The following is a 72,089-nucleotide window of genomic DNA, read 5'->3' as shown; positions in this document are numbered from 1 at the left end:
TATCTGCGTATTTGTGCTTGGTGAGTGGATGAATGAAGGTGTTATGGTCAGTGCAGAGGATTGCTGGTGTGGCTGGATCCTGTGTGAGTTCAGGTTTCAGAGGTCACAATGAAGGAATCGAAAGTAGTGAAAGTCAAAAAAGTTGGTAATGTTGTTAGTGTTGTGGCATGTGGCTCAGGCAAGCCATACCCATGACAAAAAGGCTCGCTCTTGAAGGTTTTGGGTCCGCTGGATGTCAAGGATAGACCAAGGTGAAATATCTTTTACACCATCATAATCTCATGTGATTGCTGCCATTTAAATTTACAAGTGTAGGGCAGAATGCCTCAGATTACACCATTATACCAGATTGCGTAATTGAGGCTTTGTATGGATAACACTCCTATTGTAGTAGCAGGCAAAGACAGGAAATTAACCAAACACACGCTGCTATTGTTTGTGTCATCTGAGAATATGTCGGACACCATTTTGCACAATGTATTTTATCATGAAAGGCTCCCTCACACCAAAAATGGATGGGAGGATGCATTTCACACTGTTGCATCTCTGAAAATTGCTATGCTGCCACTTTCAGTTTCTGGATTGTCATGCCTACTATTGTAATATCTTGAATGTTTTTTTATGTTTTATATGATTCTCAGGATTTGTTTTACCTTATGCTTTGTTTTATGCTTTGTTCTCGCCTTCTTTTCCTTATACTGCAGTAAGCATTTTTGTTTAAGTAATGAATTCACTTGACTTGCCTTTTCCAACATGTGTACTACATTGCTGTATACTAGCAACCTTGGATTTTGTATTTTTGTATAAAATCCAATAAAGCACTTTGGGCCATATGTATCAAACTCTGATTTTGCGACTCTCAAAATGCAATTTTTTGCAAATCGCATTTTGAGAATCGCAATACCGGATGTAATTAAAAGTTCGCTAATATTTAGTGATGCCCAAAAATTCACAGAATTTAATGCGAATACCAAAATTGCGATTCCTTAATTGCCAAATTGCAAAAAAGGAATCGCAAATCGGAAATTCAGGTGCAGCTTGATGACATCACACCCAGGAAGTGTGACTACCCATGCTGCACCTGAATTTCAGAAGCAGAGTGAGAGGCTGGAAGGAGGGCTGAGGCACCAGTACACTGCTACTGAGAGGAGAAATGGCCACACAGTATAAGCAGCAGGGGGAAGCAACCAGGAAGAGAAAACAGAAGTTCTCTGAAAGGGAGCGGAAGGTGCTCATCCAGGAGATGGTGGTGAGCCATGAGCTGCTTTTTGGAAAAAAATCCCTGTGTGTGCCAGAGACCCGCAAACGCAGTATCTGGGCTGACATCCAAGAAAAGGTAAACTCCATTGGAGTCACCCGCCGCAGCGTAGAAGACCTGCGAAAACGCTGGTACGATATGCGCCAGAGGACTAAGGAAAAGGTTGCTGCCAGGCTGGAGGGGGCAAGAAAGACCGGTGGTGGGACGTTCACTGCCACTGATTCCACGCAACTGGAGGAATTGGTCGAGGGGACCCAGCTGGCGGAGAGCGCGAGAGGTGTGGCAGACCTTGACAGCTCCGACCCCCCAGACAAGGTAAGAAGCATGCCATCACACCCAGATAGCTCCCTATTTCACCTACACACCCAGGAGAGACCCAGGCACCCAACAGAAATGCAAGTCCAGTGCATGCACACAAGCACACACAGCAATGCATTATGGGAGATGTATTCACATGCACCAAACAGTGGAGCAGTGACACCCAGCAAGGGTCAATCAGTATGTGTGTATCAGGAAAGGCAAAATACAGAAAGTTAGGACCCATGTAACTCCAAACAGTGTAATTTATTGCATGACAAATGCAAGGCAGGGCATTACGTTTATGTGTGCATTTACATACAAAGCACCCCCAGAAACACAGGGACCGATGTTAGGAGGGAAGGATGAATCCCACAGCGCGGAAGTGTCAGGGCAAGAGGAGGAGGAAGAACGCAGCCCAGTGACCCCAGCAAAACGCCCACGGCGCATCGCAGTACCACCATTGCCACCACTGGAGGTGGAAACACTGGACACAGATGAGGATGGGCATCAAGTCCAGGGCCAGTCTGACCCATAGAGCACAGTCCCATGCACGTCCCATTCCAGCAATTCCAACCATGCGCAGGGCACCACCGTCCACAAGCCCAGCTGCAGCAGGAGAGGACACTGTCTTCAGAGGGCTTGAGGGCAAATGCTGCAGGTACAGCGCCTGCAGGCAAAAACAATAAAATCAATCCAGCGACAAATGAGGGTGGACTTCATGGGCCTGGCTGGTGCACTGCAGCCAGGCTCAGGGAGAGACAGCACCTCCACACACACCTGGACTTATATACGAGGGCTGTTAACCAGCTGTCCTCTGCCACCTCAGTGCCGTCATGTCGCTGCATCAGCATGCAGCACGAGTTGGCACACTGCAGCAAGGGCGTGGCCTGGGGACTAGTACAGGTCACATGTGCGGTGGACCAGCTGTGGGCAGCAGCCACGGCTGGCACAGGAGCCCTCAGCTCACTGGAGGAGGATGGGCAATCAAGCAGGAGCAGCATCACTCCGGCCCTCTCACAGGACAGGCCCCGTAGTGTGCATCAGGGTGGGGCTGCGGATGCTTCAGGAGAGGGCACTGTGCACTCTGAGTGAGGGGCTACAAGCCGTCAACGCCGACGTTGAGGTGCCCTGACTACCACATGGCAATGGGTGAGTTAACCCATTGCGCACAGCCCCATGTTTATTATGTTTTCTTTTTGCACTGTGTGTTCAACATGTGCGGGACATTTACAACAACATAGTGTGCAACACAGGATGTGATGATAAATTTCCTGAGCATAAGGAAATAAAAACACCGTCTTGCACCAATCTGTAGCATTGTGACATCATTTTTCACCTAGAAATAGTTCTGTGTGACCTCATCTCGCATCTGGCGCCCGGCAGCCGCGCCAATAACTGGCTGTCCTGCGTCTTGGAGCTGGCCCCTCTGCATCTGATGATTCTGAATCTTTGAGCTCCACTGGGGTGCCTTTCCTGGTGGTGATGTTGTGCAGCATGGAACTCGCAACCACGATCTTGCAACAGGTCTCGGGCTGTACTGTAGTGCCCCTCCACACTTATGGAGACAGCACTGTCACATGTAGGGTGAGAAGAATCAGGTTAAACACTGTTCTGCCGCTGCTGAGCTTCACTTGTGTGTCCTTGTTACCAATGTGTTTACTTAGTAAGTAGCCATCAGCAAATTCACCATTTGTGAGTCGTCGGTGAATCCCACTGTGGCGGAAGATGAAGGTGTTGTGAGTGCTGCCTGGGTATTTCGCTACGATGTCAGTGATGATATCTTGGCTTTGCAAACCACCTGTATGTTCAGGGAGTGGTAGAACTTGCGATTCCTGAGCGCATACTCGTTCTGAGAGGGGGGGATATAGCAACATGGGTCCCATCTATGCAGCCAAAGACGTGGGGGAATTGTGCAATCTGATAGAACTCCTGCTTGGTTTGGTCTAGTGTCTGTTGTGTGCTGGGGAATTGGATGTGGTGATGCAGCCACTGTACCATTGCATCAAGAAACGTGTGGAAGAAGCGTGACAGTGCACTCTGAGAGACCCCTCCTGCTGTGGTTATCAACCCCTGGTAACTCTCTGATGCCAGTAGGTGGAGTGAGCACAAGACCTGTATATGGGTGGGGATGGTGTGTCCTGCGTGTGGGTTGTTCAAGTATGGGTTTGAGCTCTGTTATTAAGTCCAAGATGCTGTTGTCGTCCAGCCTGTAGTTTACATGGATCTCCTCCACAGTCCGCTGGAACAGGGTGATGCGCGGTCTGAAGATCCTTTCCTGGTGTCTCCTTCTCTGTGCAGCAGCTCTGATTTGCAGCCTCCTGGCTATCACATACAGCCCAGTCATTGTGGAAAAGACCTGTGGCATTGTGGGCCTCTTTAAATAAGTTGCACCTGGAAACCCCCTGCTCAGACCTGGTGGTAATTGCGATTAGCAAAATTGCGAATTTCGGGAATTCTCAATTTGCGATTTTTTATGCATTTCGTTTTACCAATTCACAATTTGAGATTCAGGTTTTGCGATTTTCGCTATTTGCGTGGCTTAGACAGCGAATCCGCAAATTAATTCGCAGAATTGATCTTACAAAATTGCTAATCGCAAATTTTGCGATTAGCAATTTCACAATTGCTATGGCTCTCATACATGGGGTATCTCTGTTTCGCGATTGCAAACACCTTTTTTTGTGATTCGCAGTGTTTGGGATCGCATAACATCGCTTCATACATATGGCCCTTTGAAATAAAAAAAAAAAGTGAAAAATGCCAGCGTTGACATTGAGTAATATTGCATATATTTCCGTATTTTGGGGAACATTTTACATCATTTCTGGAAAAGGAAATTACGCACGTTAACCAGGCTCAGTCAAGGTGCATGGTATAAAAAGTCTGAGGAGAAGATTTGTTAGAGGGTTTATAAAGTTTACTTGAGGGGAGAAAGAATAGCCATTGCCATGGTAAGCTTGGTAGAAAGGTGAGGTATTGAGGAATGGAATGGAGAGGCAGGGAAGAATGAGTGTAGTTGTGAGGTGGAACATGGTAAAAATTGGCCTTTGGGTGAGAGACACCCGATTCATTAATGTACCTTTCCCAGATGCGCTGTGTGGAAACCAAGCAGTCAAAGTACATATGCCGACCCAAAGGTTTTAGAGCGTTTTACATGAGCATCTGTTACGTTTCACATTTTATTTCTGGGCACCCGAGATTAATACATTTGCCCGGAATCGCAGGCTGTTGGGCTGACGCCGAGACTCCAACCTCGTTCCCCAGTTTCTAAATTGTGAGCTGGGTCGGTTATGCCGTATCCTCTCTCTAAGAAGGAACCTCGCCCTCTGTGGGCACTCAGATTTCGAGGGTTAATATTGTACAGTTCGGTGGGTGCGCTGGAGGCAGTTAATTGGGTGTAACGCGTTGAGCGCTAATGGGCACAGTACACATGGTGCATTTGACATGGCGCTGAGGGCAGCAGTCAGCTAGGCACCGAGTTCAAATGATCACAGAGGTCAAAGGGTGAAGAGGTGCAGTTTCTAAAATTGCTTATTATAAAGCAAAACTCATTAAACTTTTCAAAAGAAAAACTGAAATGTAATTTACTATTATTAAATTTCCGCTCATAACACAGGTATTTTTCGGTTTAATTACCAAAGTTCCACGAGATTCTCATTCCACCCGCACAGTTTTTAAAAATAGGTCTTCAATTTATAAGGAAGGCCCTTTAAAAAACGCACTTCTTGAAAAAAGTAAACTCAGAATGGCTTTACGGCTTACAAGCTATTGTAAAAAGAAGTTTCACGTTCGTCTATCCTAAGATAGTTTTACTTACAAAGATCTAAAGCTCAGTATTACAGCTGTCTGCTTCTGGTGCTGGAACCCCACTCTCCTGGAGCTCAGAAGGCTTTTCTGTAAAAGTGGACAAGGCAGATGACAGATAAAATGATCCACCTCAGTGGTAGCAGCCTGTGCTTTACCCTCACTATACTGCATACACTACATCAGATAACAATAATATTTAATTCACTGCACCTTACCTGCCACGACCGCACAGGGTAAGGGTAGCTAAGTAGATGTTGAGATAAGAACAGTAAATAAAAACCTATCACCAGATGTGGGGTCAGATTTACTCGCCCCTTGCAGCACATTTACGCCACGGTTGCATCACTTTTGTGACTCAGTGGTGGCGCAAACTCTGCGCCACGTTGCAACTGATTTACAACATGACGCATCTAGGCAGATGAGTCACGTTGTAAAGCACTGCGTTCCGTCGCAGTGTGGGGGTTTCGTCAGAGGAAAGCCTCGGAAAAGTGACACAGTAAAATCTACAAGATTTCACACAGTCACTTTTCCGACGCCGCTGCATCAAAACCTTGTGCCTCCTTAAAGCAGGCGTAAGGCGTGACGCAGCATGTTGGAGATAGGCGGGTTGGAACAGTGCTGGAGTTGCGTCGCACCGTGACATGACTTTCGCACTGCGCCAACCTTACGCCGGAAGATACGTCACGCATCTGCCTATCCGTGCGCCATAGGGTAATAGCGGTCCTCAAACCAATAAGTCACTGAGCTGAAATTAATTTATCATTTCATTATTCAATATGAGCTCAAAGTAATTCTGCGCTCCTAGGGAGAATGATGCTTCCATAAGATAAAGGATGTGTAGCCAATGTATTTGTAATGTAAAACACGATACATTTATTACAGTTCACACATTTTTGTCTAAAAACGTTATTTACAAAAACTGGTTGCTCCCGAGGAGGAACGTGCAAAAAGAGAGGAAGTGCTCAAGATCAAGTGCGTGATTGGGAAAGTAATCCCAAGAGATTGAGATGAAAGGAGAAAGTTGAAAAATTAGTGCGTGATTGGTTCAAAGTTTCAGTCTTATGAATCTGGCCCAATGGTAGTTTACATGGTCTATTTTACATTACTCCTTTACAATCACAGATTGTATTTTTGACACGCCACAATGAAGTGGTGAAAGGTCCAGATGTATAGGTGTGTGGTTGTCCACGTTTCGACTCAGCTTGTGGCACATAGGATAGTTGAGCCTGGACCTGCGAGTCTTCTTCAGGACCGAGGTAAGTAGGCAACCAACATGAGGTTTGAAAACCTCATGCGCACGGGGGCTGGCGGGAAAGCTGAAGTGGATAATTCACTGCCCAACGGTTCTATTGATTAAAGATATATATTCCGGAAGCCACCTGGTCAGTCCAGAAACAATTGAATTGTGCTGTATCTGTGGTGTTGCTTCATGCGGCAGCCATGCATCCTCCCGGTAGCAGCCGCGAGGACACACGGCTGCTGCGTGAAGCAACACCACAGAAACAGCACCGTTCTTGGCGCATCCCTGCTGATTTGCAGGGATGCGCCAGAAGTTGTAAATCTGCCCTGGGGTGTTTAAGGCGATAGAGTGAATCGCAAGTTAATGTAGGTCGATGTAATTGAGCTCAACATATTGTCATAGCACCGGGCTTTTTAGGAAAAGAATGAACAAGTTGACTATCAAAAAGACTTTAAAGGGAATGTAATATGCATGCATTGCAAGGCAATGTTTAAAGCAATAGTGTTCCTACTAAAGTGGATAAAACACGTGAAGAAGCCCCATACATCAACACTAAGGAAAAATACCATTCATCAGGGGAGATCAAAATGAACAAGCACCTCAGTGGCACAACCAGTGATGCTGCCTACTTCATGGTGGCCATGCTCAAAAAATGTGCAGCAGGACTTCACGAGCCAGACAAGGTTCTCCACGTCCAGGTACCCTGGCGAGGGGGTCATGTGGACCTATTGTGAAGTGTCTGAGACGAGCAGCAGTGTTGGGGCTCACGTAATCACAAAGGCAAGAGAAACAGATGTAAGAAATGAGCAAGAAAGATAACAAAAGCTTATTTTAATTAATTTAATATATTATGGGAACAATTCAAAGCACCATACCTGTCCCCCGGACAGTAGTGCACTTTACACTGGACAGAGAATTACATGATGTTCTGGTTCCAGATGCATCAGGGAATTTATGAAAGTGAGCACATAAAACAATTTAATGTTATCATTAGTAGGGTACATGTAAAGGAACCGTGAAGAATTATATTTTGAAAAGGTTTGGGGACGGGGTGTTGAGATTTTTGATCCATTTGTCAATGTTATCTCTGCAGATTGGCCAGTGTGTGCTTATCAGGCTATTCAGAGGTGCAAGGTGAAAATGATGGTGTTATGGCAGACGACATGCATAGGCCCTTCATCACCTCTCCTGACTCCTCAATACTAACTACACTCCTCTAAATAAACATCAAAGTGGTCATTCCTATACTCACGAAAAGATCAGCAGACCTTCACCCTACTAAACTATTACCAAATGTTCCTTCTACCATTCTTCTCCAAGAAACGTGAAATGGTCACCTACAAGTTACAGTCCGCCTACCTGCAAACAAGCCAATCTCTTCAGTTTAAATACTACAGGATGCAATCCACTAATACTGGTCAAAAGCATATCTCCACTTCCATCACCACAACTCTTTACAGACACCTTTTCTCTATCCTAATCCGACTGATCTCTCTGCTGACTTTGGCGGTACAGACCAGACTATCCTCCTGCCCACTATCGGACAAGGGCACCTCTAACTCTGTCCATCACTGTGCTCCAAAAACATTCCATTGTTGGTTGCTTGCACCACCTATAGACACTCTATGGCCTCCTAATTGCAGCTGAAGGGCTAACGGAAGGGAAGGAGTAGAAATACCAAAACCAGAAAATAAGCAGACTGAAAGAATCCAACTTACAGTTTGACACCAGTGGTACAAAGGGCAACACCCACAGTACCAAATGACAGCTGCTGCACATCTACTAGTAGACGTCCATGTTCGCTAAAAGACATAACTTCCCCATTCAGTATCTCTGATCCCCTCTTTGCCAATGACACATACTTTTTCTTCTCACCAACCCTTGTTCCTGCCTTCAGATGGGTATCAGTGAGGACCTCTTTACTACCCAACAATAATACTACTGCCTTATGTTCAACTGAGACAACTTAAGCAAAACCATTTTCTACAGACATAAAAGTCATTCACACACCCACCTCACACCCTCCTGTACATCTGTATCTTTTATCTGTATATTAGGGGTCCATAAGTGTATCTCTCTTCATTCATTACTAGGTGCACCTTGCCTCAACCCAACAAACATCTGGAGGATCAGACTGATCTCACAATCCACTCTAACAATACCATATTCAATATTCAAGCCATCAACATGCTTGACCGCTGCTACAGCCTGCGAGCAGGCCTTCCACTTTATCATTTTCAAGCTCGACTAAACTGCTCTACTATGACACAAAACATACTCTTTGTTCCACTCTGAATCACCTCACTCCTAATAACAAGCAAATGAGGACGCCGTTCAACCCTTAACATTCCAAAATGTGCACATCCCAAGCTCCCATGCTCCCCAGCGGTGTTTCCATAATTTTAAGAACTCATTCTTGAACATAGCCAGACTGAGAATGCAAACAAGCACTGGCAATTAAGTTGGACCACCCCTGGGGTGGGCAGGGTTGCTGGTGGAAAACACTGCTGCTGCTTTTGTTACAGGGGGTCGATATTGAAGCACTGCTGCAAAACCGGTCCTCATAACAAAAAAGGCCCCCACCGCTCTAAAACCGGCCCCCACCATTCCGGCCGACCGGGAAAACACCTAGTGCCTGCTAAGGGCAGTCATGTCCTGCCCTTGAATGTCCAACCCTCAGATTAAAAGCCCCATCATCTGATTTTGAAAAACAAGTTTGAAGGTGCCTTTCCACTTCATCCACTTGCTACAGGGAACAAGGCACTGTAACTCATGAAAGAGCCACCTACCCACTAAGTACGCTTTACTATATATAACTTCATATCCAACCCTAATATTTCACATGCATATTTCTGTGTCAGCAAACAATATATACCAGTGCACATCCAAAATAGTCACTTTTATCCTTTGTGCAGTTTTTAGCACTTTGTCAGTCCATGTCCTTTGTCAGAAGCAACATCCAATAGCCATATGATGTCGGCAATTGAAGCTTTATTTTTCAATTGACAATGATCCACAGCCGATGCGCGTTTCGTTTCAGATTGCTGCCGGAGTACAGGGATGGAGCCTTAAATGGACCTCTGTTGATTTTGAGGACAAATAGAACTTATCATGGCTCCATAACAGCATTATATTGCGAAAGACTGACATACTACACTACGTTCTTTTGACAAGATTGAAAACTACACGATAGTGATACGTTTTTGTGGGAAAAGCCAAACAAGGATATACCAGCGACACTTACAAATCAAAAGAAGAAATTTTGGGGGGGCGTGGCTAAGCTGGCGAGCATGGCGGCCGTGTAGAGCTTCAACTCCAGCCAGCCTAGAAGAATCCTCTTACATATATCCTGCCCTGGGCATCTGAAGTGGGCCCCTGCCATAGCAGCTGGTTGTGGACATGCCGGGCTACGCTCTGTAGCAGTTTCCACCCTGTGGGGTCCTGGGTGACGGCGTTGCGGCCCGGCGACTAGACGGGTCCCGAGAAGGTCCGGCGAGGCCTAGGCAGCCGGGGCCTCGATTTTGAGGCCGCCAGATCCGGACATTCCAGCAGGCGCCGGGGAAGAGTGGAGTGCGGCGCCCGCTCCGGTGCCTGAGTGGAGATCTCTTGCGGATGGGATCGTGGAGAGGCCCCGGTGCAGGCATTCTACCTGAGGGGCGCAGCTGATGCGGAAGGACCCGTCGAGGCCTGCACCACCGGGACCTTGATTTTGGAGCTGCCCGGGCGGAGTGAACCTGCCGGCCCGATGTGAAAGGCCATGGCGCCGGCTCTTTCTGGGGGAGTCCGGGTGACCGTCGACCCCCTTGCGCCGCATTATCCCATCGACCTTTGCCTGCTGCAACGGCACGTTGCTGAGGGCACTGTGAGGGGGTGCCAGGAGCAGCCGTGGCGAGAGAGGGACGTCACCTTGAGACCTCGGGCCCAATTGGATGTGGAGACTGGGCCGGTCGGCAGCTGCGGAAGGCAAAGGATATTAGGCTGCAGTGGACGTCAGGGATAGGTGGATCCGGCCTGACCAGCGTGCAGGGGACCCCCCCCCTGGTGGCACGGGCGGGCCCCGGAGGACTGAGGGTTGGGCTGCCGGTGCTGCTGTGGTGTGGGGAGTGTGCTCAGGGGCTATATCGGGCCACGGTAGGGAGGACGGGCGATACCGGGAGAAGATCACTGCTACTGCTGGGGAAATCTTTGAGGTGCTGCTGAGTGGACTGTGCCCGCGTGGGACGTTGGGGCCCGACGCTTTGATGGTGGGTCCCCTGGAGCGGTGTGGACACCGCCAAGTGTGTCCTGACTAGTGGTGAACCTCAACGCGGTGCTGACGGGCCTGGCTGTCTGGAAGGAGCAGTGCAATCCGACGAACCTCAAGGGGTGGCAGTGAGTGGGGAATTGTCTCGGGGGTCAGGTCAGGCCCCGGTGGGGATATCGGGCGGCGCTTGGCACTGTCGGAGTTGCTCCTGGTTGACTGTTGGCCTCAGGAATTGTGGTGGGCCCCGGATGGACGCCCAGTATCTCAGAGACAGTGTTGGTCCATAAGCGGTGGCGTGGGTCTGTGGCGGTAGCTTGCCGCTTGCGCCTGTGGTGCCCGTGCCTGGTTCCTGGGAGAGCTAGGTGGGCTCTCCTGTCTTTGGGGTCCCCGCGGCCGGGGCAGCCCCCCGGCGCTATGACGCAAGGAGGTGCTGGAGGGGGCCAGAACAAGCAGGGCACGATGGACAAGTTTACCGGGGCGGCGGGCCCCGGTGGCTCCCAGGCGCAGCCACCGGATAACGCAGCGCTTCTGGCTGCAATCACGCAGTCGAGGGACATGTTAGATGCCAAAATAGGCGCCATCGGGGCCAATATTACCCTCCTTAGGCAGGACCTTCGGAACGCTGTAGAGCGCATCACCTGCGCCGAGACCCGGATATCGGAGGTGAAAGACTATGTTGCCGTCCTTAAGAAAAAAGTTGCGGCCATGGAGAAGATCCAAAAAGGCCTAGCCATGAGGGTGGAGGACGCCAAAGGGCGGGCTCGGAGGAGCAACCTCCGCTTTCTTGGCTTCCCGGAAGGTTGCGAGGGAGACAACACGGAGAGCTTCCTGGCTCGATGCTCGAAGGTTGGATCCCGGCCGACACGTTGTCACATTGCTTTGTTGTGGAGAGGGCCCATCGGGCACTTGTACCGAAACCCCCGGTTGGAGCGCGTCCTCGGCCAATCATCGCAAAATTCTTGAACTATAGTGATCGGGACGTCATCCTGCGGCAAGCGAGATTGAAGGGTGCGCTCACACACGACAACTCCAACATCCTTATCTTCCCCGACTATACGAAGATGGTGCAGCAGCAACGGCAATCGTTCCTCGCAGCCAAGTCCCGTCTTCATGGTCTTAAACTCCAGTATGCGAAACAAAAGGGGATGATGGACGGAGCGTTTGAGCAAATCAAATACTCACCCCCAGTCAACTGATCTGGGTTTAATCCACCACCATTCTTTAGCTCACTCAGCCACCCCAGTTCAGACATGGCTATATGCAATTCAGTCTGACCTTGTGCTTCATGGGAACAGTCCAGCCCGAACTGCCAAGCATGTCTTCCCTGGACCGGAAACAAGCATCCTGGGACCGGTTTCGGATTCATAATCCTCATCAGCCAGGCTATCTTGAATCCAGTGGCCAAGTGAGCAAGGGACTCACGACTGAGCATACCCTGCCAATTTAGGGCGAACAAAGCGAAACAAAAGGGGATGATGGACGGAGCGTTTGAGCAAATCAAATACTCACCCCCAGTCAACTGATCTGGGTTTAATCCACCACCATTCATTAGCTCACTCAGCCACCCCAGTTCAGACATGGCCATATGAAAATCAGTCTGACCCTGTGCCTCATGGGAACAGTCCAACCTGAACTGCCAAGCCATATCTTCCCTGGACCGGAAACAAGCATCCTGGGACCGGTTCCGGATTCATAATCCTCATCAGCCAGGCTATCTTGAATCCAAAATCCAGTGGCAAAGTGAGCAAGGGACTCACGTCTGAGCATACCCTGCCAACTTCGGGTGAACAAGCAGGGTATGCTCAGACGTGAGTCCCTTGCTCACTTTGCCACTGGATTCAAGATAGCCTTACTGATGAGGATTATGAATCAGAAACCGGTCCCAGGATGCTTGTTTCCGGTCCAGGGAAGACATGGCTTGGCAGTTCGGGCTGGACTGTTCCCATGAGGCACAGGGTCAGAGTGATTTGCATATGGCCATGTCTGAACTGGGGTGGTGGAATGAGCTAAAGAATGGTAATGGATTAAACCCAGATCAGTTGACTGGGGGTGAGTGCTTGATTTGCTCAAACGCTCCGTCCATCATCCCCTTTTGTATCGCTTAAACTCCAGTATGCCTTGCTCTATCCGGCGCGGCTGCGAGTGATCTTCCAATCCAAGACTCTGTTCTTTGATACCCCTGAGGAGGTCTTTCAGTGGAATGATGAAACAGTCAAGACAAGGCTAAACACAGCCAGAGATGGTGTATCGGACTCCTCCTCAGGTGGCATTGCCCGGGGGGGCCTCAGGAGTCAGCGACGGCGCCGCAGAAGATCGCACTCGAGCGGGGGTTTGCGCTCTTCCTCGGCTCCCCACCAGGACGACCCTACACGGGAGCAACAACCTGATGCCCCTTGATCGCAGTGGACCCTATGTTAAGTTTGTGGGGTGAAATGTGTTAATGCCCAGGTGCACCGAGGAGTTGGGCTGGGTCCTTGCCCCACTAGATAGGGTGGGAGGGAGTGAGAGCCTGTTTTAGATGGGCGATCGCTGGGGGATCCCTTGGAGGACGTGGCCCTGGTCTTCCCGTTGGAGATCGGGCCATGGTCCGGCCGCGACAGGTGCTTCCATGTTTGGGAGGTACGGGGAGGTTGGTGGGGGGGGGGAATTTGGGGTGTGGGTGGGGGGGGGGGGAGTTCAGAGGGGTTTGTTTGCACTGTCATTGCTGCTAGTCTTCAAATGCACAGTCTAGGTAGGGGTGTCGGGTTCATGTATATGGTTGTCTTCCAATGTCTAATGCTGAAGGGGATGGGAGGTTGACCCTGGGTGCGATGCGCATATTGAGTTGGAATGTATGGGGGATGCTGGATAAGGTGAAGAGGAGGGCAGTCTTTAAGTATGTCAAAAGAGCTGGGGAGGATATCCTGTTCCTACAGGAGACTCTGTAGTGTAGTTCCTAGTTTCCCACTAGGCCCTGCGCATTGGAATAACATAAACAGTAGTATCGACGTGGAACTGCAGATATTCCAGGCCTCCACTGACTATGCTAAACTTAATTGGGTGTGTTACCAACTAGCTCAGAGGTCACTGGAAACTTTCTTCTCTGCATGGGAAGTGATCAGCTTCCCTGGCACAGACAAGAAGGGATTCAGCTTTCCAACAACCGTGCAACATGACAACTTTGCTCCTCAGATCAAGAGTCAATCTCTAGGGTTGTGTGAAACAATAGACATGTATTTCACTCAGTCAGTTTAGTGCAGTTTACTTTCACGAGATGTAGAGAATAGAGAGACGGGCGTTTGTCAATAAAAGGGTTAACATTTATTGAACAGTCTTTCTTCTCGTACAAGAGAAATGTATTGCCACAATTGCAAGACTTGTTATTATAAAAAGTACGTACAGTAAGATAAGGATTGCGAAATAGAACTGTAAAAGCATTGATATGGTTAATAAAACATATATACATTAGGCTAAAATACTCAACTGGTGCTTCTAACTAAGCCTACCCCAGTGTGCCTGACCTAAGCCTAACACGTGGAAGGGGAGTAAGTAAGTAGCGTTAAGTTGGTTTTGCCAAGGTTTGCTTCAATAATTCTCATCTAAGGGTTTAGTCAACACCATACCTCTGAATAGAATGATGGAAGTCTGGTATTTCCTTCAGGGGGTACTCGATATCCCAGTCACCCGCGAGGGCAGACCGGAAACGCTGGAGCTGGATTTCTCTGCAGGAGAAAGGCAGCGGGTCTCTTCAGCGCGTCGGGAGGAGGAGGCGGGGGACAGCGTCCGCGGCAGCTGGAATCTGCTGGGCTTCTTTCGCAGAGGGACGGCTGTTCAGCTCCTAAGCATACCGCACCATCGTTCGCGCTTTAGCAGCGATAATGGTATCAGTAGCTTCACCACCAAGGGACAGCAGCAGCATACTGCCTGCAGCAGCAATGGGATGCACAACAGGGTGCACGGCAGCATACAACAGTACGACAGCTCTCATTGCTTAAGGCAACGTTGGTAATATTTATACCCGACAGGTGCCGGGTTTGACGCAAGTTTGCTGGACATAAGACGTCAATTAAAGATGTCACTAGGAAGTGATAGTTATCAGTTGCTCATTAGAGTTCCATTACTAATCAAAACACAGCAAGCGGGGATTTCCAGGTTTGCTGAGTTTTTATCTTGTTGAAGAACTCGGAGTGTTAATCTAGGAATATCAGATAGTGACTTCTGCTCTGTCATTGCACTAATTGGTTGCAAAGGAAGTGGCAGAGAACTATGCTGGAATGTGGCTCTGTTCGTGTGAGGCCAGAGATGACTTTTCTGAAAATCGCACTTGAACGGTTATGCCAATATAGGGAATAAATGGATTTATAGCCGAATAGGGGCATAAGGTCGCAGTATCGATCAGGAACCTAGATAAACACGCAACACCCACTCCACGTTTTCATGTCCATCAAATTACTAAAACTAGAGCAATTAGATGCATGTGTAACATTGCCCACCCCAAAATACATAAATGCATTCGAAATAGGCGTATATTGTAATACGTGAAATTTAGGTACTGTACGTTTTTGAAGCATAGAAATCATTAAAAAATTATTGCATATGAAATCAATGAAAGATTATGCAGAAAGAATTACACATGAAGTATCTCTGACAGAAGAAGGGCGAGATAAATCATCACATATAAATGCATTGCAATAAATGTGCTAGAGGCTGATGTAATGTTGTTATGTCTCTAAATGTGATTTCAGAAATAGAAGTTTGAAGCTTCTGTTCTCTAAGAATAGTTTTTACGTTAAGCAAAGAATAGTTCGTGCCAAAAAGGGTCAATATTAAAAATGTCCAATTCAAAAGAATTAATGCTTGAACGGGGAAAAATAGAGTTCCAACGCTTTTAGCAGTTTTTGTTGATCAAAACTGAAGGCCGAATTCAGAGTTCTTGGGAACGCTGTGTGTCGGAAAGCTTTTCCAAAGTTATTTTTTCTGTACGGGTGAGAACATCGTATCAGACAGGCTCTCAAAGAATTGGTCTACAAAATCAGGTGACAGTTCAACCAAATTCGATAGCGCTGTAACTTGGCAGGTGTGAGAATGATTGCTGTCATCATAGTCAGGAGCAGCAATGCTCACAGATGGTCGTACCTGGGTGATGTTGCTTTTGTCACTCGCTCCACTGTTACCACCTAGTCGTAGTACAGGTGTCTCAACGAATGCCGTCATCAGGATTGGTAGCCGCTGGGGACAACACAATGCGTGAGCCGTTATTGGACTGAGCAAAGTATCGACGTCCATTGGTACTGCTGATGGAAGTGAAAGACAGATGTCCAACACGCATTCATCGCCGCAAAGCATACATCTTAGTACCGTAAGATACAGTTCTGCCATATAGGTCTGAATGAAAGGAACCAGGTCATGTTTAGATCTCTCAGCCTGGCCAATCCAAGGACGTTAGTTATCCTGTCCCGGTAGCGCATTGCTAGGATTGTCTCTTCCATTCCCATGGGAACTATGTCTGAGTTTCGGCTTTCCATAACGAAGCAGGAGGGTCAAAAATAAAATCCCTGCTACAAGTCCCAAAAATAATGGTATTCCGCCAAAAACAGAGTACAAAATTAGGAACGATTCCCCAAATTGCCTGGAAAGGTGTTAGCAGTCCCGTAAAGACTGTCTTAAATATGCCTGGGATGCTTGTGGCACTAGACATGTTAAGGAGTTGGCTCAACATTTCTACGAAATGCACGGGGCAATTTATTGATAAAAGGTCATGAACTTCAGTAGCTGTCCTTGCAACTAGAAGATCATACGTCTCTTTTGATGACGTTATAGGCACTGTTGTCTGTAAAAGTACAGATTTCATTTTGCTTAAAGTATCAATTCGTATAGAATAGAGATTCAGACGAGGCCAGATGGGAGTCACTGTGTCTGCAGGCCCATTCGGGAACAATGCTTGCATACAGCATTTGACCATGGATGTTACTCTCACTAGATAACTTTTCCCTGGCACAAGGCCACAACATCTGTGATCCGTTCTAAGAATGTAACTCCCGTTTGAAAGTTGCATAAAGAAGGGCTCTATCTGAGTTGCAGGTGTGACTAGCTGGTGGCATGAAAGGTTGTTAGAATTTCCATCACATGCTCCGTGTAAATTAATAACCTGACACAAAAGTATACCGCTTAGTGAATGTTTACAGTTCTCACCACTAAGAAATACATTTTTGTCGCGGTCACTATAGCAAGAATGTGTGTATGGTAATTTCCATTCAGATTTTACATATCCTTTACCCAATCATCAGAGAATGTACTAGGTGTTAAAAAGTCACTTAAGGAAACCTTCAGTTGATGAGGATACTTCAGGATTTCGACCGGACCATATATCTCATAGTCTGTTTTCTCCCATACTACCCCACCAGGTATTGGAATTGCTGTGACATTTACTGTTGACAGTTCTCTTTTCTTCACGTGAGATGATCTGTGTGGTTTCAGGACTAGGTTGATGTTCTGATTTGCTGTGTCCATTGTAATATATTTTCCCTCAATGAATTTTCCCTAACAAAGTACCATGATGAGCCAAAGCAGGAGGAAAAACACACCTAGACCGAGCCAGAACTCTAACCAAGGGGAAACAAGGTAGATTTCCTTCAGTTGATGAAAGAGTTCCGTTGCTTTTTCTTTAAAAGTCTTTATTGTTTCTGGCATCACTTCGGGGTCGTCTTGATCTTCAGAGAAGTTGTCGAAGTTGATGAAATAACCAGAGGCAGTTCTGTCAATTGATGGGATTGTTCTTTCAATCTGTCCCTCGGTAGCACTTTCTGATGCCACCTCATTGTAGACTGGTGTTGTTTCTTGACGAACTGTTTCAATCTGTGTCTCAAGAGGCACGAGTTCCATGGCATTATTGCATAGTCCTTCATTTTGCACTGTAGGCTGATCGAATGTGATTAGTCTTTCAGTTTGAACCTCTTGGATTGTTGCAAGTTTGGGTATTCTGTTGTTTCTTGGGAGTCCACTGGGCCTACTGTTGATTATAGGCCACATGCTTGTGGTTTTACCAGGTCGATGGACACGACTCTGTTCTCCTTTTTACCAGCAAGGGGCGGTAGCACAACTGATCTTGTTCCGGTGACTGCCAAGACAGGTACTGCTTTTCTGTAAGAAGGCCCAAATTCCTTCTTAACCGCGATCTTTTCTCTGACTAGATCCCCAATCTTTGGAATCCAGACAGGCCTTGCTGGGGCTGTTGCTGGTGGTGCCTCGTCAGTGGTACTTGGCTGTTGCTTTAACTTTATGTTGCTTAAGGATTTTCTTGTTTCATTCAGTTCCTGTAAAACAGCCAAACGATCTTTGATGTCAAAGTTTGTTGTTTTCTCTTGTACCACTGACATCTGACTATCGAGGTCCTGAATACGCATTCTAATTCCGAACAATAGTTTGTATGGGCTGAAACCTTTTAGAGAATTTCTTGGCATGTTATTAAGACTAGTCTGGACACTTATTAAATGTTTGACCCACCCAGCGCCTGAACCCAATACCTTCGCTGTTATAGATTGCTTTATGTCACGGTTTTTTCTTTCTACCACACTGTTCCCTTCGGGGTGCGACGGACAAGAATACCGCAACCCAATTCCCATGCTATAAGCTCGAGAGCTGAAAGCAGGACCCTGATCAGAATGGAACGTGGTAATTGCGTATGTGCCGATAAAGACTCGCAAATCTTTTATAACCGTTCTAGCGTCAGCCGAGCGCTGGGGGCCTCATTTTTTAAGTGTGTTTAGCCTTAACTGTGTACAATGGGACGCGCTTCTCTTCTTTGATTGCGCAGATAGACCGCCTTATGCTGTCTAGCAGGGATCCTGAAACTACACTGGCCTGTTCATTACTGCGATCTCTGTTGCAGTTTTCACAATTTTGAGCAAAACATTGAATTTCTATGCTCATTCCTGGCCACCAGTACTCTGATTGTAATTCTTTCAGAGAAACCTTAATTGTTTGGTGTCTCAGACCCAACCCCATGTGTGCTTCCAGTAAGAGGAAGCCCCTCCTGCTCCTGTTTGGAATTACTCTGTCCCCCACTCCAGGGATTCGAGCAAAAGGAACGGAGTTTGCATCGATTATGTATGCATAATTGAGTGGATAGTTTACGGGTAGTGCTGCACAGTCGCCTTTTACGGTCGTTTTTACTGCCAGCATGGTTTCCCCGTCTATGTATTTATCTGTACGCTTTTTTTGTGGCTACGGAAGCCGGGTTATTTGCTTCCGCTTTGGCTGTATTAGCCAATGAATTCCCTGCAACGTGAACGCCATCACGTTGAAGACTGTGCGTGAATCACGTGAGTCTTTTGTAGTTCTTTGTGTAAAAGAGCTACCTCGTTCCAGAGCAATTTATGCTTTATTGTGGCACCTGTGTCATCTTTGTAGTCGTTTTCAATCCAACTCTGCAGTTTATTGTTGTAAGAGTTGACGCAAAAATGAGAATCGCACACTATAAGTGTCGGGAATTCACGTTCTGCATTTTCGAGCGCCATCTTTAAAGATCTGATTTCAGTTCTCTGAACCGAACAGTTTCATACAGATTCAGTTTTTGTTACTTTTGGTCTGAATTTACCGCACAGCCAACGACCTTTAATAAATCGCACATGCTGCATTGTAGGATTTGCTCTCTACATTGAAATGCTGTACAAAACTATCTGTATAGATTATACATGCGTATTGTGGGAGAGGCAGAATTTCGATTGGCAGAGGATATTCTTCTTCATATTCTAAATTATTCAGTTCTTCAAATTGTGGGGCGAAATAGTATTTCACGTCTTCCGCTCCTAGAGAATCTATGCACTGTATCCATTTCGGATCCAGTGACACTGTAGGCAGGTTTACTGGGCTGAATAGCGCTTCAAAGGCGGATTCCGCGGTGAGGATGTTGATCCTTTTACCATGTGCTAGATCTCGTTCATTTGCTAATGCGATTTGCACTGCTTTCACAGTTCTTTCTGTGTGACTGAATGTTTTTTCTACTTGTGTGTACAAGTGAGATTTAATTGAAATAGGTACCTTTTCTCCCTCATTAGAGGTCAGGTACGTGAATCCGCATCTTCCTGGGATGACTCGGATTACAAGATCACGTGTGTTGTCACGTGTATCTAATTTTGTTTTTGCTAACATGTCTGTTTGCAGTGATCTCAAAATTTCTGTGTGTTTTTGAGTCCAATTGATTTGTTTAAAATCAGGTTTAATTAGTTCATAGAGAGGTTTAACCCTCTCTGCGTAATTTAGAATGTAAGTTCTTCCGAAATTCAGAAAACCTAGTATGGATTGTAAATTCTTCAGCGTTTTTGGAGCTTGGAGTACAGCGCACTTCTCTAAGAAGTTGTCCGCTAGGCTTTTCCCTTCACTTGATAATTCGTACCCTAAAAATAGTACCGTCAGATGGGCAATTCGAGACTTTTTAAAGTTGAATTTGTAACCCTCTGCTGCGAACCCAAGTATAATGGTGTTCACTCTTTTCAAGTGAGTATCCAAGTCGTCGTCTGTGAGATAGACATCATCTACATAAGATAATGCCTCATCATCATATATTTGTAGTAACTCCGTTACCCTAGCTGAGAATAGTCCTGGGCTGTTCTTGAACCCCTGTGGGAGTCGACAGAATTTTTTCTGCGACCCAAATGCAGAGAAAGCGGTCAAATATCTGCTTTCTGGTGCAATGTTTTGACAAAAGAAACCATTAGATATGTCCAATGTCGTTTTATATTTTTTCCTAACTATGTTATTCATTAGGGCTGCACTATGCGAGTTTTGTACTGCAAAAGTTTTACAACATGTATTAAGATGTCTGTAGTCCAACACTAGACGATATGAATTGTCTGGCTTGGAGACAGGAAACAAAGGATTGTTCATTTGAGAGGTGCATGTTTCAATCACCCCCTGGTACTCAAGTTGATCTAAGATCTCCCTGACTTGTTTTTTAGCTTCTTGCTTAATGGGATACTGCCGTTGGGCAGTTGGTTCACTTTTTAATTGGATTTTGTGAGGAGTTGAGTCCTCATCCCATCCTACATGATTTTTGTATAATGCAGGTGCCTGGGCCACTGCCCATTTCCTTGCATATGTATATTTTTTGTGAATCGGAATGTGATTCGAGAAGGCAGGCATAATCATTTCTTCGCCACGAGGGCACTCCCTGACAAACTCTGGGGGCCAATCTTTTTCAGCTAACAGAATATCATAGCCTTTTGAGAGCTTATCCCAAAATAGACCTCTTATTTTCCTATTCTTATCGCCCTCTATACGCAATGTTATTTCGTATATTTTATGGGGCTCGCTAAGTCTGGTGTCGGCAGTTTCAACCTGAATGTATTCATTCGTGTCCACTGTCTCCAGATGACTCATCAAGATCTTGCGCGCTATACTGATTTCTGCTGCACTGTCCAACATTGTCAATGCCCACTCCCCGTTTTTCAACTGTGTCCTCAGTATCCTCGGCATGGTTGATTACTCTAATACTGGCTACCTTATTTTTCTGAAATTGAGATTTCTTATTTTGAGCAGGTTCCTTGTCTTTGGACTTGGTGTGCTCTCCTGGGTCTGACCGTCCTCTTCTTTCCGAATTCTGTGGAAAAGATCGAGAGGGACGTGTATCAATGCTTTGATATCTATCAGGTTTTTTCAGATTATCCCTATTTCTAAGGTTATATCTTTTCTCAGAGGGCTCCCTCTGGGGAGACTGGCGTTCTCGAGTCGGAGTTCTTTCCCTCCGTCGAGGAGACCTTCCTCTGGACTGGAAAACTTTTTCCTTGGGAGTGGATTGTTTATTTCCATCCCAGCTCTTTTTAGGAGTGTTTAAATTATTTTTAATAAATAATTTTACTAACTCTCTATATGCTTTTGTTAATTCTCCTATGTTAACTAAGAGTTCTTCTTTAGACATGTTTGCAATGTCAGGATGTGGTGTGTAGCCGGCTAGAACCGGCCACGTTGCTCCTGGTCTACCTAGTGGACCGAGCCTGGTAATGTGATCATTGTGTTTTAGGGCGCCATTAAACCAGAGCAGGTGCTCTTGAAATTTAAGTGGAATTTCAATCTCCTCGAAAGGAGCGTACTCTTCCGGAGGTTCCTCTATTTTGTAATAGTGAAACTCTTTTGTTCTAGCGTTTGCCGCTGAAAAGTTTATCCATGAATAGAATACCTCTGTCTGCCGATATTCGTGAGCCTCTATCACGAAAATTACTGTACCACCTTGTGGTGTCAGTCCGTTTTCTATAAGTTTTAACGTTATAGATTTTCTTAAGTGGACCGGGATGATAATTGCATCCGGGTCAGTGTGTTCGGGACCCTGCTGAGTCGCATCTGCTGCGGCCCCAGTGGTTCCGTTTTCTCCTGGCATTGTATAAATGCAGGTTTTGCAGAGTTGGTCTCCAAGGAGACAAAGATTAGGTGCACAATATTTTGGAACACTGTATCCTTCAACGTTGAATAAACCAGAGCTTTACATAGGAATCTCTTCCTACTAAGGTCGGGCGGATTTTAACCTTTCACCCACTCCAGACGTCTATTGGAGTATTTACGGGAGAAAGGGGTCTGTGTGAAATATGCACGACTGAGTTACTCTAACGTCTTGCGTTAGTTTATCGCCTTACCAAACGTTTGGGCGCCATGTAGTGTAGTTCCTAGTTTCCCACTAGGCCCTGCGCATTGGAATAACATAAACAGTAGTATCGACGTGGAACTGCAGATATTCCAGGCCTTCACTGACTATGCTAAACTTAATTGGGTGTGTTACCAACTAGCTCAGAGGTCACTGGAAACTTTCTTCTCTGCATGGGAAGTGATCAGCTTCCCTGGCACAGACAAGAAGGGATTCAGCTTTCCAACAACCGTGCAACATGACAACTTTGCTCCTCAGATCAAGAGTCAATCTCTAGGGTCGTGTGAAACAATAGACATGTATTTCACTCAGTCAGTTTAGTGCAGTTTACTTTCACGAGATGTAGAGAATAGAGAGACGGGCGTTTGTCAATAAAAGGGTTAACATTTATTGAACAGTCTTTCTTCTCGTACAAGAGAAATGTATTGCCACAATTGCAAGACTTGTTATTATAAAAAGTACGTACAGTAAGATAAGGATTGCGAAATAGAATTGTAAAAGCATTGATATGGTTTCTTAGCCATACAATGGTTTTAAAAGTAATAAAGCATATATACAGTCATATATACATTAGGCTAAAATACTCAACAACTCAACAAAACATTGTGTTGCCCCTCTACTAGATATATATAAAGCACGTGCGGTCTCTGCGTCACTTTATGGAGCCGAACTGTGGGGCCTGGGCAAAGTGGATTTACTGAGCAAGGCTGAAAACAAATTCATTAAAGATCTCCTTGCCATTCCATCGAGTAGTCCGACTATCCCAGTGCTCATGGATGCTGGCTGTAAAGCAATAGGGGATCAGGCCAGTCTTCGACCCCTCTTGCTCTGGGCTCGCCTGTGGAGGGTTCCGGAGCTAAAACCTTATGCTGATGGCCTAGCTGAGGTGATGCACTCCGACGGTTGGCACAACATTAAATGGCTGAAGGACATTAAACATCTTTTAGGGGACCTAGGCCTGGACTCCTGCTGGCATAGCCACTCCGCTCCCCCGAAGGAGACCTTAAAAAAAACTTTTTTGGGAATGGGTTCGTGTGAAGCGCATCAGTAATCAGCAGCACTGCAAAACCACCGCAGCTTTTCTGCTGATAAAAGATGTCGTCGCCTACGAGCCGTACATGGACATAATAACAATCGCCATGGACCAGTCCTTGTACATCAAATTCCGGTTAGGAACCCTACCCTTGGCCGACCTCTGCTCTAGGTGGAATAAATCCCAGTCCTCATCACGATATTGTGCTCTTTGTCCCGATAAACCAGAGACGGTGCCACACTTTCTTTTCGAATGCCCGGACTATGGTCGCCCCAGATCACGTTGGCTTGGACCTATCTGCAGAGAATTGGGTACCCGCCAGTACTCTGTTGCCCTTCGGATTCTTTTAACCAATACAGCCCCTCCTATTGTCTGTGCCGTTGCCAAGTTTTTAAAATGGGCTTGGTTGATTAGACTTAGAAGACTGTCCATATCAATTTAATCCTTTTTTTAACTAATTTATGCTGACCAAATGTGTTTTACTCTTTTATCTAATGTACAGTCATACTTTTCTCGACATGCTGTTTTTATCTTTTGTACTGCTTTTATGATATATGCATATCGAAATAAAGCAATCAACCAACCAACCAAAATACTCAACTGGTGCTTCTAACTAAGCCTACCCCAGTGTGCCTGACCTAAGCCTAACATGTGGAAGGGGAGTAAGTAAGTAGCTTTAAGTTAAGTTGGTTTTGCCAAGGTTTGCTTCAAGAATTCTCATCTAAGGGTTTAGTCAACACCATACCTCTGAATAGAATGATGGAAGTCTGGTATTTCCTTCAGGGGGTACTCGATATCCCAGTCACCCGCGAGGGCAGACCGGAAACGCTGGAGCTGGATTTCTCTGCAGGAGAAAGGCAGCAGGTCTCTTCAGCGCGTCGGGAGGAGGAGGCGGGGGGCAGCGTCCGCGGCAGCTGGAATCTGCTGGGCTTCTTTCGCAGAGGGACGGCTGTTCAGCTCCTAAGCATACCGCACCATCGTTCGCGCTTTAGCAGCGATAATGGTATCAGTAGCTTCACCACCAAGGGACAGCAGCAGCGTACTGCCTGCAGCAGCAATGGGATGCACAACAGGGTGCACGGCAGCATACAACAGCACGACAGCTCTCATTGCTTAAGGCAACGTTGGTAATATTTATACTTGACAGGTGCCGGGTTTGACGCAAGTTTGCTGGACATAAGACGTCAATTAAAGATGTCACTAGGAAGTGATAGTTATCAGTTGCTCATTAGAGTTCCATTACTAATCAAAACACAGCAAGCGGGGATTTCCAGGTTTGCTGAGTTTTTATCTTGTTGAAGAACTCGGAGTGTTAATCTAGGAATATCAGATAGTGACTTCTGCTCTGTCATTGCACTAATTGGTTGCAAAGGAAGTGGCAGAGAACTATGCTGGAATGTGGCTCTGTTCGTGTGAGGCCAGAGATGACTTTTCTGAAAATCGCACTTGAACGGTTATGCCAATATAGGGAATAAATGGATTTATAGCCGAATAGGGGCATAAGGTTGCAGTATCGATCAGGAACCTAGATAAACACGCAACAACTCACCTGCTAGGCTGTAACGACCGGATTTTCGGACCAGATGGAATCAGCTCCTAGGAGCCCCTCTAACCCAGTCGGAACGTAATCACCTCCCTCCTTAGAACATATTTACAATGGGTATAGATATAGGTATGTACATCTCGTACCTAAGGATGGGGCAAATAGCAATAAACATGCATAGATTTTCTACAATATCCTATTCATACCAGCTAGTCTCGCGGCCACTTAGGCCCAGACTAATCTACCCTGTGGCAGGTCTGATTATGTACCCTTACACACTGATCTCCCTCAGTGCTCACTCGACACGCAATCCGGCGTGCCTTCACACGGGCCTGCAGTCCCAGTGCTCTCTCTCTCTCATCCAGTCCACAATCCGGCGGACCTACACACCGTGTCCCCCCGGTGCTCTCATTCACAACACGATCCACAATCCGGCGGACCTAAACACCGTATCCCCCCGGTGCTCTCATTCACAACACGATCCACAATCCGGCGGACCTATACACCGTATCCCCCCGGTGCTCTCATTAACACCGCGTACCAACGACGATCACTTTCCTATGAACACCTATGGAAGAAATCTCTCATTGTCTACTCAGGATAATACTACAACAATATAATTTAGTTTGGTTTTCCAAGTTGATATATGTACCTTCTGCTCTTGGCATCAAACGTTCCCTCTCTCCCTCATTGCTCAGTCACCTCTTACCTGATCGGGATTCGCATCCGTTCATGCAAGCAATGTCTGACTAGAAGACCAGGTTACCCTGATTGAACAAGAATACAAGGCACATGTCAGTTCACTAAGAACTGGGGTATTTTTATTACAATGATTATAAACACAATACTATACAATAGCATATATTCTGCAAAGAAAAGTAAAAGGTTAGAATGTGCACACTATAGGGGAAAGGGCGGAGGTCACCTTATTAACGTGAAGTCGGGGTTCGGCAGTCATCTAGGTTCTCTTCTCGTCTGTGTCTTGGCTCGTCTCGGAATCACACCTCAGCAGTCACGAGTACACGTCTGCACCGCTATGCTCGATCTCCTCTGCTTCCCTCCAAGTCACTGGAACCTCTATCGTTATTAGCTGCTGTCTCTCTCTGTCTCTGATCGCTCTGCGCTACTTCTCCTTCTCCTTCAGTCTTTCTCAGAGAGTCTCAGTTTCATGATCTTTCTAGGACTTCAAAATGGCGACTGTCTGCCTGGAAATAATTAATGGCATAGATGCTAACGGCTAGCTGCCGCCTACGGACTGACTGACTCATTGCCTAACACTTTCGCTAATATCGAAGCCTGTCCCTTCATGGAAAGTTACGGCCAGTAACCTGCCGCCCACCAAATTCTTGTACCTCCCCGTACCAAGGACACGTTCCCAGCCGGCCGGCCTGAAGTTGTGTCTTCGGAGTGGAGAAAAATACAGTCTTTCGATAAGGGCCAGCCTGAGCCGGTTCTCTCCAAGCGAACAACACCTCGAAACTAAAACATTACACTTGACCTAGAAAGCCTCTCAAGCTGCCGGGCAGAAAGCAAGATGGAGTCTCTCCCGTTTGAGGCCTACAAGGCCCAAAATAAGCATAACTCCATAGAAGGTATACTAACACTCTTGCAAAAGGACGGATCATCACTAATACTAATGAATCTATTCCCTAACTTAAGTTTATAAGCCCTGATCTAAGGAAAAGGGTACGAAAAGGCACTACTGTGCCTTATGGATAAGTCCTGTTTATAGTCCTACTCCCTGCACTAAAAGGGTAATAGGCTGGAGTCATCTTCCATCATTCTCCCTCCAAAGAGGGCCGAAAAAGTCGGTCAGAACACTTCACCCTTGACTCCAGTCTATTAACCATGGTCTATATGGAACTAACATCCGTGGAAGAATAATAAGAAACAAAATTAACTGATCTATTTCTTTTGCCAAATCTACAATATTGGAGCAGAGAAGGAATGCACTGAATAAAGCAGCAAATGGCTACTAAAATACAAATAGAAATCACAATACCCCCTAATATCTGTCGTAGAGAATGTAAGTCAGGTAACCAATTGAAGAGCCAGTCAAACCAGCCCTGATCAATATGTTCTCTAACTTTTACAGTCAAGTCGTGAAGTTTGTCAATATGGGCTTGGATCGATTTAGAGTGGTCGGACAGGTTGAAGCAGCAAAGACCTTCAAAGTCAGAACAATCATGTCCATGCTTTAACAGGAGGTAGTCAATTGCTGCACGGTTTTGCAGAATTGCCCTGCGTTCACCCTGGGCATCTAATAACATGTCAGATAGAATGGTAGAGGTTTGGTTAATCGATTTGACCATCCAACAGGCCATTTTCCCAATAGACTTGGCGCTGTAAACTGCCAACGCCGGGACACCAATAATGGAAATTGCTAAACTTAGATATTCAGATTTAGAATAAAGATGAAGGGAAGAATCACAGTCCTCATGTAACATCATAGAATTACGGACCACACGGGAATGGGAATTGGGATGTGAAGAAAACATTAATAAACTCAATCTGGTGATGGCACATGGACCGCCGGAAATATTTGCAGGAATATAGGGCCAGGAGGAATTCCTGCAGGAAAATAACCAACCAGAGGGCAACAACATTGTACGGTAATGGCTAGGAGCAACTAATACACGTTTGCATGTCATATTATTTTTAACAGAAATACATGAATTCGGGAGTCTATGTAAGCATAGCAAACGTTGATGAGCCGAAAAAGAAGTGGCAGCATTTAACTTCAGTCTGACACATTCAGTAATTGCTTTAGGATCACAGGTCAAAATAAAACATAAATCACCCTGCGTGATATTGTAGGTAGTAATTTGGGAATGAATCGGGGGAATGGAGTCTGAAAGAACAGTACACAAAGGGCAAAATTCGTGGGTCGCGAAATCGCCCAGAATAATATTGGGTCGGGCACTTGATATATTAAAAATGTGCCGCAACGTTTCAGTGGAGGCAGGGACGGCAACCAAGCAGGTCGCTAAGATGTCAGTCACAGAACGCATAGGGGTAAGGCAGAAATGCGGGGAGTTAGTAACCCGCTTAGCAAGGGTGATCCAAAAGTTCGATGAGGAATCCCACGCGGTCAGTGTGTCCCCCACTCGCACCCTATCCATGCACCCGTGCCCTATGTATGTTCATGTAATTCCCTTCCCGTGCCTTTCATGATAATGCCCCTGCATTTCCGTCTAATGTTAGCATGTCAGCTATCAGGTCCTACATAAATGAAACGTTAATTCTGCACTAAGGCCTACGTTTCCAATGCATTTACATGGTGCACTTTTAAATATCGCAAAGCACACGTTTTTCTGGCCCAGCCGAGCCAGACCCTGAATTCAGGCTCCGAGCCTCTTCTGTCTCTGAACACCGCAGCTTTGGTATGCATCCCTGACCTCTCCCCTACTCCCTGCCCAGCCGAGAGGTGCCCGGCCTGGCCTGCCTGCCAAGATGGTATTTTGCCTACAGTTATCTGTTCAGCCTCCGCAAAAACCCATTCCAGTCTAGTGAAATAGGTAAATATCTTTCCGCCTGCAGAGCATAGGGCCTCGCCTTCCTGTCTCCAGGCAAGTGATTTACTGAACCCGTTGCCATAGTAGGCCCATGGCCCCACGCAATGCACGTAGAAATATATGTGCACACTAGCATTCAGTGATGAACAGCCTTTACTCGAGAGAACTTTACTTCAGACTATACATCCTCCAAACACAAGATATCAGATATGCCAAAGGTACAGGTCGTTCTGACATCCCAGACTCCAGACTCCTCTACTGGTGCTAAAGTTACAGCCCCCAGTTCTCCCCAGTTACACGTCAATCTCACGTCATGTTCAGTTGCGCGCACAGGTAGGGTAAAGGTTTCTGCTGACCCTGCAAATTTTCTCTATGCATCCACCCACCTATGACACCTCTATGACTCGTCAAGTGCACACCTACGTGCACGCCTCCTTACACGCCTTCTTTTACGCCCATATGTTCTTATCTCTCTTTTCACTTGTTCCGCCTACTGTATTCATTGTAATTGTATGATTTTACTATATATTTAATGTGTGATGTTAATAAAACGTTGGATATCCCTTCCTGAACCTTAGTGGTGATGGAACCAGATTCTCGTTGACTCGAGTCATCTTAATTAAAGCCCGTATGACTCAGATACCACGGACTCTGCCTCTCATTTTTATGAGCTATTCTTATTGTTATTAATTTATGGAAAAATAGTCCCGGTAATATTATTTACCACATAATCTGGCGCCCGAACAGGGACGAGTCCCCTTCCCCACGCGCTGGCGATGTAAGCCCAGCCCCCTGACCCCTTCTGCAGCCGCGACGGACCCATTCTGTGCACATCCGCGGGTTTTCCTGCTAACTCCCTCAGGCCCACGGAGGAGACGGAGACTGCGACCAGGCATCCACACGAGGCGGTGAGGATTGCGGACTGTCCCGACCAGAGCCCAAGCCGAGAGAGCAAGGTCCGAGGTATCCGGAGGCCCACCTGTTCCGTGGCGCATGCGTAGCAGCAAGAAGCCGTAGCAGTCCAGTCCAGTCAAGTTTCCGAGGCCTTCAGCTTTGCTTCCCGGTGAGTACCGTTGTTGGGAACGCATATAGACGGGTTCAGTTATTTGAGCCCGGTCAAGACGGGTCTGGGTACACAGACCCGGTAAAGACGTGTCCATTTAGGTGGATGCAGTATGACGTGTCTCTTTATGGGACCGGTATGACTGTACTGTTCTAGCAGTGCATCCAGTATTCTAGTGTTGTATATCGAGATTTTCAGAATTGTGTTATTCTATGTATCAGGTAGTATCGGTTCGCAATGTTTTAATGTTGTGGTATGAATGATTGTTTGCAATTTATTATTGTGCTTAATGTGTTTTCGTTCAGGCCAGTTCAAACATGCCACTGTTTTCAAAATTACGTCAGATAGGAACCAGGAAAGGGATACTCGAAGAGGCAGTTCCCGTCCCACCTAGGGACACTCCTGGACATTTTATGTACCACAAGCATGGCTTAGATGCCATACTGTACTTAGACTTATGGGTAGACTACACTAAAGATCTGGAAGAGAAATATAGATGGCCTGTCTCAGGGACATGGGATGCCGATTGCATCATGAGAGTAGAAGAAGCACTTTGGAAAAGGAAAGCCAGACAATCCCAGAAGGATGCCATAGAATTGTGGCGTAAAGAAGCGCATAGAAGGACAGAGAAAGAAATTCAGAAAGCAGAGAGAAGTAGAGAAGCATCAGAAAAAGCCAAAGAAAAAGAACTACTAGAAGAAGGTGAACGAGTTAGAGCAGAACAATTAGACCAACAAAGAAATGCCCTTATTAAAGGCATGTATCCCCTTCTCGCCGAGGGCTACCTAAAGTGACCCCGGAAGTACCCAGTAACTTGCCGCCACCATTGGTCCCGACTAAAATCGGTAGTCACAAACAGACCGCAGCGGACATTTTCCTTTCCTCCTATTTAGACGACGCTGCTCCAGAGTATGTAAATGTACGTGTACCACCTACTAATCCTCCTCCCAACCCTATCGTTCCTGTCAATTTAACTAATACTCCAACTAATCCTCCTACTACTACTTCTGCCACTGTCCCTCCACAAAGTCACACTGTCCCTACCAATGTAGAGACACAGCCTACCAACCCTTTTAAATTACCACCACCCGTAACACAAGATCGATCCGCAGTAGCAGCGGCAGCACTGACACTAAAAGACGACTCAAGCCAAGGCGACTCAAGTCTAGGAGCGGCGGGAGGAGGAGACCCCTCCACCCCGCCTCAGTTAAAACGATCATCACTACGAGATCTAGCATTACAGCGCACGCCAAAAGCAGCTACCTACGCAACCCTTAGACAGTACCTTACTGATTTGATATATGATCCAGTACCAGGTGAAGGTTCAATGCTCATATACTCATTACGTTTAAGACGCGTTGCAAATTATTTGAGTATCCTACCGGACATGAAAGAGCACTTAGACAAAATCTACCACTTCATTAGAACGGGGGAGGGACCAGACAGTATTCACGAGGCCATGGCACATAGGAAAGTGGAGCTACAACGTATGCTCTTACAGTTTTTGATTAATTGTTTGATCAGGGAACGAGATCAGCCGGACAAAGAAGTGCCGAAAAGTATGCTGAACTGGAGTGACAATATAGCGGCTGGTAAACATGATAAACAGGGTTGCGTAGAAAGCATGTACAGGAAAATACGTAAGGAAATTCTTGAGATACACAAGCAAGAACAGGCCGAAAAGGAAGCCGAGAAAGAAGACGATGAAGTCTCAGAGGACGATGATTTAGTAGATGAGAACGCAAGTAAAATACATTACGTAGGTAGGGCAAGACCGTTGGATAAACCGTTTGATAGACCCATACGCCTAGAACACAGTAAACGTTCTCTCTCTCTCCCATACCAGAACGATATTCTCTTGAACATCTATTTCAAGCCACTGACCAAGCACTGAAAAAACGAGTAGGACATAGTGAACTTAGTACTATGCATGAACAGGAACTAGCCCGGTCAGCAGTCCAATGGGCTGGAAATTCTACCATATATAAAGATGATATAGTAGCCCAAGCATTTTTGAGTCTCTCCCCGGAAGAACAGCGTTTAGCTAGTATTTACATGATTCAACACCTCATCACATTGTACGAAAGTCAACATTCTGATCCAGGTCCCCTATATAAATTATTGGACGATTTACTCCTAGTAAGATGGAGAGGCCTAGGTACCGATTTAATTAATGTCATACTAGAACAACGACATAAATACATGACTTTCCTGACCCCACGTTTTATTCCTGCTTCATAGGGAGAAAGAAAGACCTTTTACATAGACAGACAGAATCCCTTACGAGAGGTTCATCCCGATAGAAATGATGCGGGTACGCTTCAACGAGTATACGTTTACACACCCTTGACGAAAATGGAATTATTGGAAATGAAAAAACTACTACCCTGTCACGACAAAGATCCAGCAGGGTTTCACCGTGAATTAAAAGACATGCTCCGCATGGGGGAGTATACATATGCTGACACGATTAAAATGTTGAAAGTTCTATTACCAGCAGGCATTTACGAAAAACTTAAAGAAAAAGAATGGGAGGTGGGAGAGAAAAAGATTAACTGGACAGAATTAGAGAACGAAGATAATACACGAACCCCTGGCACTGGTCTCGGGGATAAGGCTAAAGAATTACCAGAGTTATTGATACAGGTTTTGCCAAGGTTATTGACAACTAAAAAGGAAGATTGGGATTCTATTTCTGCCTGTAAACAGAAACAAGATGAAGACACTAGTGGTTTTTATTCTAGATTCGAGAAATGTTTTCTTATTAATAGTGGCCTGAAGACAAGTAGTGAATCATACCCACATCTCTTTGTAACCTAATTGGTAGAGAATTCCTTACCGCAGATTAAAAATAGAGTACTGAAAGTTGAGAGTACCTGGCAAGCTAATAGCCCTTCCCAAATGTTACAAATGTTACAGTATCACCAGAACAGAATTAGAGAAGAACAAGAACACGAAAAGAGACGTATGAAAGACACGAAAATGAAAGTACTAGTTGCCCAATCAGTTCCAGCCGCGGATGGTCAGAGAAAAGGCGCGGCACCTGTCAAAGGGAACTGCAACTATTGTAAACAGCCAGGTCACTATATAAATGAATGTGCTGTCCTGAAACACAATATAGCCACAGGCAAGACGAAAGAAAGACCGCGTCCTCCTACACAGGAACACATCCCGCAAAACGCGCAAACTCCACAGAACGCGCAACAGACAGTAGCCGTACCCCAACCCATTGCTGCCACACAACATGTCACGCAACAAATGTACCAGTATGCACAGTCAGATTATCCAGATTATCAACAGTATTCATGAAACAGCCTAGAGAGGGAGGTTGGCTTGCCCCTTATTGAGGTTCCGGTTGATCAAGAAGGTCCCTATGTATACAGTCAGGTTTTAGGGAAAGACAGAAAGTTTCTGATTGATACAGGGGCGAGCAGCAGAACTACCATCAGTCATGACGAGGTTCCAGGGGCACCCCTCTCAGACTCACAGAATATTTCCCTGGGATTTTCAGGAAAGCCTATTGTTAACGAAGTGTCAAAGCCAGTTTCCCTAGAAGTTGGTCCATTGTCCCGTACTACAGACTTGTTACTTACGAAATCATGTCCAGAAAACTTGCTTGGTATAAAAACGTTGAAAGAACTAGGAGCAGTGATTTGTTGTTCTCCGGAAGGAGTGAGATTGTTTTTACGTGATTTTAAAGGACATTATGTATTGAGAGATTTTGATCCCAGACTTCAGAATGTACCACAGCATTTATGGGCGCAAGGTCCCACTGATGTAGGTTACATGCACATTACACCATACCGTGTCACACTCAAGCCAGGAGTCGTACTACCACGAATCCGACAATACAAGTTACCACCTGAGGCTGTAGTTGCCTTACTGAAAATTGTTGACGAACTCATTGCACAAGGGGTGGTTGTAGAAACTGACTCCAATGTATGTAATTCTCCTATCATACCGATCCTTAAACGGACTGACCCGAATGCACCACCGGTCTATAGACTGGTGATTGACCTCCGAGAATTGAACAAATGCATAATACCCCAGTACCCAGTGGTCCCAGACATTTCTTCCCTATTGACTGCAATTGATTCCGAAGCAGCGTTCTTTACTGTAATTGATCTCAAGAACGGTCGCTATCATAAATACAGCACATAGTCCAGCACACTTAGGAGAAAAAGCCATGTTAGACAGTATACAGAACATCTGGTTCAACAAACATTTACGTGCAGCAGCGAAACAGAAAGTGCGTACTTGCATGATCTGTTGTCAGTTCAATCCAGGCAAAGGTATTCCCGTGGAACAAGGTGGATTTCATCCTCCTGACCACCCTTTTGAAGTCCTCCAGATGGATTATATCCAGATGGACAGATGCCGAGGATTCAAGTATGTTCTCGTAGTTGTATGTGCCCTATCCAGATAAACGGAAGCGTATCCAGTCCCAGATTACACTGCTGTGACCACTGCCAAGCAATTGGTCCGTGAATTCTTCCCGCGATACGGCTTGCCCCGTGTCGTATACTCAGATAATGGACAGCCATTCTCCTCTGAATTAATGAAACAAGTATCTCTTCTGTTAGGGTACCAGTGGAAGTTCCATTGCGTACGAAATCCAGAGGCAGCTGGCCTCGTAGAGCGACACAATCAGACTCTAAAAACACGACTAGCGAAGGTCTGTGCAGAAAAAGGTGTGGATTGGATGGTAGCCTTGCCGGTTGCCCTCTTTTACATGCGTATGGTAGCTCATTCCAGAACAGGACTATCTCCTTATGAGGTAGTTTTCGGTAGACCGCCAAATATGTGGGGTACGCCTATGCCGAGAAAAATCACAGATGTCGACAGTAACATGCCGACAAATTACCTGGCTTCCTTGATGTCTGCACTACTCTCTTGTCGTTCACAGGTTGTTGCCGCCGCTTTCCCAGACAACACCCAGGTTAAAGACCACGCTATCGTTCCTGGTAATCTGGTCCTGGTGAGAAATTTTGACCGGTCTAGCCCCCTGGAGCCGCGTTGGAAGTCACCGAAGCTTGTGCTACTGACGACGAGGACGGCTATCAAAGTGGAAGGACGAAAGGGCTGGATCCATGCCCACCACGTGAAGCGGTTTCATGGACTTGGCTCGGGACAGGATTCCAAAGACTGTTTTTCGAAGGTTTCTGAGAACAGTACTGATATTGACACTAAACTCCCTTTGCTAGAAAAAACTCCGCAGCAGGAGTATCGGTCCAAGCTACGGTCTAGTAAGTCAGACAGCGTTTAATTGTTTAAGTCCCCCTCGGGTGAAGCGGTTAGACAGGTTCCTGACATGTATGAGACCATAGACCCAAATAGAGAGAGAGATAGGCGAAATCAAAAGAAAGACAAATATTGTAAAAACCTACGCAGCAGATGCATTATTACTCTGATCATTATGTTTTTTCTGAGTATATCGATTATATGTATAAGCTTGACGCTACATGTTTTCCATCCTCCTCTTGGTTCACATATACATTCTTCCTTCAATGACACTGTAGAGCACACATTCGGTGACCTGCCACCTCACGAACTATCCTACCGACTAGCACTGCGCAACAACACTTTTATCCGAATGTTACACCATTCCCACCAGACTAGCAATGTAACAGATTGCTGGGTATGTGGCCGACTCCCACCCTACCAGAAAATGAAGGGAGCTCTGCCCCTTTTTCCTTATCCGTTTTCGCACAATGGTTCGTGCGGAGCATGGTTTGCTTTAATGTCATCACTAGACAGTAAGTCCACAGTTTCCCAGGGCAATTGGATATGGGGAGACCTGAATACAGTTATGAATAAAGCATGTTTTCCAGACAAGGACGGTCTTCCCCAAAGGACAGGATCCGATCTAGAAAATGAAGTGTATGGATTAGGAAATTTTTCCCTCAACCTCATGATCCTGAATGTCCAGTCTGAGACTAATTCAGATTTACCGTTTATAACAGTCTTACCAGTGAAAGGTGAATTATGCTTCAGGAAAAATGGTTCAGTGCACCTAGGACACAGTGATTGTAATACTGTGGTCGAATTCAGTGATAAAGGAAAGTCTACTTTCAAAACTTCCCGCCATTCCTATTTTGTTTGTGGTCAGACAGCTTATGTACGTTTGCCCTTAGACTGGGGTGGAACATGTTATATTGCGTTCCTATTGCCACCAGTTTTTCTAGCCCCATCTAATTATCATCGAGATTCCCGACTCGAACATGTAAGGCACAAGAGGGAGATCGAGTCCCCAATTGTCGATCAGACTGAGACAACATTGGAGCAATATACAGATTTCAATAAAGGATTCTTTTTCTTCATAGGTCCCATTCAAAATAGTAAATTAATACGTAGATTAACAAGAACTTTGGAAGCAGTAGTGAACGAAACTACTTCTGCCGTAGGTAACTTAACCGAGGAGCATTCTGCTATGAGACTTGTTGTTCTTCAGAACCGCCTTGTTCTTGACGTCATCCTGGCCGATAGGGGCGGAGCTTGTAGAGTGATCGGCTCCAGTTGTTGTGTGTTTATTCCTAATAACGCACCATCAGTGTATGCAGCAATAACAAGGCTCCATAAAATAGCTCACCAGATACACCAGAATCCTGGCACCTGGACTTGGTCCGGTTGGCTCTGGAGTGTGATATCAGCCTGGGGATGGAAAGTATTGTCATTCCTAGGAATAATACTGCTCATATTATTCAGTTGCTGTCTCTGTCTGCAATGTGGCCCAGCGATTTGCGGCTTGTGTGCCACTGCTTGTATTCCCCGTTCACGTTCATGTGCTCGAATGAGAAAAGATGAGCAAATGATGTTATATGAACAAATAGATGGTCTTATGAAAATAGATATATCCTAAAGGGCGCAGTAGGGAACAAGGAGGGAATGAGGAAATAAGAATTTTATATGGTCAGTGTGTCCCCCACTCGCACCCTATCCATGCACCCGTGCCCTATGTATGTTCATGTAATTCCCTTCCCGTGCCTGTCATGATAATGCCCCTGCATTTCCGTCTAATGTTAGCATGTCAGCTATCAGGTCCTACATAAATGAAACGTTAATTCTGCACCAAGGCCTACGTTTCCAATGCATTTACATGGTGCACTTTTAAATATCGCAAAGCACACGTTTTTCTGGCCCAGCCGAGCCAGACCCTGAATTCAGGCTCCGAGCCTCTTCTGTCTCTGAACACCGCAGCTTTGGTATGCATCCCTGACCTCTCCCCTACTCCCTGCCCAGCCGAGAGGTGCCCGGCCTGGCCTGCCTGCCAAGATGGTATTTTGCCTACAGTTATCTGTTCAGCCTCCGCAAAAACACATTCCAGTCTAGTGAAATAGGTAAATATCTTTCCGCTTGCAGAGCATAGGGCCTCGCCTTCCTGTCTCCAGGCAAGTGATTTACTGAACCCGTTGCCATAGTAGGCCCATGGCCCCACGCAATGCACGTAGAAATATATGTGCACACTAGCATTCAGTGATGAACAGCCTTTACTCGAGAGACCTTTACTTCAGACTATACATCCTCCAAACACAAGATATCAGATATGCCAAAGGTACAGGTCGTTCTGACATCCCAGACTCCAGACTCCTCTACTGGTGCTAAAGTTACAGCCCCCAGTTCTCCCCAGTTACACGTCAATCTCACGTCATGTTCAGTTGCGCGCACAGGTAGGGTAAAGGTTTCTGCTGACCCTGCAAATTTTCTCTATGCATCCACCCACCTATGACACCTCTATGACTCATCAAGTGCACACCTACGTGCACGCCTCCTTACACGCCTTCTTTTACGCCCATATGTTCTTATCTCTCTTTTCACTTGTTCCGCCTACTGTATTCATTGTAATTGTATGATTTTACTATATATAATGTGTGATGTTAATAAAGCGTTGGATATCCCTTCCTGAACCTTAGTGGTGATGGAACCCGATCCTCGTTGACTCGAGTCATCTTAATTAAAGCCCGTATGACTCAGATACCACGGACTCTGCCTCTCATTTTTATGAGCTATTCTTATTGTTATTAATTTATGGAAAAATAGTCCCGGTAATATTATTTACCACAGTCCGGCCGCGACAGGTGCTTCCATGTTTGGGAGGTACGGGGAGGTTGGTGGGGGGGGAATTTGGGGTGTGGGTGGGGGGGGGGGGGAGTTCAGAGGGGTTTGTTTGCACTGTCATTGCTGCTAGTCTTCAAATGCACAGTCTATGTAGGGGTGTTGGGTTCATGTATATGGTTGTCTTCCAATGTCTAATGCTGAAGGGGATGGGAGGTTGACCCTGGGTGCGATGCGCATATTGAGTTGGCATGTACGGGGGATGCTGGGTAAGGTGAAGAGGGGGGCGGTCTTTAAGTATGTCAAAAGAGCTGGGGAGGATATCCTGTTCCTACAGGAGACTCACCTGCTAGGCTGTAACGACCGGATTTTCGGACCAGATGGAATCAGCTCCTAGGACCCCCTCTAACCCAGTCGGAATGTAATCACCTCCCTCCTTAGAACATATTTACAATGGGTATAGATATATGTATGTACATCTCATACCTAAGGATGGGGCAAATAGCAATAAACATGCATAGATTTTCTACAATATCCTATTCATACCAGCTAGTCTCGCGGCCACTTAGGCCCAGACTAATCTACCCTGGGGCAGGTCTGATTATGTACCCTTACACACTGATCTCCCTCAGTGCTCACTCGACACGCAATCCGGCGTGCCTACACACGGGCCTGCAGTCCCAGTGCTCTCTCTCTCTCATCCAGTCCACAATCCGGCGGACCGACACACCGTGTCCCCCCCGGTGCTCTCATTCACAACACGATCCACAATCCGGCGGACCTATACACCGTATCCCCCCGGTGCTCTCATTCACAACACGATCCACAATCCGGCGGACCTATACACCGTATCCCCCCGGTGCGCTCATTAACACCGCGTACCAACGACGATCACTTTCCTATGAACACCTATGGAAGAAATCTCTCATTGTCTACTCAGGATAATACTACAACAATATAATTTAGTATGGTTTTCCAAGTTGATATATGTACCTTCTGCTCTTGGCATCAAACGTTCCCTCTCTCCCTCATTGCTCAGTCACCTCTTACCTGATCGGGATTCGCATCCGTTCATACAAGCAATGTCTGACTAGAAGACCAGGTTACCCTGATTGAACAAGAATACAAGGCACATGTCGGTTCACTAAGAACTGGGGTATTTTTATTACAATGATTATAAACACAATACTATACGATAGCATATATTCTGCAAAGAAAAGTAAAAGGTTAGAATGTGCACACTATAGGGGAAAGGGCGGAGATCACCTTATTAACGTGAAGTCGGGGTTCGGCAGTCATCTAGGTTCCCTTCTCGTCTGTGTCTTGGCTCGTCTCAGAATCACACCTCAGCAGTCACGAGTACACGTCTGCACCGCTATGCTCGATCTCCTCTGCTTCCCTCCAAGTCACTGGAACCTCTATCGTTATTAGCTGCTGTCTCTCTCTGTCTCCGATCGCTCTGCGCTACTTCTCCTTCAGTCTTTCTCAGAGAGTCTCAGTTTCATGATCTTTCTCGGACTTCAAAATGGCGACTGTCTGCCTGGAAATAATTAATGGCATAGATGCTAACGGCTAGCTGCCGCCTACGGACTAACTGACTCATTGTCTAACACTTTCGCTAATATCGAAGCCTGTCCCTTCATGGAAAGTTACGGCCAGTAACCTGCCGCCCACCAAATTCTTGTACCTCCCCGTACTAAGGACACGTTCCCAGCCGGCCGGCCTGAAGTTGTGTCTTCGGAGTGGAGAAAAATACAGTCTTTCGATAAGGGCCAGCCTGAGCCGGTTCTCTCCAAGTGAACAACACCTCGAAACTAAAACATTACACTTGACCTAGAAAGCCTCTCAAGCTGCCGGGCAGAAAGCAAGATGGAGTCTCTCCCGTTTGAGGCCTACAAGGCCCGAAATAAGCATAACTCCATGGAAGGTATACTAACACTCTTGCAAAAGGACGGATCATCACTAATACTAATGAATCTATTCCCTAACTTAAGTTTATAAGCCCTGATCTAAGGAAAAGGGTACGAAAAGGCACTACTGTGCCTTATGGATAAGTCCTGTTTATAGTCCTACTCCCTGCACTAAAAGGGTAATAGGCTGCAGTCATCTTCCATCATTCTCCCTCCAAAGAGGGCCGAAAAAGTCGGTCAGAACACTTCACCCTTGACTCCAGTCTATTAACCATGGTCTATATGGAACTAACATCCGTGGAAGAATAATAAGAAACAAAATTAACTGATCTATTTCTTTTGCCAAATCTACAATATTGGAGCAGAGACGGAATGCACTGAATAAAGCAGCAAATGGCTACTAAAATACAAATAGAAATCACAATACCCCCTAATATCTGTCGTAGAGAATGTAAGTCAGGTAACCAATTGAAGAGCCAGTCAAACCAGCCCTGATCAATATGTTCTCTAACTTTTACAGTCAAGTCGTGAAGTTTGTCAATATGGGCATGGATCGATTTACAGTGGTCGGACAGGTTGAAGCAGCAAAGACCTTCAAAGTCAGAACAATCATGTCCATGCTTTAACAGGAGGTAGTCAATTGCTGCACGGTTTTGCAGAATTGCCCTGCGTTCACCCTGGGCATCTAATAACATGTCAGATAGAATGGTAGAGGTTTGGTTAATCGATTTGACCATCCAACAGGCCATTTTCCCAATAGACTTGGCGCTGTAAACTGCCAACGCTGGGACACCAATAATGGAAATTGCTAAACTTAGATATTCAGATTTAGAATAAAGATGAAGGGAAGAATCACAGTCCTCATGTAACATCATAGAATTACGGACCACACGGGAATGGGAATTGGGATGTGAAGAAAACATTAATAAACTCAATCTGGTGATGGCACATGGACCGCCGGAAATATTTGCAGGAATATAGGGCCAGGAGGAATTCCCGCAGGAAAATAACCAACCAGAGGGCAACAACATTGTACGGTAATGGCTAGGAGCAACTAATACACGTTTGCATGTCATATTATTTTTAACAGAAATACATGAATTCGGGAGTCTATGTAAGCATAGCAAACGTTGATGAGCCGAAAAAGAAGTGGCAGCATTTAACTTCAGTCTGACACATTCAGTAATTGCTTTAGGATCACAGGTCAAAATAAAGCATAAATCACCCTGCGTGATATTGTAGGTAGTAATTTGGGAATGAATCGGGGGAATGGAGTCTGAAAGAACAGTACACAAAGGGCAAAATTCGTGGGCCGCGAAATTGCCCAGAATAATATTGGGTCGGGCACTTGATATATTAAAAATGTGCCGCAACGTTTCAGTGGAGGCAGGGACGGCAACCAAGCAGGTCGCTAAGATGTCAGTCACAGAACGCATAGGGGTAAGGCAGAAATGCGGGGAGTTAGTAACCCGCTTAGCAAGGGTGATCCAAAAGTTCGATGAGGAATCCCACGCAGCGAAGGAACGCGGAACTCGGGTTCTCCAATCAACCGAAGTCTGTGGGTTCTCTCCTCTCCCGGCGTAACAGACCCAAAGGAGTCCAACGCCGGCACATCCTGCAGCAGCAGTCCAGAGAATGATCTGAAAGAAAATCAAATACAGGCATTATTCATTCTCGTAAATAACATTTGTCAGCCGGGACAGCTTCCCAGCTATCTTTCCCTGGTCTCATTACCAAAATGGTATTGTCATGACCGGTCGCAATGACTTCAGCCTGTTCAGGGGGATGTGTAGGCGATTGCACCCATATTTTCGCTCCCGGATTATCGGTAGAACCTAAGCCTTTTTGGCCTCGTACTGTTAGCAAAGTTGGGGCAACGCCTTTCTTAATCTCACCACTGAAAACAGGCATAATTAGCAACTGAGCAACACGGTCAGATTTCTGAATTGACAGATCAATCTCACTGCTATTTAGCAGGAGAACCTTAATCTCTCCCTGATAATCACTGTCAATCACTCCTCCGAGTACTTGAACACCTTTTAAGGCAAGGCCCGATCTAGGGGCAATCAGTCCAAAACTTCCAGCTGGTATACAGACACCAACGCCTGTTTCAACAATTATTCGGTCCCTGCTCTTGAGGACAGTATCATTCGTGGCATGCAGGTCCAAGCCTGCGGAACCTGGGGTTGCTCTGCATGGAGCCAAAGCCCCGGGGGTAATTTCCCAATACATAACAGTATTACCAATGGTGTTGGGCTTTGCATCAACATTTGGAGGAAACAAACGCATTAAAGGAGATTCAGCATGCAACAAAGGACGATTATTCAGAATCAGCAATGCCTGGAGTAGAAAATCCCTCCAGTTCTTATAGTGTTCATCAGTTAACTTTCGTAATTGTTCCTTTAGCAAACCATTCATTCTCTCAATTAGGCCCGAAGCCTGCGGATAATATGGAATGTGAAACACCCATTCAATGTTATTCTCCACACAGAATTCCTGCACCAATCTTCCACGGAAATGGGATGCATTATCAGATTGAATTTGAAATGGAACACCATAATATAATATGAGTAATTCCAATGTTTTAATGGTATTGATTTGGGTAGCTTGTTTGCAAGGGAAGGCAACCAAAAGGCCACTATAGGTATCAACAGCTGTACAAATATACTGACAATTTTTGCTCATAGGGAGCGGGCCAATATAATCAATTTGCCAAATTTGAGCGGGCAATTTTCCTCGATGTAAATGGCCTTTAACAATATGAGGCACTTTCCTCTTTCTAGAATGTTGACAGATGGGACAATGCAGAATGAAATCTTTAATGTAATTTAAAGGAATATGAATTCCTCGATCGGCAGCCCACCTGCTAGTGGCTCTCTCTCCAAAATGTCCTGCTTTCTGGTGGGCCCATTTCGCCAATCCCGCCAAATCAGAATCTTGCATGTCCACCACTGCCTCAGCAATTTTAGACTTTTCATCTGCAATGTTATGAAAGAATTTGTCAAGGGAGTCTATCGGGGTATGAGCATCCACATGAAAGATTGTCACAGTACTCTGTGGGAGCATTTCCCAAATTTCTTGCCATAGTTCTTTTCCCCACAATTCTTTTGAATGCAATTCCCAATTATGAGAATGCCAAGTTGGCAACCATACCGCCAGTCCATTAGCTGTGGACCAGGAATCAGTGAAAATATGACATGTGCCAGGTAGTTCCTGTTTCAAAACTTGGTAAACTGCATACAATTCAGCATATTGACTACTCTTTCCGTCACCAGTTGTACTCAGTAATTTCTGCGTGATCGGGTTATAGGATACTGCTTTCCAATGCCGTTTCTCACCAATGAACCTCGCCGAACCATCCGTAAACCACACATGTTTTCTGTCCTCCGGAGAGAAATCATCAAATGGCTTACCCCACTTGACAGGAGATTCCTGCACTACAGGTACGGAGCAATCACTTCCAGTCTCGTTCGATGGCGCCTGCGCCACTCGCTCATGTAACTCTGCAACACCTTTCGGACCCACACGTGCCCTGTCCTGAATGTACCATTTCCATTTAATCACGCTCGCCTCTTGAGCATGTCCAATTCGATGGGATTTCGGCGCACTCAAAACCCACTGCATGATAGGAATTTCAGGTCTCAAAATCACAGCATGACCTAAGGTCAATTGCTCGGTATCCACCAGAGCCCAATAACATGCAAGCAACTGTTTCTCAAAAGGTGTATAACGCTCACCAGCCTCAGGTAACTTTTTAGTGCAAAAACCTAATGGCACTTTTTGTCTGCCCTGCTTTTGCCATAAACTCCAATTGGCATACAGACCTTCTACAGACACATTCAAATCCACATCACCCTCGCCCACAGGCCACAGATCCAAGGCGTACTGAATCGCTTCTTTCGCCAAATCAAAAGCATTCTGTTGTGGTTCACCCCATTCAAACGCATTCTTTTTACGAGTGACTCGATATAAGGGAGCTAATATCTGACTCAAATGAGGAATGTGTTGACGCCAAAAACCAAACAAGCCAATGAAACTCTGAGCTTCTTTTCTATTCCTCGGAACTGCAAAGTCCAAAATTTTTCGTTTCACCTGTGGGATCACTTCTCTGTGACCTTCATGCCAATTGAAGCCTAAAAATTTAACATTTTGGGATGGACCTTGTAATTTATCAGGATTAATTTCCCAACCTTTTGCACGTAAACAGTCAAGGATCTGATCTAAATGGGTCTGGACCTGATCTTGCGTCTCACCTTGAATGAAAATGTCGTCAATATAATGACACACTTGAATTTGCGGATGTACAGTCACTTCAGACAAATGTTCCGCCACCAGCCGGTGACAGATCGAAGGACTATGTACATAACCTTGAGGAAGACTTCTAAACGTCATTTGACGTCCATTCCAGGTAAAACTGAATTGTTCCTGACACTCGGGGGCAATCGGAATCGAAAAGAAAGCATTAGCAATATCAATGGATGCATACCATGTACCTGGATGCTTTTGAATTCTTTGAATTAAAGTAACAATGTCGGGTACTGCAACAGTCAAACGAGGTGTGTGTTTGTTCAGCTCTCGATAATCAACAGTCATGCGCCAAGAATTATCACTCTTGCGCACAGGCCAAACGGGATTATTCCAAGCAGAAGTAACCGGAGTTATAACTCCTGCATCAACCAAATCTTGAATTGTGGCACTAATTTCTTCATGACCACCAGGAATACGATATTGTTTCTGAGAAACCACTTTCGTAGCTTGGGGAATCTTTATGGGGGGCATCCGTAAACGGCCAACCCGTACGGGTCTGGACGAAATGTAATGTTTAGTTCCAAATTGATAACAACCATCATCCAAATGCAAAGTCATTCCTTTCAAAATATCAATTCCAATTATAAACTCCAAAAGTGGTACAACTAACACAGAATACTCTTTACGGGGAATTCTACCAATTTTCATCTCAAGTGTCGTTTGCACTGCGGGTGTCTCTTTCCCGCCTAAACCAGTAATTGTGAAAAATTGTCCTTTAAATTTCTTTGATTTTCCATGAATTAAAGTGGCCTCCGCTCCTGTATCTACCAATGCTCGGCCCTTTGGATATTACGATGTTTCCAAAAAATTTCAATATCTACATAGGGTCTGTTGTCTTTGTGGGCCCACCTGCGTACCGGAGCTTGACCTATTTCCTAGTCATTTTTACGGTGGTCTGTCAACCAAGACAAATCAGGATAAATGCGCTCAGGTTTCTTGGAAATCAGAATGTCCTGCTCGTATCCATCTCGATTACGAAATGGATTTTTGTCATTTTCAAAGTATTGTGAGTTACGATCAGAAAGCTTGTGACGATCCTCCCATCTCCTCAACTCAGGGGAATAACCTCTTTCATCTCTGTGTCTGTTGGAAACACGATCATCTCTCCCCCTTTCTCTGTCTCCCTCTCTCACCCTTATGTTCTCACGACGAGGGGAAACATCACGTTCATAGCGCCGGTCATCACGGCGAACAGCATCCACACGACGCCTCTCATCGCCACTGTCATCAGAACCACGGTCACAATCATTCTTTCGCACCCGACGGGCACCCTCCTTCCGATCTAAACCACGCTTACGAAACATCTCCCATAAGCGATTATTAGGTTCGCCGTCAATGTCCTCCCTTTTCACACCATCAGCCAATAGTGCAAGAAACATATCACGTCTAGAGAATTTATAATCCCCAGCGGTACGACCCTCAGGTCGAGATTGTCTCTCAGGTTTAAACCATTCACCTAACTCACCAAGTTGACAAACAGATTCAAGCACCATAGACAAAGGATTGCCAGTCTGATTGATCAACAAAGTCATCATAACCTGCTTATAAGCAACAGGGGAAGAACGGATAATGCGATTGCGTACAGAAGATGTTAAGAGACCATCTAACAACCTGTCAGAAGTACTGAGAAAAATCGCAGTCTTCATCACTTCCTCTTTCAAACGTTGCGACGCATCGCGCAAAGTGTACCATGGCTTGTCATTGACAGGCCAATCAGATTCAGTAGGGTATTTATGATTACAGCCATCATTCGCAAGCTGGAGCAAACTAATTTGGCCAGCACCATTATAATTTCGAAAATTATCTTGTACAGTAGAATCGGAACTCAAAGAGCAAAATCGTAAACAATCACCAGCATCAAGCATGATACCAGCAGCACCCAATTCATAAAGGCGCACCATCCATGTAAGCAAAGTTTCACCGGGCCGTTGTCGAAATCGTTGTAAAATGTCAATAACCTCCTGTTGAGTAAAATCTTCAATACTATCCAAATGAATACCATTCGGCATACCAGGAGCCTGTTGTAATTTGCGTCGAAACACAGGGTGAGCAGAAACCTCCGGAAGAGCCTCCGAAGAAGCCCGGTCCTTAGATTTAGAAGAACAATCAGGACGAGATACGTCATCAGAACGGGAAGTGCGACCACAGTCGCTAGAAATGTCGTCTTTGTCACAAGAAGCAGATTTACAATCACGTCCGGAGCGAGAAGACTCGCGCTTGTCACCCTCCTCAGCCGAGTAGCCAGAATCATTCGAATCCCAGATATTACCATCCCACTCATCGGGGTTCCAATCCAGTCCGGCTTTCGCCACGACCAGACGCACTTTCCGTGTAGAAACACGACCACGACGGTGTCTGTATTTATATTTCGCAATGAGCACTGCAGCCCTTTCGGCTATAGTTTGATAAGTCTCAAGTTTGTCGGCAAGCAATTTATTCTGACATCGCAAAAGAGTATGTGCATTTTGCACCTCAACAAACTTTAATTCCATATCCACAAACCGCTTCTGCAATTTAACAAACTTCTCATGAAGCATTCTGTATGCAGTTAGCACAATCCAACCTCTGCGTCCTAAAATAGGAAGCTCCTCACCCTTCACTACTGGAGCTTTTTGCAAGCAAGAAACCACATCAGCAGGCTCCGCCATCTCCAAACACGAAGTCCAATTCTCACTCAAACCAGTAGAATCGGCCCACTCACGGGCTAAGGCCTCGTAAGGCGTTGATTCCCAGCCGGGAATTTCAACAGGCAATTTGAAAGTAGATTTCGATTTTTTCGAAAACAATTTGACACACAAAAAATATATACACAATTATCAACAAAGAAAATACGTACGAGCCGAGCGCAAACCAACAAGATCAAAACAATACAGCGCACACAGGCTTCGTAAACAGTTCGTGACGCCAGATGTAACGACCGGATTTTCGGACCAGATGGAATCAGCTCCTAGGAGCCCCTCTAACCCAGTCGGAACGTAATCACCTCCCTCCTTAGAACATATTTACAATGGGTATAGATATATGTATGTACATCTCGTACCCAAGGATGGGGCAAATAGCAATAAACATGCATAGATTTTCTACAATATCCTATTCATACCAGCTAGTCTCGCGGCCACTTAGGCCCAGACTAATCTACCCTGGGGCAGGTCTGATTATGTACCCTTACACACTGATCTCCCTCAGTGCTCACTCGACACGCAATCCGGCGTGCCTACACACGGGCCTGCAGTCCCAGTGCTCTCTCTCTCTCTCATCCGGTCCACAATCCGGCGGACCGACACACCGTGTCCCCCCGGTGCTCTCATTCACAACACGATCCACAATCCGGCGGACCTATCCACCGTATCCCCCCGGTGCTCTCATTCACAACACGATCCACAATCCGGCGGACCTATACACTGTATCCCCCCGGTGCTCTCATTAACGCCGCGTACCAACGACGATCACTTTCCTATGAACACCTATGGAAGAAATCTCTCATTGTCTACTCAGGATAATACTACAACAATATAATTTAGTATGGTTTTCCAAGTTGATATATGTACCTTCTGCTCTTGGCATCAAACGTTCCCTCTCTCCCTCATTGCTCAGTCACCTCTTACCTGATCGGGATTCGCATCCGTTCATGCAAGCAATGTCTGACTAGAAGACCAGGTTACCCTGATTGAACAAGAATGCAAGGCACATGTCGGCTCACTAAGAACTGGGGTATTTTTATTACAATGATTATAAACACAATACTATACGATAGCATATATTCTGCAAAGAAAAGTAAAAGGTTAGAATGTGCACACTATAGGGGAAAGGGCGGAGGTCACCTTATTAACGTGAAGTTGGGGTTCGGCAGTCATCTAGGTTCCCTTCTCGTCTGTGTCTTGGCTCGTCTCGGAATCACACCTCAGCAGTCACGAGTACACGTCTGCACCGCTATGCTCGATCTCCTCTGCTTCCCTCCAAGTCACTGGAACCTCTATCGTTATTAGCTGCTGTCTCTCTCTGATCGCTCTGCGCTACTTCTCCTTCTGTCTTTCTCAGAGAGTCTCAGTTTCATGATCTTTCTCGGACTTCAAAATGGCGACTGCCTGCCTGGAAATAATTAATGTTTTATTGAAACAAGGGGAACCCAACGGATAGCTAAGCGCCATGGGTATAACTTTGTTATAAGAAAACAGTGGAACCTAGCTTATTCAACAAATACAAAATATAGTATAGAAACTCAATGGAAGCTATACAATTCAGGTTGTCCTGACCCAGCCGGGCCAGGAGTTTATTACCTACAAACAATGTTAAATATACAATACAATTTTTCAAGACACAAGCCTGTGCCGTACTGACAAAGAGGAAGGAAAAAGATATAGGGTGAGAAAGAGGGTGATTTTCAGGCAATGAAAGAGAGCAAAGACAGGGCACTGCAAAGAATGCAAAGATTGCTGGCAGTGTCGCCTGGAGTGGAATGTACACCAAATTTTTGAGAATATTACAAGTGTCAACCCACTCTTGGGTGTCGACGTTTCGATCCCTAAAAGCTCTAATAGATGCACGGGATCATCATCAGGACTTATTTAAGTAGCAAAACATGCCTGAATGAGCAAAGCCATGTGGTTGAGGTTACACACACGTTTAAAAGGAGTTCGAAGGTTGTCCTAATATGGTTGTTTTAAAACTTCAAAGTCCGTCTATGGGTGGCTGCACTTTAAGTCTCGTGGAAATTCTGATACAAAAGTATGGCACCATTGATGCTTCCATACTTCAGGTTCCGATGCTAGCACGAGACTTAAAGTGCAGCCACCCATAGACGGACTTTGAAGTTTTAAAACGACCATATTAGGACAACCTTCGAACTCCTTTTAAACGTGTGTGTAACCTCAACCACATGGCTTTGCTCATTCAGGCATGTTTTGCTACTTAAATAAGTCCTGATGATGATCCCGTGCATCTATTAGAGCTTTTAGGGATCGAAACGTCGACACCCAAGAGTGGGTTGACACTTGTAATATTCTCAAAAATTTGGTGTACATTCCACTCCAGGCGACACTGCCAGCAATCTTTGCATTCTTTGCAGTGCCCTGTCTTTGCTCTCTTTCATTGCCTGAAAATCACCCTCTTTCTCACCCTATATCTTTTTCCTTCCTCTTTGTCAGTACGGCACAGGCTTGTGTCTTGAAAAATTGTATTGTATATTTAACATTGTTTGTAGGTAATAAACTCCTGGCCCGGCTGGGTCAGGACAACCTGAATTGTATAGCTTCCATTGAGTTTCTATACTATATTTTGTATTTGTTGAATAAGCTAGGTTCCACTGTTTTCTTATAACATGGAAATAATTAATGGCATAGATGCTAACGGCTAGCTGCCGCCTACGGACTGACTGACTCATTGCCTAACACTTTCGCTAATATCGAAGCCTGTCCCTTCATGGAAAGTTACGGCCAGTAACCTGCCGCCCACCAAATTCTTGTACCTCCCCGTACCAAGGACACGTTCCCAGCCGGCCGGCCTGAAGTTGTGTCTTCGGAGTGGAGAAAAATACAGTCTTTCGATAAGGGCCAGCCTGAGCCGGTTCTCTCCAAGCGAACAACACCTCGAAACTAAAACATTACACTTGACCTAGAAAGCCTCTCAAGCTGCCGGGCAGAAAGCAAGATGGAGTCTCTCCCGTTTGAGGCCTACAAGGCCCGAAATAAGCATAACTCCATAGAAGGTATACTAACACTCTTGCAAAAGGACGGATCATCACTAATACTAATGAATCTATTCCCTAACTTAAGTTTATAAGCCCTGATCTAAGGAAAAGGGTACGAAAAGGCACTACTGTGCCTTATGGATAAGTCCTGTTTATAGTCCTACTCCCTGTACTAAAAGGGCAATAGGCTGGAGTCATCTTCCTTCATTCTCCCTCCAAAGAGGGCCGAAAAAGTCGGTCAGACATAGGCGCTAACACTTTGTGCCTTCAACGCGCAGGCTACACGCACACATACCACTCTGGGTTCACTAGGGGCTCCAGGGGGGTGGTGGTCCTTGTCCATCGTAGGCTTCCCTTTATCTACAAGACCACATGGTCTGACACGCAGAGCAGGTACATGTTGGTGCAGGGTGAGATTGGGGGTGACACAGTCATTCTTGGCAGTGTTTACGCTCCGCCGTCGCTGCAGTGGTCACTGGTGGAGAAACTCCTGTCGCTCTGGGCGGATATGCCCGCTGCCCTGTCCATCGGGGGGGGGGGGGGGGGGGAGATTGGAATGATGTGATAGATAGACTTAGTAATAGGTGCGGAGCGAGGCGGTGGTCCGAGGCCCCGAGGGGGAGGAGGGCCCTGCCACTAGATTGAAGGCGCTAGTCACAGGTCTTGATTGGGCGGATACCTGGAGGTACAAACACGGGAGTCAAAGGGAATTTACGTACTTCTCTACGGCGCGGGACTCCTTCTCTAGGCGGGATTATATCTTCGTCCCAAGGACCCTGGCCTATAGAGTGATGTCGGTGGAGATCCTACCAAGGGGACTATTGGATCACTCGCCGGTGCTCCTTAAGTTGGACACAGGCCGTGCTAGGCAGCCGTTTCGGTGGCGCATGTCTTCCTGGCACCTGATGCAGGACACCTACCGCGTGCATATCACTACTGAAATTGATCATTATTTGACGGTGAATGTCGGTACGGTGGACTCCCCGGCGACTATCTGGGAGGCTTTGAAGCCCACCATAAGGGGGGTGGATATTTCCTGGTGTGTGGCGGCCCGCCGGGAAAAGTGTAGGGACCTGGTGCGCCGTGAGGCGGAGCTGGAGGCCTTGGAGCGCAGGAGTCAGGACGAGGCTGGTGGTTTGGCCAGACGACAGCTGGTATTGGTACAACAGCAATATACGGCCGTGCTGCTGGACGAAGCTTGGCTGGCCTGGCTAGCCACACGTAGTCGGGTCTACCAATGGGGTGATAAGTCCTGCAAGATGTTACACCGGCTGTGTCATGGGATCATGCATGCGCAGCCGCTGCCCCGTATACTGGGCCCTGGAGCTGTGCCTCTCCTAGAACCCACGGAGTTCGCTGAGAGTTTCCACCAAGGGCAGTTACGGATGAGGTGCGGGATCTCCTGGACCGCCCATTGACGGATAATTAATTGGCGACGGGGCTGGGCGAGCTGAACCCGGGCAAGGCGCCTGGTCCGAACGGGTTCCCCAGTGAATTCTTCAGACGATTTGTGACTCAATTGGGTCCCCATTACTGACCGGTGGTGGAGGAGGCCTGCGAGGGTGGGACACTTTCCCCGATTGGCGACATGCAGAGGTGGTAGTCTTCCTAAAACTTGGGAGGGACCCGGAGGATCACGCGTCTTACCGCCCGATATCCCTACTCAATATCGAGGCAAAGATCCTGGCCATAGCCCTAGCCAATCTATTTAAGCCGCACATAACGGATATGGTCCATCCAGACCAGGCCGGCTTTATGCCGCAGCGGGCTACCCGGCATAATATCAGGAGGGCCTAGGTCACGATATCAGCCTCGGGGTGATTGGGGTTGCAAGCGGAGCTGTTTCTGCCCGACATGGACAGGGCATTTGACTCCCTAAGCTGGACCTATATTTGCCTTGTTGGGACGCCTGAACCTCGGCCCGCGCTTTATGGCATATATCAGGCTGCTGTACACCGATCTCACAGCCGCGGTACGCGTGTGTGGGGGGGGGGGGGGAGTTGTGTCTCGCCCGTTCCAGGTCCAGCGGGGGACGCGGCAGGGGTGTCCCCTCTCCCCGTACCGGTTTGCGCTCGCCATGGAGCCGCTTGCGGCGTGGGTGCGTATAGATGCCCAGCTTAAAGGATTCCAGTGGTCGGCGGGCAGCGCGGATCGAATTGCGCTCTACGCGGATGACGTGTTATTTTTTCTCACTTATCTCGACCGCTCTGGGCCACGGCTGCTGCGCATATTGCATATTTTTGGTGAAACGTCTGGCCTATTCATGAATCTGAGCAAATCCACGCTGTGGACGTTGGGAGGTCCGCGGGCGGTGGGGGACTGGGCATCCGGCCTACAGCTAGCCACAGAAGGGGTGAAATACCTCAGTGTTTTCTTGACTGAAGACGCGCCCTATCCCGAGAACGTAACCTTACTCCTGTGTGGGACCGCACGCGTGAGGTCTTGAAAGTGTGGTCCAAGATGCCTCTGTCTATTATGGGACGGTCTGCCATCTTTAAAATGGTAGCACTCCCGCGCCTACTATATCAACTGCAGAACCATCCTCATGCAGTTCCACCCCGATGGTTTCAACGACTTAACTCGGCGCTGAGTGGCTTCTTGTGTGCGGGGGCATGGCGCGAGTGGCCCTGCGCTTGTGCTTCCTATCCACATATACAGGGAGGCTGGCTACCTCAGATGTGCTGTCATTATCAGGCCTCACACCTAATGATACTTAACGAGTGGTGGTACACTGATAGAAGCGATCCGGCCTACGCGGCCGAAAGGGCCCTAATGGGAACTGCGTCCTTACATACACTCTTATACTCGGCGCCGCTGAGACGGTCTCTTCCCCCTGCAACCCAGGTGGTTTTTCAGATGTGGAGGCAGGCCCTGCGGCGTATGGACTGGTGGAACAAGGTCACCCAGGAAACCCCGTTGTGGAACAATGGTAGGCTGCCTCAGATGTGCACGTTGGTGGGTTTCCGGGGATGGGATGCGATTGGCATCTCTACCTTGGGGGATGTTATGTCATGCTGTGTCCTCAAGACATTTGAGACTCTGCGGAAGGAATTTGCCATGCCCCATACACAGTTTTACAGGTATCTTCAGTTTCGCCACGCGTTACTGCCGTATGTGGCGGGTCTGGAGCAACTCCCTGAGTTTAGCCCGCTTGAAGCCCAATTATTTATGGGTGAGTTGCCAAACAAGAAGCTGTCCCGCATTTACCAGACGCTTGTGCGACATTGCTCCCCGGATCTGCAGCACCTTAGGACCTCATGGAAACAGGATGTAGGCGAATTGGATGAGGAAGACTGGGTGGAGGCCTTAGAGGGTCCCCGGGGGGCGGCGATCTACACGCGTCGCGACTCATCTAGTTCCGATACCTGCACCGCACCTACTACACCCGACAGCGACTGTGGAAAGCGGGCATGTTGAGGTCCCCTGATTGTTTGCGCTGAGGGATAGGGGTGCGTACCCTGATACATACAGTGTGGGAATGTGGGGTGCTGCAGAGATTTTGGAACCGGGTTCTTAGATGCCTGGAGGAGGTTCTGGCCTGGGAGATCCCTCGAGACCCTAAATTAGTATTGCTTCATGTTATGGCCGGGGTGGGGGGTAATAGGCACAAGCGGCACCTACTATTACTGAGATTAACGCTGGCAAAACGAGACATCGCGAGAGCATGGAAGGCGCCCCGGGCCCCACCGCTGGTGGCCTGGAAGAACGGGCTGGACTTTTGTATGGGGCTTGAACTACCAGTCTTTGTGGCTAGGGGCTGCCTTCGGAAACACTTTAAGATCTGGAAACGATGGGAGGATTACAGGGGTCTGGAGTTGGACCCTCCACCGGAGGTGGCAGCCCTTCCAACTCTGTGAAAGATTGAACTTTACAACATCATGAACAGTAACTGTGTGTACATATCGTATATTGTTTATCACCTATAGGTGCTGAACCAAGCAGGCGGCAGTGCTCGGGGGGGGGGGGGGTTGTTGATTGGGGGGGGAGGGGGTCTGTTGTGTACTTTCCTTATTCTCTTATCATTTTACTGTAAATCACTGAAGTGGATATTAGGACGATGATGATGGCGATTGACTGGGTTACAGAGCTTTGCATACATATGTATCTTCAGTCAATAAAATTTGTTTTAAAAAAAAATTGTGTACAATAAGCAAGTATAGAGCCTTGAGAAAGCCTGAACGGGGCGAAACGCGCATCGGCTGTGGATCATTGTAAATTGAAAAATAAAGCTTGAATTACCGACATCAAATGGCTATTGGATGTTGCTTCTGACAAAGGACATGGACTGACAAGAAAGTGCTAAAAACTGCACAAAGGATAAAAGTGACTATTTTGGATGTGCACTGGTGTATATTGTTTGCTTTGTGGTGACCTACGACCTGGATTCACATTTGGGTAGAAGGTCCTGTAAGATGCTCTAGGTGGATGTGCATCAAACGCCAAAGCTGCACTCTATATTGATCTGGTTTGTTAAATCAAGTGGAAATTGAATGTGACTGAGAGAACTGATGTTGATGTGCAGGTCATGATAGCAAATCCGCCATTCTTTGTATCCTATAATATTTCTGTGTCAAGCATTATAGTTTTTCTGCCACAGACTACAGTATTCCTGGTACAAATGTACAAGCAAGTTATTTAAATAGAAATCAGAAATACCGTCAAGTGCAAATAGCGGCTAAGATGGCAGGGCTGGGACCCAAAATGGACAGTAGTCCTATAGACAGACAGCCCTGGCACCCTCTGATAACATACTTCCTCATTCTGATGGGACAATGTTCATCCTCAGTTAATGGCATCCAGTAATTCATGTGTGCCCCCGTCAAGAGCCCATTGCAGATTGCACCACCCATGGTCCTTGCCAACACCGCCAATCAAAGAACCAACACAACTACTAACCATCACACCCACAAGTGTGGAAATTCAGACAATTCCAGGTCCCCTAAAGCTATAAGAATGTCTTGGGCAGCAGAATTTAGTAATTTTTTAATGTATGTTGAATTATGAACAACTGTTGTGTTGATCTGTAATTTAGACAAACAGCACCACCATGTGATAGACTGTCGTGAGTTCCAGTGTTCACAATTAAGTGCCTGTGCTCAGCACCGAAAACCACTGCCCAAATTAAGCACTGGGCTTGCCCAGCCTCTATTAACAGGCTGACCAAACTCTACTAACTGATTTTATGGCTACTGAAAGCAGACTGCCCAAGCATTTGTTTCTGGCCGGGCAACCCCCTCAATGAGACTGGCTGGAACAGCCTAATATGTGACAAGTATGAAGGTAAGAAGAGCCCACTCTAACACTGGCGTGCATTTATCATCCGTGCCTAACAATGAATGTGCCCGTCTGTAATGCAGTGCAGCTGGGGCTCATGTAAAGCGCGCGGATACCTTCAGGTCGAGTTTGTGATATACAAATAAAAACATACAGCATGATTGACCCCCTGTTAAGTTTCTGCTGATGGTATGCTGCTCTCTTTGTCAATGAGACTCTTCCTTCACATTATGCTGTCTGCCACCACCACGGCATTCCACTGATTGCAGTGAGTCAGGGAGAGAAAGGCATAGGGTGATTGAGGCAGCGAGGCATGTAGAAATCTCTCAATGGCAGTGCCCATGCTAAATGACATTGCAACGTTAACTTAGCCTGCCTCTTTGTGTTATCCGGTTATTATATCTGTGCCGGTGAGAGGTGTTGGTACGTGTTTGTTTATGCTGCTGGGAGCATTTGTGACTTTGGTTCAGAATACATTAATTCATGGATTGTGCAAAATGATTAATGACTAGCCTGTGTGGTTTACACTGTGCTGTCAGGTTTGCAGACGAATACAGGAGAATCCCGGAGCACCAAGAGAGCCAACTAGCACAACACAGTAACTGGAGCCCATCACGAGGTCGATTGCCATGTGACGTGTACCTGGGGAATACCATGCCATTAACTGGATTAGGGAAACATATCTGTAGTAAGCATGAGCGAATTTTGCGGATCTCGCGTTCGCGAATTTTGCGGATTTGCGGATTCGCAATCCGCAAAATTCGCGAATTCCCGCGAATTTGCGGATTTTTTTTTTTTTTGTGTTCGCCCGTGTTTCTGCCAGTTCGCGAGGGTTTTTACAATTTCGCAATTTGCGAACTTACCTGTCGGGTCGCAAGTTTTGCGAACTTGTTGTTTCTACGTGTCCAGCCTGTTTGGGACACTCTTCTTCATCACTGCCACTCTCTGTCACCACTGCCACTCTCTGACTACTCATGCCACCCTCTGGCCCACCCATGCCACCCTCTGTTTCATCACCACACCCTCTGGTTGTCCAGTGTACATTATTTTCGGCAAAGCAAAGCACACCTTCCCTGCCTCAAGTGACCTGAATTAATTTGGGGCTGATTAATGTGTCACAGAATATTTTTTTAGCTGGCACCTGCTTCCTTAGTGCGCCCTGATTAGTGATCTTTTGCACTTGCTAAGTGCTTTCATTGTTGCAAAATTAGTTACAACACCTGCCCTGCCCCAACTGACAATAATGAATTAGGGGCTGATTAATGGATTTTAACTTCCAGCCTGGCTCCTGCTTGTCTCCCTTAGCTGTAATTCAGGACCTTTGTGGCATATGTGTAACTATTCTGAGGTTCAGAGCAGGGTCACATAATAGTTTCAACTGGCAACTGAACTCTGGAGGGGCCCCTCAGGAAGCACTACAGGAAATGGCTACTAATGATGAGCCTGAACTTTTGAACCTGGTAAGTAGTTACTTTCAGTTTTGCTAAGATCGTATTTCTGCAATTTTGCACTTATTCGCGGGGCGCGAACTCACGCGAACAGTGCGAGCAGTGCGAGCAAAATCCGCTGCTCGCGGATTTTGCGGGAGATTCGCGAATCTCGCGGATTGCGAATTTCCCGAAAATCCGCAAAATCCGCGAGCGGAACGGATTTTCCGCCCATGCCTAATCTGTAGCTCGTTATGGCCATTGATTACCTGGAGCACCTCATGGCTTTAAACGGCATTTCAGGCTAACGCTGGCACATTATATCCATAGAATGGTTAAAAGTTGATCTCTGGAGTACAATATGGCTCTAAGTGTAGTTAGAGTTCTGAAGCACATCATGGCACTAAATGGCAGACAGGGCATGAGGGGCACATCATGGGGTTGATTGGCAAATGGGAAATCCCTGGAATACATCATGGCATTGGCGGAATATGCGGGAAATATGAGACGCATCCTAAGGCACATGGTCAGTGGTGGTTAATTAGTTACATGAAACGTATGTCTGCCATATTATGGGGTAACTGTGCATATGATGACAATGACTGGTGTGTGATGTGACACTTTAGTATATAAAAGCAATGGCAATCATTGATGCAGGCTGTAATTTGAGTGTATATCCTAGAGAAAAGTGATGTCATTCTGTGGTTATACTGAATAAGCAGCTACCTATATCATTTTCATGTGAAATCTATTTTATTGATGTCATAACTACGCTTCCACAAGTGCCTTATTAACCTTCTTACTTTCTCAAATTCGCTTGAAAGGAAAATGCACAATTTGCCTTACACCCCCCCCCCTCAACATGCCTTTATGACAGTTGGGCTAGATCGCTAAGCTCGCTTGATACACATCAGTCATCTGATTTTTTTTTCCGCCGCACAACTTTCAAATGTCACCAGCCGCCCCTGCGGTTTGGGAATGTTCTAGATTCACCAGGCACCCAGCTTCTATCCAAATAGCTCCTTCATGCACGGAGGCGTGTTTATGTGACCCTGAAGCTTTAAAACAAATTACTGTTATTTATTCTTTTCTTAGTATTGTTCGTATGATTAGTATTTTTGCATGTTGGTGATTCTTTAGAGCTATCTATTGATAGATTACAGTGGCTTTTCAGAGGCGTACTTTCCGTTAATAAACTGAAATGTAAGGGGGGCTTGGGGGGGGGGGCAGCCGACCGAAGGGAGGTCCCCCCCCCCCCCCGGGCGATTTGGGACGGGCTGTGAGGGGGGTTTATGAGGCAGGGCAGCGGCCATTTCAGTTTTTGGGCTTCTCCTAGTATGTAGCCCAAAAGAAGCCCAAGCATAAATGCTTTGGGCTCCTTGCTCCCAGCCACCATTTTAGATTTGGTGACCTGGTGGCTGGGAGCTCAGGCAGGATTTTTTTGTGGTATTATGAGGTAATTGTAATTAGCGCTAGTTTCATTAAATTTAGCGTTAAGGTGTTAGAAAGTGGTTGGGAGTTTAAAAGGTGATGGTGAGTGGGCGCAGGTGGGAGAAGGGAGCTCCAGTAAAGAAGGTTTTTCCTTTTCGGGTGTGAGGCAGATAGAAAGGAGGGAGACATTTGGAGGTACTTCAACTGGAGGGTTTGTCAAAAGGGGGTTTTTCTGCTTCGGTGCAGGGCAGGTTAAAGGGAGTGTTTCTTTTGATGATGGTGCTTTCTTGGTTTCACCTGTGAGGACACGCGTAATGTCTCCTGTTGAGAGTATTGGGAGTGTTATTTCTAGTTCAGTGGTGGGGGGGCAAGGGGACAGCAAGTGGTGGGCAAGCTTGGGAGGGCCTGGATAATTTCCCTTCTTGGTCAGCTGGTGTAAAGGGCCGTGGTGTGGTGGAACAGTATGACCCACTGGGGTATCTGGGGGCCGGTTGGATTTCAGTGGGCCAGTCGGGAGGCAGCAAGGTGAGAGTGTTGTTGCAAGAGTGGACAGGAGTTGCGGTCAAGTTTCAGCAGCATTGGGGTCTAGGTTGGATTGGAGTGATTTTGAGGAGGGGGTTCACATCTTCCTGTGGCGAGTACAGGTAGGACAGTGCAGTCGGGTGTGTAATAAGGCGGTCAGCAGGGCCCGGTGGTGTCTAGTTGGCAGGGTATATCAAAAAGAGGTTCCTTTCTGTGTTATTTAACTTTAGCTTTGTGACCAACTGGTCTACACACAAGTCTAATGTTACTTGTGTTCAGAAAGTGGCTTTAGGTACTTATTTACTGCACAACACTGAAGTTACTTCTTTCTCTCAACATATTACAGTAACCGGACAAATCTAACAAAAGAGGAAACCCTATAACGAAACGGTTAACGTAACAGCAATCCAAGTAAGATTGTCCTTCCAATACCCTCATAGATAGTGACTTGGTATAAAGGGTGCCCAACACTGTATAGACTGTTATTAACTCTCAACTAGACATAATATACTAATTGTATGTATTTCATTTTTAGAAAGAAGATTAATTGTTGTCATAAGTCTGTCCTGAAGAAGTTGCTTAAAGATCTTAACGCACCGAAACGCATTGACAAGGGACTTCCTACAAATTACGTATTTTGATGTTTCAATATTAATATTGTAATGTATAAAAAATTGTTTTAATTTGTTTTTTTGAGCATTAAAATAGAATAGGATTTGCTTTTGTATTAGACTAGGTAATGCTCTTGAATATATGTTGGAAATTAAATGTTGTGTTATGAATTTTATATAAATGATTTTAATGCTATAAAAACAAAATGTTGAGAGAAAGAAGTAACTTCAGTGTTGTGCAGTACCTAAAGCCACTTTCTGAACACAAGTAACATTAGACTTGTGTGTAGACCAGTTGGTCACAAAGCTAAAGTTAAATAACACAGAAAGGAACCTCTTTTTGATATAGTTGGACACCCAGTCCTTTCTGGTTTTCTGGGACACTTTTCTTTTGAAGGTCTAGTTGGCAGGGGCCAGAGTCAGTTTTTTCCATTAGGGGTCCCAGCACATCAGTCCAAACTTTTACTTTCAGGATTCAGATCAGCGCGGCGCAGCAGACTCAGTAGGGCGCAGTTCGGCCCAGATGCGCCGAGGTGAAGGGAGGACAGAGCCTTGCGTGGCACTTTCCGTGCCGCTGAGGGACCCCGTCGCGGTCAGTGCACGAAGGTGTGGCGCGACCTCGCTGGCCCCAACGAATAGCAGGTGTAGGTGGTCTACCTTACCGCCGGCTATGGAGCTTCAGAGTCAACACTTGGGGGAGTGCCGGCAGGTACAGTCAGCTCCCCCGCCAAAAGGAACGCCAAGTGTACATGAAGGACAGTATTGTTGATGTGGGTTTTTGGTAGGACCCGTGAGGTTGCTTTTGATAATGAGGGGCTTCAGGTGGTGGAGCCGAGTTTGTTTTATTATGATGAAGACAGCCCTGAGGAAGGGGACTTGCAGGATATGGAGGGGGGAGGGCCCTCTCACGCTTCTCATAGTGTTTTACAGGTTTCAGGTGTGGCACAGTAGCCAAGGAACAGACGAGAGCACGGCCCCTTGGTGAGGGCTCCTCGGACAAGAGAAAGAGTGGAATTATCGGCACAGCGGTCGGAGTTGGCTAGACCAGCCTCTTTAGAGCCAGGTGAGAAAGCTCATACACAGGCCAAACCAAAAATGATGTCTGTGGGGACTGGGGGGTGGGGGGGGGGGAGTTGGAGGGTTGCCTGCTCGAGGGTAGATATGTCAAGGTCACGGGAGTGGGCACTGAGGATGGAAATGTGGCCTTGGACAATAGGGTGGAGAGCGGGACTAATACGGATAAAGCAAAGAGGGTTAAAGAGCCACTTGATAGTAAAGAAGTGAAAATTAAAAAGCTGCCTTACATGGGGGTAACTAAGCCGTTGGGTGCTTATTTAAGGTTGGCAACAAAAGAGCGCTTTTGGAAGGGTGAGTATGTTGAGATATTGAAACTCCTTTACAGAGAGGCCTGGTTAAAAGAAGGTCCTAAGGAGGAAAAGTATGAATTGGTTAAGCGCCCTAAAGTGACATTGACTATTGAGAACTGGACAGCAGTGTTTCTAATATGTGCAAGTATATATTGTGAGACATTCCTGGACCGCAGCATGTCTATCTTTAAATATATGGATGTGATTCGAAAGCCCAGCGTACGGGGGGAGGTTATGCATGGGCCCAATACGTTGAGTAGTTTTGGGCTCAGATTGTATGGGTTCCAGAAGCAAAGTGGGGGGAGTTACATATAGCTTTATGGCAGCATACCATGGGGGTGGCTGCAGGCGGCAAAACTATTTTTACAGTTAATGGTTTCCCGTTAATTTATCGCCCCTTTTAGGGGAAGCCCACCCGGGTGGGGTGGGAAGCGGATCGGCTACACAGGCTGGAACTGGAGTATGCTGGGACTTCAACAAAGGGCTATGCACTAGGGAGTATTGCAAGTACAGACACGAATGCTCCAACTGTGGTAAGTGCCATCCCCTTGTTAAATGTTGGGAGCCAAAACCACCAGGTAGTCAGCAAGGTAATCAGTCAGGGGCAGGTACATCTGGCACCACACAGCAGTTTCAAGGGGGTTGGGGAGGTAGAAGGGCACAGGGATCTGGGACAAAGGGCTCCTACGCCAGTTAGGCTGTCAAAGCTAGAACAGGCACTCCAGGGTTATGAGGAGGTAGGAGTGAAATAGAAGGTTTTCAATATGGTTTTCATTTGGGATATCTGGGATCAAGGCAGAGAAGGTGGGCGGATAACTTGAAGTCAGCGTCAGAACATAGCGGGGGGTGCGAGAAAAACTGAGCAAAGAAGTGCATGAAGGAAGGATGGCAGGCCCTTTTTATTCATTGGCCCATCCTGAAATTGATAATATCACCTATTGGAGTGGTGCTCAAAAAAGGAACAAGGGCGATTCGGGCTAATTCAGCATTTGTCATGGCCTGAGGGGTCTTCGGTGAATGATTTCATTGATGAGGAGAGTGCCTCAGTTACATATTCCTCTTTTGACCTGGCCATGTCCCTAGTGGTGACCGCGGGCGCAACTGCAGAGATGGCAAAAATTTGATATTAAGTCTGCTTTTCGGTTGCTTCCAGTCCATCCAGATGATTGGGATCTTCTGAGTATCCATTTCAAGGATAAATGGTAATTGGAAAAAGCATTATCGATGGGTTGTTCCATGTCATGTGCTCTATTTGAATGTTTCAGCACCTTTTGGGCAATGGTTTTTCCCGCACTACACAGGTCATTTATGGGTAACACACGATTTGGTTGATTTTTCCTTGTTAGTTCCCTGGGCTCCGCGGAGTGCCAGACAGCAATGGACACGTTCCATGAGCTCATGAAGGACTTGGAAGTGCCCTGCTCCTGAAACAACAAAGGGACCAGCTACAGTATTATCCTTTTTGGGTATTGCAATCGATTCAGTGGCAATGCGGGCTCACTTGCCGGTTGACAAAAAGCTAAAAATTATAGAATTACTGGTCAGGATGCTGTCAAAATAGAAGGTGGAGGTGAAGGATATTCAAGTGTTGCTGGGACATCTTAATTTCGCTTGCAGGGCGGTCAGGTCAGGGAGGATTTTCTGAAAGAGATTGGGAAGAGCTTTGGCTGGTCGGCATTTGCCTCATCACCGTGTCCGGTTGACAGGGGAGTGACGGAAGGTTTGCGTAGGTGGTCCTTTTGTTTTCTTACTTCATTTAATGGTGTGCCATGGGTCAGGGAGGAAGATGTTCAGTGGGATGAACAAATGTTGTCAGATACAGCGGGCTGTGACGGTTTTGGCTTATACTGGTGTGTGCAGAAAAGTGGCCACAGGACTGGAGGGATGGAGGGAGGTGCGTAACATTTCTTGAGCCTTTTCCATTGTTAGTGGCATTGACCCTTTGGGGGGGGAGGAACTGGCACACAAGAAGGTCCTTTTTTGGGTGGACAACATGGCAGTGGTTGAGATCTTCCACAGGCAATCTACTATAGATGAACAGAATTTGAAGTTAATGAGTGTTTTTGTTCTAGGCTGCCTGAAACATGATTTTACATTTCGAGCTTTGCACATGCTGGTTATGGACATTGACATAGCTGATGCGTTGTCTCGTTCGCAGTGGGGGGGATTCCGTGGACTGGACAAGGAAGCGGACAGGACACCGATCCCAATGCTGTAACATCTGTAGTATGTAGGCAAAGTAGGGTATTACACCTGGTGGTAGGTTCTTTGTCTGCGTCCACGCGAACAGTATATGCCCTGGCATGGAAGGAATTTTTGGCGTATGGGGCAGGTAGGCGTGAAAGAGCTTGGCGGCATTCCGAGTATGTTGTACAGTTCATTATGGATTTTTAGAGAGAGGCTTTTCATCGCAGGACGATTAGGGTTATTCTCCTTTGGCTGGCGTAGTCAGAAAGAGAATGCTTGAAGGTTGGGCTAGTGAGCGGGGAGGTGTTCAGTTGTCCCGTTCTCCCCTCTCGTGGCAGTATTTTGCTCGTTGTTGGAAGTTTTACCTTTGGTTTGCAGCCATTCGTGTTTTTTGGGGCTTTTCGAGTCTCGGAGTTATCAGGTTTTCAAATCTAAAAAGGGAGTCCCTTGGTAAGACGTGTTTTTCCTTGAAGAAGGGGTGCAGGTTTGGTTTTCTAGTTCTAAAACCGATCAGGGGAAGTTTGGGAAAGAGGTCTGGTTGGAAGCGAGGGCTCCTCAGGTTACTTGTCCATGGCGTTGGCCCGCCGCTGGAAGACGTTGTCAGGGGGGGGTCAGACGGCAATACTGTTTTCAGCACATTTAATGGGGCGCTAGTCACAGCCTATCAACTGTGCATGGTGTTGCCTAAAGCTTGCAGAAGATTAGGTTGGATGGGGAGCAATATGGAACGCACGCTTTTAGGATTGGTGCAGCGTCTGAAGCACATAATAGGGGATGGTCTCAAGGGGAAGTCATGCGGTTAGGGCGCTGGTTGTCAAATTGTTTCCAGCGTTATGTGAAGAGCAACGCGGGGGAGGCGCATGCGTCATCCTCCTTGATTAGAGTTTCATTGTATTTTTCTTTTTACAGGTTCTGTAGCTGGGCCCCAGTCTAAAGAAGTGACGGTTTGGATAATGGGGCATTCGTTCATCAAAGGGGCCTAGGTGCAGGCAGCCCTTTTGAAATGTTGGGTTTTACTGATCAAATGTTCGATATTGTGTGGAAGGGGAAAGGGGGTATTCTTTGGAGGGAACCAAGTCAAGTCAAGATTTATATAGCGCACTATTCACCCATAGGGTCTCAAGGCGCTTTGAGGAGGGGGGGGGGGTTTCGCTATTTATCAAACAGCCAGGTTTTGAGTTGTTTCCTGAAGGAGAGGTGGTTCTGTGTAAGGCGGAGGTGGGTGGGGAGAGAATTCCATGTTTTGGCCGCTAAGTAGGAGAATGATCTTCCTCCCATGGTGGCTCTTCGGATTCGTGGAATCTCGGTGAGGGCTTGATTGGATGATCGTAGTTGGCGGGTGAGGGTGCAAAAGGTCAGGCGGGTGTTGAGGTAACTGTGTCCTAGGTCGTAGAGGGACTTGTGTGCGTGGGTGAGGAGACAGAACTTGATTCTCTTGTTGACGGGGAGCCAGTGAAGGTCTGTCAGGTGACCGGAAATGTGATTGTGTCAGGGTATGTCTAGGATGAGTCGGGCGGAGGCGTTCTGAATGCGTTGGAGTTTTTTCTGTAATTTGGTTGTGGTTCCGGCGTATAGGGTGTTCCCGTAGTCCAGCCGGCTTGTGACAAGTGCTTGGGTGACCGTCTTTCTTGTTGTTTTGGTGGGGATCCATCGGAAGATCTTTCGGAGCATGCGTAAGATGTTAAAGCATGATGACGAGACGGCGTTGACTTGTCTGGTCATTGAGAGGGAGGAGTCTAGAATGAATCCCAGGTTACTAGCATGGTCCGTAGGTTTGGGTGCGCTGCCTATGGCCGGTGGCCACCAAGAGTCGTCCCATGCAGAAGGGGATGATCCTAGGATGAGGACTTCCATCTTGTCTGAATTCAGCTTTAGGCAGTTACTCCTCATCCAAACGGCTACGTCTTTCATCCCTTCGTGTAGGTTGGTTTTGGCGGTGTTTGGGTCTTTGGTGAGGGAGAGGATCAGCTGCGTGTCGTCAGCGTAGGAGATGATGCTAAGGTTGTGCTGGCGTGCGATGGATGCGAGGGGGCTCATGTAGACGTTGAAGAGGGTGGGGCTGAGGGATGATCCTTGTGGTACTCCACAGATGACTTCGGTGGCCTCTGATCTGAAGGGGGGGGCGTGGGGAGGGCGGACTCTCTGGGTTCTTCCGGCGAGGAACAAGATGATCCAGTCCAATGCTTTTTCTTGTATTCCGACGTTGTTGAGGCGTTGTACAAGGGTGCAGACCGTGTCAAACGCTGCGGAGAGGTCCAGGAGGATGAGGGCAGCTGTTTCCCCGTTGTCGAGTAGTGTTCGGATGTCGTCTGTGGCTGCGATGAGGGCGGTCTCAGTGCTGTGTTTGGCTCGGAAGCCGGATTGTGAGGGGTCGAGGGAGCCGTTAGACTCGAGGAAGGCGGCGAGCTGGTTGTTGACAGTCTTCTCTATGACTTTGGCAGGGAATGGGAGGAGCGAGATGGGGAAGTAGTTCTTAAGTTCGGTGGGGTCTGCTGTAGGCTTCTTCAGGAGGGCGCTGAGTTCGGCATGTTTCCAGCTTTCCGGGAAGGTAGCGGTGTATAGGGAGCAGTTGATGATATCCCGAAGTTGGGGTGCGATGATGGAGTCAGCCTTGTTGAAGATGTGGTGGGGGCATGGATCCGTTAGTGATCCGGAGTGGGTGGAGTTCATCAAGCGGATGGTGTCTTCGGTGCTGATCAGGATCCAGGCACAAAGGGTAGTGGCATGGGGCTTCAGTTCGGTGGTGAGGGAAGTGAAATGTTTGCCGAAGCTGTTATGTATGTCAGCGATCTTGCTGTGGAAGAACGAGGCTAGGGAGTCGCAGAGTTCTTGAGAGGGAGTGATGTCGTTGGTGCCGGCGCTGGGATTGGTAAGCTCTTGGACGATGTTGAAGAGTTCTCTGCTGTTGTGGGCGTAGTTGTCGAGTCGATCCTTGAATGCTGATTTCTTGGTGGATCGGATCAGCTGGTGGTGTTTGCGGGTGGCGTCCTTGAGAGCGGTCATGTTGTCTGTGGTTGGGTTTTTTTGCCAGGCTTTTTCGAGGGTGCAGCAGTTTTTTTTTGAGGTAGTCATTAAACCAGGTGGCTTTTTTGCTTCCTGGCTTGTTGTGGTGGTTTTTCAAGAGTGCTAATTCATCAGCGCAGCGTATGATCCATTGTGCGAGATTGATGGCTGCATGGTTTGGGTCCGATGCTCTGGTGGGAGGGTTTTGGTTTAGCGATGTGGTGAGCTGGTCGGTGGTGATTTTGTTCCAGTTTCTGCGCGGGACTGGTTGTGGGTGGTGGTGTGAAGTCGTTTTTCTGAAGTTGAAGTAGACGCAGCTGTGGTCCATCCAGTGTAGTCCTATGGCGTGATTGAAGGAGATGTGTTTGCTGGAGGAGAAGATTGCGTCGAGCGTGTGTCCGGCGTAGTGGGTGGGGGTATTCCCCAGTTGTTTGAGTCCGAGATTGACGAGGTTGTCCAGAAGGGCGGTGGTGTTGCTATCGTTCTTTTCTAGGTGGAAGTTGAGGTCCCCAAAGAGGATGTAGTCCTCGGAGTGGAGGGCGTTTGGGCTGATAAAGTTGGCGATGTCTTCGCTGAATTGTGTGCGGGGTCCTGGGGGTCTGTAGACGAGGGTGCCTCTAAGTGTGGTCTCGGGGTCGGTGTGAATTTGGAAGTGAAGATGTTCGGCGGCTGTGAGGGTGTCATCGGCGCTGGTCGTGATGCGGATGGAGTTCTTGTGGACGATGGCGATGCCTCCTCCTGTTTGGTTGATGCGGTCCCTTCGGATGATCTTGTAATTGTCCGGGATGGCTATGGCGATGTCAGGCGCAGATGAGGCATTCATCCAGGTTTCTGTAAGAAAGGCGACGTCCGGCGATGTGGTGTCGAGTAGGTTCCAAAGTTCAATGGCGTGTCTGTGGACCGAGCGGGTGTTGAGCAGGATGCACTTCAGGTGGTTGTTGTTAGGGCTCCGTTTGGTATTTGTGGTTGCAGTGAGGGTTTTTCAGCAGCAGAACTTGCAGGATTGGCAGGAGAATGGTCCATGGGAGCGACCTGGGGCGGCTTGGTGGCAGTCGGGGAGTCGACCGGTGTGGAGTGTAGTGAGGGTTGCAGCATCGTACGTTAGGCGGGTGGAGTGGTTTATGCGGGGGCCAGGGTGTCTGGCTCTGGGCGCGGTGCAGGCGCGGACGGGCGTAGACGGGCTTACCTTTGGGCCGCCTTCGGCGCGCATAGGGCGCGCTCGCTGTGCGTGAACTCTGCGCGTAATTTTTGTGTCAAGTGGAGAGTGGAGGGGGCGGGGCAAGGGGGGAGCAGCTGGGAGGCGGGAGCGGGGTGGTGAGTGGGGAGGGGATCGTATTTGGAGATGCTGGAGGGAGCGGGGGTGGGGCGGCGGGGGAGCAGCGGCAGGGAGCGGGGAGGAAAGACGGGCTAAGGGCACAACAACAACAATAATAATGGCACAGGCACAAGAGGGGGGGGGGGGGGGGTCGCTGGCACGAACCAAAGCCAATGCAGTGAATCAAGGCATGCAAAGCAGGAGATACTATACCAGCCACGGGCACAGTGATACAGGCACAGGGGGTCGCTGACACGATCAAAGCCAATGCAGTCAATCAAGGCACGCAAAGCAGGAGATACGAGACCAGCCACGGGGTATGGCACAGATGCAGGAGAACGAGGCACAGTATGGATAAATGCGGCCGGGCACACCAGGGAGGGCTGCGCGGCGAGTGGAGCGACCGGTTCTGACCAGGTCAGGTCGGTCACAGCTCCTCGCCCAGCGTGTGTGTCCTTATGTTGTTTGTGGGAGGGAGGAGCAGCTGGGAGGCGGGAGCAGGGTGGTGAGTGGGGAGGGGATCATATTTGGAGATGGTGGAGGGAGCGGGGTGGGGCCGCGGGGGAGCAGCGGCAGGGAGCAGGGAGGAAAGACGGGCTAAGGGCACAACAACAACAATAATAATGGCACAGGCACAAGGGGGTCACTGGCACTAACCAAAGCCAATGCAGTCAATCAAGGCACGCAAAGCAGGAGATAAGATACCAGCCACGGGGTATGGCACAGATGCAGGAGATCGAGGCACAGTATGGATGAGTGCAGCCGGGCACACCAGGGAGGGCTGCGCGGCGAGTGGAGCGACCGGTTCTGACCAAGGCAATGGTTTGAATAAGGCGATGGTGAGAGGACTATGTCTGGATATTTTCTTGATACACCTGGGAGCGAATGATGTTTGTGGGGGTAAAAGGAGTGGTTTTGTTGCTGGCTACTAAGAAGGATTTATCTTTAATTGAAAAGTGTTGGTCTGGTTGCCATGTGTTATGGTCAGAATAAGTGCCGTGAAAGATCTGGAGAGGGGCAGTGAACCCTAGAGCAAATGACAGGGCTAGGAAGTAGGTGAATTCAGAGAGTTTTAGGTTCTGCCGTCAGTTGGGTTTCGGGAGATGTGTCACACAGGGATATCCGCTTTGAGTCAGTTGAGTTTTTTCGTGATGATGGAGTTCATGTATCCAGGTTGGGTATGGACCTTTATTTGCTGGAGTACAGAGAAGTTTTGTCTAGATACTTGTAGGTTCAGAAGTGAAGGGTTTTAGAATTGTTCCTACTGGGGGGGCAGAAAGGCGTGGTAGTTTCCCTCACCCGCCTTTCTGGGTGGCGGGGTCTATTTGTTTTTGGGCAGTTTTTTGCCAGAGGTTTGTTGATTAATGGGCAAGTTGTGTTATCGACAGGGAAAGGATAGGTTGGTTGTTTTTAGTTTGGTTACACGTTATGGGGTATTGACAGATGTGAAGGGGCAGGCATGGGAGTTGGTTAACGGAGGGCTTGTATTTATAGGTTAATATAATGGTTGATAAGGGGATGTAATGTTTTTGTAATGTTTGAAATGCTGTATTGTATGGGTGGGGGAGGGGTCATGAAATATTAGGGGAGGGGCGGGGTTAGGGATGTTACGTATTTAGTGAGGTTTAGTTTTGGAAGGCTTTTGCCTAGGTTTATTTAATATGTGATGCGCACCTGTTCCAATAAAAGCGGCCTTTTCCACATATTCCTTGTCCTGGTCTGCTTCACCCCCCCCCTACCCCTCCCTCCCAAGGGGGCCTTGGGGGGGGGGGCAGCCGGCCGAGGGGAGGTCCCCCCCGGCGATTTGGGAGGGGCTGTGAGGGGGGTTATGAGGCAGGTCAGCGGCCATTTCAGTTTTTGGGCTTCTCCTAGTATGTAGCCCAAAAGGAGCCCAAGCATAAATGCTTTGGGCTCCTTGCTCCCAGCCACCATTTTAGGTTTGCTGACCTGGTGGCTGGGAGCTCAGGCAGGAATTTTTTCCCTCCCACCCTCCCATTTTTTCTATATTTCATGTTTTTCTTCCCTTCAGCCAGTTAGTGTTTTTGTCTTTTATTTTATAATTTTTTCTCAGTGAGTTAGTGGTTCGATTCGTTTAGTTGGAACAGGAGTTTTTTTTTGCTGTATTCTGTCGCTTGGAGCAGGTGCCGTGCGGGGTCTATTTGTTTTTGGGCAGTTTTTTGGCAGAGGTTTGTTGATTAATGGGTAAGTTGTGTTATCGACAGGGAAAGGATAGGTTGGTTGTTTTTAGTTTGGTTACACGTTTTGGGGGGGATTGACAGATGTGAAGGGGCAGGCATAGGAGTTGGTTAACGGAGGTCTTGTATTTATAGGTTATAATGGTTGATATGGGGATGTAATGTTTTTGTAATGTTTAAAAAATTTTATTGTATGGGTGGGGGCGGGGTCAGGGATGTTACGTATTTAGTGAGGTTTAGTTTTGGAAGGCTTTTGCCTAGGTTTATTTAATATGTGATGCGCACCTGTTCCAATAAAAGCGGCCTTTTCCACATATTCCTTGTCCTGTTCTGCTTCACCCCCCCTCACCCCTCCCTCCCAAACAAAGCACTTGCTTGAACCGCTTTGCTTTCTATAATAATAGTGTTTGCAGCACATTACCTCGACCTCGCTTTGGCTAACTGATGAAGCTGAGTCAGTAATTGATGCTGCACGCGCAGGCACACCGAGAGCGGGGTTCATGAAAGGCAGAAATTGATTCCACAACATGCGCGCACCGTCATTAAAAACACGCGTGTTTTAATTATGAATAGCTAGGGCTGAGAGTGAAGCCAGTCCTGCAGGTGCTGGCGCTTTGATTCATGGCTGGTGGCATTCCCAGTACTGGCGGCACTTTCAAGTGGAAAGAGTGTTGTTTAGGACTTGACTGAATAGGAAACCCTTTGGTTATTAAGAGTGCGACTTGCTTTGTCATAACTTGCAGCACAGGGCAGGACAAAGCACCGCTTTCAAATAGGTGAATATCAATAATGCTGAGTTAACATTTGGTGGCTTTGGAAATACACTTGTTTCCCTTGCGTCTGTGCGCGCGTGTGTTTGGAGAGGGGGTGATAACGGTTCTGTTTGCCGGATGTTGAACAGCTTCTACAAATGCGACCACCAACTACCAACGAAACAGAAGGTGTGTACAACTTGAATACATGTAATGCTAAACAAGCCACAGAACTGGGACTGTTACTCGCGAAATAGGGAAATCCAGTCACATTTCCGGGGTGTCTCTGACGAGGTAAATTACATGTAATAATGGCTGCCAGAAAGTTGAGGTTATGCACGCGTGTCACAGACCAGAATGCAATAGATGGCTGCGGGTTGAACGCTTGCTGTTGGCATTTGGCTGCAAAGTGCAAACTACATGTCGCAGGTTCGCATCCCAGAAAGGTCACGCATTTTATCAGTGCAGATAAAATGAGTATCATCGAGCTGGACATCTTTCAACAGGCCCAATAGACTGGAGTGTTAACAGATTGTATGTTGGTGTCCGCTGCTACCTCAGGCAGCAGTTCACAGAAGGACCTTAGGTGCCAAATTAATTTTCATGCTGGTTATCTAGTATTTGTTGATTTTTTCTCCTTTCCTCCAATGCATAATACAAGACAGATTTTACAACATAAATATCGCTTACTTGACTATTTTGGGGAAAGTTGCACTTGCCCCAAATATCCTAGGACTGAACTAGGACTATTGTATCAGTTTTCGCTGCATCGGACACGCTTCGCTTCCTGGGGGGGGGACTGGAAAATACAGAAGCAACCGTGACAACGGCTTCAGGTGGCAAAAGTTAGAGCTGGCATCTGTTCGTGGGATTTCCAACTAAAACAGCCAAAGGGGATTATTATTATTACTTGGATTTATAGAGCACATGCTGCCCTTAGGCTTCCCAGCGCTAATCATCAATTGCAAGCGTGGAGTGTGGGTATCATGGATGTAGTTTGAACAACCAGGTCTTTATTTGCTTTCTGAACTGCAACTTATTGTCGTTTTTTCTGTATTCTGGCGGAAGAGAGTTCCAGAGTTTGGGAGCTAAATGTGAGAAGGCTCTACCCCCACCCCCCCATCTTGCTCTCTTGACCTTAGTTTATGTTAGGTGATTTGCTGTGCTGGACCGAAGCTGTCTGGGAGGTATGTATGTCCAAATAAGTTTCTTGATTTTCCGTGGGCCTTTATTATGCTGAGCTCTATGTGTGATGATTAGTGTTTTAAATGTTATTCTTGCCTCTATTGGGATCCAGTGTAACTTGGCTAGTTATTTTTTCACCGGTTCCCGATTAGGGATATTACCCAGCAGCCTAGCTGCCGCATGTTGTACAGTCTGCAGCTTTCGTGTGACATCTTTCGGTGCTCCAAGGAACAGTGAGTTTCCATAGTCCATACGTGATGTAACAAGGGAGTGGACTACTGTCTTCCTTAAGTGCATTGGTAATCTGTCTAGGATTTTCCTGATGCTTCTTAGTAGACCAAAGCATATAGCTGCTGTTTTGGTCGCTGAGTCCGCATAGACAGATCGGACTCTAGCCAGAAGCCTAGGCTTTTAATAGTGTCTGCTGCTAGTGGTAGATTCCTGTAATGTACATAATTTGCATAACACAACAACCATATTTTTAAAAGACACGCTTTTACACTATTTTATTTAAAGACACAAACTGAAGGTTTATATCGCTACGGCCCGCAGGAAAGACTCAGCACATTTGTCACAGTTAATGTCAGCCCCCGAGCCCCTATTCAGGTCTCTGTAACTAGACAAGCATTGGCATAGCCAATAGGTTTCGCCTTTGGGACCTTATAAGTGTTCAGTTATCCAGCACAATATCCTTGGTGCAACAACATCAAGTGTTCTATGGCTAAACACATACAAGGTCCCAAAGGCGAGAACTATTGGCTATGCCAATGCTTGTTTTTCTTTTTTGCTAACGCAGAGACAGAAAGTTTACGGGAAATCTTCATTTGCAACTGGGTGAATACCCTGCTTCTACCATGTAATGTGATGCTCATATGCTTTCTTTGCCAGCTGAACTCAACGTGGAATGTATTCCCCGAGACACTGCGTTACTTAAATGTTTTGATATGCTTGAAACTTTAATAAAACACATTTAAACATAAGCAGAGTGTGGAAGATGGCTGAGGAACGGAACAGAAAAGGGAATGGATAATCTACAGTAGTGGACGAGCGCAAACCAGCTAGATCTCACTGAAGCCTCTGTGACAAACCATCTCTTTAGATCACATAGGCTTCGCTGAGATAATGCTGGTTTAGGCTCGCCCACTAATAATGACAATCAGCATCTCCCTCTGCCTACCTCCCCTCCCTTCTCCAGTGACCGTAGACCCGATACACTGGTCAGCATAACTGCAGACCAGGAAATAGCTGATT

The sequence above is a fragment of the Lissotriton vulgaris genome, chromosome 3_1, assembly GCF_964263255.1.
Source record: "Lissotriton vulgaris chromosome 3_1, aLisVul1.2, whole genome shotgun sequence".
Taxonomy (NCBI): Eukaryota; Metazoa; Chordata; class Amphibia; order Caudata; family Salamandridae; genus Lissotriton; species Lissotriton vulgaris.
This window is presented reverse-complemented; position numbering follows the sequence as displayed.